The sequence below is a fragment of the Eschrichtius robustus genome, chromosome 1, assembly GCF_028021215.1.
Source record: "Eschrichtius robustus isolate mEscRob2 chromosome 1, mEscRob2.pri, whole genome shotgun sequence".
NCBI classification, from domain to species: Eukaryota; Metazoa; Chordata; class Mammalia; order Artiodactyla; family Eschrichtiidae; genus Eschrichtius; species Eschrichtius robustus.
This window is the reverse complement of record NC_090824.1, coordinates 124,411,895-124,483,599: the sequence shown is the minus strand read 5'-3', so window position 1 is coordinate 124,483,599 and position 71,705 is coordinate 124,411,895. Positions and strand designations below refer to the sequence as shown.

The following is a 71,705-nucleotide window of genomic DNA, read 5'->3' as shown; positions in this document are numbered from 1 at the left end:
TTTTTTCCAACAACGTGTATGTGTGAGGTCACATTTTCTTCAAATGTGTCAATGTCCAGGAGGGGGAAATTTCCGCCCCCGCCCCTCTTGATTTTTGTGGCTGGACTAATAATAAAGTCGACACAAGACAAATTAAGAGGGACTTCCCTGGTGGTGCAGTGATTAAGAATCCACTTGCCAATGCAGTGGACATGGGTTCGCGCCCTGGTCCGGGAAGATCCCACATACCGCAGAGCAACTAAGCCTGTGTGCCACAACTACGGAGCCTGCGCTCTAGAGCCCGCCAGACACAACTACTGAGCCCAAGTGCCACAACTACTGAAGCCCGCGCGCCTAGAGCCCGTGCTCCGCAACAAGAGAAGCCACCGCAATGAGAAGCCCGCACACCGCAATGAAGAGAAGCCCCTGCTCGCCGCAACTAGAGAAAGCCCGTGCGCAGCAATGAAGACCCAACGTGGCCATAAATAAATAAATAAATTTATTTTTTACGAAAAGATTAAGAGGAGAAAAAGAAACAAATTTTAATTCATGCGCACAGAGGTCTCATAAAATGGGAACAAAGAGGTGGTCAAAGCAGGCAGCTTTTATACTTTTTAGACAAAGAGACAATATATTTGTGAGGAATTGACAGGACAAAGAAACTTAGCTTTTGGGTGCTCAATTAGTAAAGAATCTCAACAGAATTTGGGCTTGGGGTAGTAAATTAAAGAAACAACAAGGTTTGTTTATACAGGCTTCTCAGCCCCAATTCCCTGTCTGGTGATAAGGGTGTCCTTCTACCTCCAGATGCAGGGAATACACCTTTCACAGGAGAGATTTATTTCCTGCTTTCAGGGAAGCAGAAAAGAGTGTCCCTCTTGCACTGGTCATTTCCTAATTCAAAATAATCAATATGCCATTGTGGCATAATTTGGGGTGGCCCGCCCTGATCCCAACATAAACCAAAACAATATATCAAAATGGGTTGAATACATAAGCAGACACAAGAATTTAGCTTTTATTTAGCCAGACGTCAAATGGATTTGCAAAAATGTAAAATAATGCTACTCTTCTCACTAAAGTTTTGTTTTGCAAAATATATTTTCATTAAAAATGTTAGCTATGTTAATATATAATGGGTTTATTATTGTCATTTAAAAATGAATTAGTAAATAAATGTCTCAGTTTTAGTTTCTAATACATAAATATTGATAGATACAACCCACACAAACAAAAGCTCCTTGGGATTCTTGATAATTTTAAAGATGTAAATAGATCCTGAAACCAAAAAGATCATCTTTGGGCGGGCTGTCATCCCTGTATGACACCTTTGTTGTATATCTTTTCTTGACAGGGTTCTTCTGTATTTGGCATGCCTATACCCCAGGGGCTGGGTGATAACTCTGTGTACCCACCAGTTTTCTGGTTGAATGACTGGGTGAGTGATCGTCATACAGTGTTTTGTGATGTCCTTTGGTCTCTGCTGGTTTACATATTAAATCTATATCTATTCTTTTTTCCTCTAGTTCTGACAATTCAAATAGCATTACTTGGCCCCAATCCTATCTAAACACAGTGCCCATGTAGAAGCTGAAACTGTGTTATGGTACTCAGTGGCTATACAGATGACCCAGAATCTGCAAACATTAATCTTATTTCAAATAGGCATCAAGTGAAAAGATAAAATGTGGAAGTACTTACAGAGCACTCACGGATGCCTGAGGGTGAGTCTGCAGGTCCCAGGTGGAGAAGCCCGACAGCGGCCCAGGGTCACTGGAAATCCTGCTGTTCTTACCACCTATTGTGTGGTTACTGAGTAGCTTCTTAAGAGCGGTACCTAAATACCGTCTTAAGAGTTATTCTTCTTATTTCTGTGTTTCGGGGGCTCAGTCTGAAATGTCTTCTTCTCAGCTTCCTTCATCACTGAAAAACCAAAGACCTAAGTCCAGGTCCACCATTAGTTCTTCCTCCCAAAGTCTCCATCAGGCCCTTCGTAAGCCTTGTCTCCCTCTCACAGACGCCTCCTTGCTCTGCGTGCAGAGGTCCTGAGTCATCTGCCTTCAGCTGTCCCACACTCTGCCTTAACCACCTTGCCATTAGGTTCTCCAACAGGGCACTGTGTGCTTCTCCCAGGTTCTGGAAACACTCGTGTCTCACAAGACAAATCCAGGCAGCAGATAGTATCTTCATTTAGTACTCTGTCCAAAAACCAAGAAGGTGAGAGAGCGAGTTGGTACCCAACCTCCCTTTTAGAGGATGAGAACAGCCAGACCTGCCCCTGGAACCCACATCACAGCCAGGCCTGTAATGTGTAGTAGAGTGGATAGTCCTGAAATCGTTTACAGGTACTTACCAGAACTCAGCCATCGAGAGTTTCAGGTTTTGTTTTGTTTTTTTTTTCTTTATTATTTTTATTTATTTTTGGCTATGTTGTGTCTTCGTTTCTGTGTGAGGGCTTTCTCTAGTTGCAGCAAGCGGGGGCTACTCTTCATCGCGGTGCACGGGCCTCTCACTATCGCAGCCTCTCTTGTTGCGGAGCACAGGCTCTAGACGCGCAGGCTCAGTAGTTGTGGCTCACGGGCTTAGTTGCTCCGCGGCATGTGGGATCTTCCCAGACCAGGGCTCGAACCCGTGTCCCCTGCATTGGCAGGCAGATACTCAACCACTGCGCCACCAGGGAAGCCCGAGAGTTTCAGTTTTGCTGAACTTTTAAACCAGCAATACAAATTGCAAATATTCTAGAAGGACTATTAGACTGGCAACATGAAAGTTAATTGGAATCCAACTGCTAGCGTCTAGAACTAGTCAGAAGGAATGTTAAGGCAAACAGAATCTGTTGTGATGTTTTTAGCTGCTGAGAGGGAGCCAGGCCTCTTAGCTTTGCTCTTTGGGTCAGTTCCCAAGGGAACTTGAGTGGAAAAATCTCCCTCTAGTTTTCTCAGTTTTACGTTGCCCATTTGCTAGATGCCTTGCCTGAAAGAAGTGATGTGAAACTTGTGAACCAGAATCTTGGAAATGACTCTGGCAGTCTCAGATGGGAGAGACACTTTCAATTATGAAAGCTTTTTCTCCTAAAAAAAAAAAAAAAAAATCAGATATCCTTTTCAGTATTTCACATTCTGGTTCAGATACTCAATAAAACGCACAAAAAATGACTTGAGACTTAATTTTGATAATTTCAAAATCAGTAGCAAAATATAAAGGGAAATGCTTTACTATGTAAAAAATTTTTTAATTGTTAAAAATGTTAATGTAAGCAGAGGTTGATTTTAGACATTTGGGGATGCTTAATTGTTCCCCATCCTGGCTTGTCCTTTACATAGCTAACTTTTTTTCTGGTAAGAAGGTAGACTGGGGTCTTCCCTGGTGGCGCAGTGGTTAAGAATCCACCTGCCAATGTAGGGGACATGGGATCGAGCCCTGGTCCGGGAAGATCCCACATGCCGCGGAGCAACTAAGCCCGTGTGCCACAACTACAGAGCCTCCGCTCTAGAGCCCATGAGCCACAACTACTGAAGCCCGTGAGCCTAGAGCCCATGCTCAGCAATGAGAAGCCCACGTACCGCAATGAAGAGTAGCCCCTGCTCGCCACAACTAGAGAAAGCCCGCGGCGCAGGAACGAAGACCCAACGCAGGCAAAAATAAATAAATACATAAATTTTAAAAAATTTTTAAAAAGAAAAAAAAAAAGAAGGTAGACTGTGGGACTTTCCTGGTGGTCCAGTGGTTAAGAATCCGCCCCGCAATGCAGGGACGTGGGTTCAATCACTTGTTGGGGAACTAAGATCCCATATGCCACGGGGCAACTAAGCCCACATGCTCTAGATCCTGTGTGTTACAACTAGAGAGCCCGTGCGCCGCAACTACTGAGCCCACACACCACAACTAGAGAGAAGCCTGCGGGCCGCAATGAAAGATCCCGCATGCTGCAATGAAGATCCCACGTGCTGCAACTAAGACCCAACGCAGCCAAATAAATAAATAAATAAATAAATAAATAAATAAATAAATAAATAAATAAATAAATAAAGAGGGTAGATTGTAGAGGGAAAATATCTTATTTCATCTTAAAAGCAATTGTATGAAGCAGATATTATGGTTGTCTTTGTTTTACAGATAAGACACAGATTCAAAGAAGCAAGGTCTTGCCCCCAGGTTGCATGGCTCAGAAGCATCTCTGCACTCTCTTATTGGAGCCCTTCTACTTCTGCTAAGGGCTTACCCTTCCCGCATTTGAAATTGAGCAAAGGTTGAAATTCTCTTACCCAGGCCACAGAAGGGGTCTGGGGAAGACTGTGGTGAAGATCTTGATGTTGGGGAGAAGCCCTTGGTTGGAAAATGTGTGAACAGCAGGTGGCAGCAGTGTCCTTGGAGTTTGTGGTTGTCCCCTACAGTCCTTGGAAAGCAAGGTCAACAGGCACCAATTAAGGTGCTGATCCTAATGCCTGACCTCTGATCTCTGACCTGACTCCCACCCCTCATCTACCTCCTGCTGAGCCAGGTGGACTGTCTGATGTCTAGTAGGGTGCTTCCCTTTCTCTCCCTGAGGAACTCAAAGGGGAGATCGGGAAAGATGACCCAGAAGTCATTTACAATGGAAACGCTCCCACTGAGATCATCAATATCACGTACAGTTGTGTGAGCTTGGCATGTTACCCTCTCTGTTCCTTGATATGCTTTTCTGTAAAATGAGGATAATAATGGCCACCTGCCTTGAAGGCTCATTGAGCTGATGGAAGGAACATAATTTATACAGAGCCTTAGGACAGCACAGTGAATACAACACATGCTCCTCATTCATATTATTCTTTATAGAGGGCTGTATCATTGCAGTGGGCTTTCATACATCAACATCTCACTCCATCCTTCCACCATATTTTGAGATGCAGATATCACACATTTAACAGAGAAGGACTCTTAGGTTGAGCCAGAGGAAGTAATATTAGCATGAGATGAGGAAGCCAGATTCCTCGGGAGTGTGGGACCACATGCAAGTTACTTAATGCTTTGGAGCCTCAGTTTCTTTTTCTGTAAAATGGTGATAATATTACCTATCCTGGGTGTTGGCTGTGAGGACTAAATAAAACAACATATACGAAGCCCTCTGGTATAGTTCCTCTTATGTAGTTACACTTAAAATCATGAAAAGGATGTCTTAAAACATATAGAAAAGTGTTGCAATAAAATTCACATTTTAAGGCAAGACAAGAAAAATTTAAACATAAAACTTTTTCTCTGCCCTTTGGCTTCCTCTCTCCCCTCTAGTGTGCATTGTGCACCTGCATTATGTGTTAACCAGACTTCCCCAACAGCAGAGATACCTGCTCAACCATAAAGATCAATTTTTCTCCTTCTGGTGCCAGCTATGTAACTCCTTAGAAGATAACATTCCTTTCTCAATCCTTTAAGGGGTCACGATGACCCACCACTCACCTTGTATGTGCAGACATCTTTGGTGAACTTTATGTACCACGTCAGTATATCATCCCTTAATGCAGAACAGACTGGTTAGACTACCTGGGGAGATACTGGGCCACAGCTAATGGAAGTTCTCAGCTTAAATACTTACTTATGATCTTATTAATGTTACCAGCTATATTACTTGTATTTTGTCTATTTTACAAGATTATTTCTTGCATTATCAAATATGTGACTGAGCCTCAGATAAAATTAATGATGATTAGGTGACTTGAAATGATTGGCCAAATATATAGTTTTATATGATCAAGGATTGTAATGGTGTATCTCTATATGGGAAGAAGCAACAAGAGGGAACCATTTCCTGGACCATAACAGACTTTGGGCTACTGTTCACAGGGCCTGGTCCAGTAATAGCACATTGAGTGGCCTATCAATGAAATCCTCACCTAACCTGGGAATGAGCATTTCTAGCACCGTGGGACAAATTGGTCACCAAATGCCTCCCAAACCTTGTTTGAAATTAAGACCAAAAGGGAAGTGATTGTAAAATAAAGAATGTTGCCCACCATCTAGTTCTACAAGAATCAAGTCATTAGCTACTGCAGTTGCTGACGTACAGTACACCTGAGAAAGGAGTTCAGAGTGAAGATCTGGAATGAGGCACTCTGTACTCTGGGAAATCTGGCAGAACAGGCCTTTAGATAGTTAGATATTTTAAGGAAAAATTTTTTATGACCTGGATTCTTTTTTTTTTTTTTTTTATACTGCAGGTTCTTATTAGGCATCAATTTTATACACATCAGTGTATACATGTCAATCCCAATCGCCCAATTCAGCACAACACCATCCCCACCCCACCGCAGTTTTCCCCCCTTGGTGTCCATATGTCCATTCTCTACATCTGTGTCTCAACTTCTGCCCTGCACACCGGCTCATCTGTACCATTTTTCTAGGTTCCACATACATGCGTTAATATACGATATTTGTTTTTCTCTTTCTGACTTACTTCACTCTGTATGACAGTCTCTAGATCCATCCACGTCTCAACAAATGACTCAATTTCGTTCCTTTTTATGGCTGAGTAATATTCCATTGTATATATGTACCACAACTTCTTTATCCATTCGTCTGTTGATGGGCAATTAGGTTGCTTCCATGACCTGGCTATTGTAAATAGTGCTGCAATGAACATTCGGGTGCATGTGTCTTTTTGAATTACGGTTTTCTCTGGGTATATGCCCAGTAGTGGGATTGCTGGGTCATATGGTAATTCTATTTTTAGTTTTTTAAGGAACCTCCATATTGTTCTCCATAGTGGCTGTTATCAATTTACATTCCCACCAACAGTGCAAGAGGGTTCCCTTTTCTCCACACCCTCTCCAGCATTTGTTGTTTGTAGATTTTCTGATGATGCCCATTCTAACTGGTGTGAGGTGATACCTCATTGTAGTTTTGATTTGCATTTCTCTAATAATTAGTGATGTTGAGCATCTTTTCATGTGCTTCGTGGCCGTCTGTATGTCTTCTTTGGAGAAATGTCTATTTAGGTCTTCTGCCCATTTTTGGATTGGGGTGTTTGTTTCTTTAATATTGAGCTGAATGAGCTGTTTATATATTTTGGAGATTAATCCTTTGTCCATTGATTCGTTTGCAAATATTTTCTCCCATTCTGAGGGTTGTCTTTTCGTATGACCTGGATTCTTGCATCTTCCCATACTTAGAAAAGTACTACAATCATCAACTAAGCTGTTTCTTGTGACTAGCAGCAACCTTCTACTGAGATGTGTGCTTGATTGCACATACCTCTTCCCAAAAATCACATTACTGACCTCTCCCCTTACCTCTTCAGAGCAGTTTCTCAGAGTAGCTGGCTGTCTCCTGGGCTATAGTCCTCAGCTTGGCTCGAATAAAATTTTCCCTTTCTTTCTTAGATTGACCACTGATTAATTCTTTTTACTGACAAAAGTTATAAGGAAGGCAAGTAAAGTTACTCATGATCCCACCACCCAGAAATAACCCCGTTATTATCATGATGTGTTTTTTCTTCTCCCAGTGTTTGTACATAAAATGGCTGAGATCACATCACATATGTACAAGTAAGCTGTCCCTAATTAAGTGGCAGAGCTGGGCTGACACCCCGGGCAGGCTGGGTCCAGGTCCAGGCCTTCCTATGTAGCCATTTCCCTGCACTGCCCCTATAAAGTTCAAGCTTATATCATTTCAAGAAACTGACAAAAAAATATTTAAATGTTTCAAGTTTGAAAATAAAGCACATAAAGAAACCAGAGGTAGCCAAAATAATCCTATCGTATAGTTAAAGGCTGGAATTTTGCCTGGAAAAGTAGTATTTCATGTGGAAAAAATGTTAATTTCTACTATGTCTGCGTAGCCAATATTTTAATTGTTAAAACATTACTGTTCAACTAGAGAAAGCCCTCGCACAGAAACGAAGACCCAACACAGCCAAAAATAAAAACAAAACAAAACAAAACAAAAAAACCAAAGGAAAGGGAAAACTCTCCTTTAAAAAAAAACAAAACATTACTGTTCAAGCTCATAAAATGAGTAAATTTGGTAAAACTAGTAAACTAGTCAGTTAACAAAGTGATTAAATCGACAAATGGAGTGAGTTGATTATGTTGCAGATGGGGTTTTAGGGGGGTGCTGACTTTTGGCAAATTGGCTTGCATTTATTGGAGATGGAGTATTGCTTAATATATATACTTGTTGAGTGAATAAATACATGAATAAATGAATGAATGAATTTTACCATAAAAGAAATAATCTTCCCCTCTAAAATTCAACGGCTGTACGTGACGTCTGCATTTTAAGAGCCTTGAGGGTTGCCTGAGACAGAAATTCTGATTCTGGGATCGCATGTACTCACTGCGTGCATACTCCTACTCCAAATACTCACTCATGGCCTAACGGGCGGCTTAGTGGGAGCCGGCGCTTCCTGTGGGCTCGGAGCTCAAGCCCACACACTGTGAGGTTGGAGTCAGAAGAATGAGGTTCCCATCTCGATCAGCTCATCCATTACTAGCCCCAGAACACTGGCCAGTCAGTTCACTCCCAAACTGTTTCCTCACCTGTAAAATGGGCATAATTCTGACACCTGCCCCACCTTGTTCCCGGCATCACAGGGCGCAGGGAAGTACTAGATGAATGTTAGTTCATGGCTGTGAAAACGATTAGACTTCAGGGTCTGAAGTGACCCTGGTGTGATGGAGATAGCCCTGGGAAGGGGCGGGGTCTCCTTGGGGAAGGAGGGCCACTGCTCCCCTTTGCTCTTTGGCTGCTCCTTTCTGATCACTGACACCCATGATAGAGAGACACACAGACCCATTAAGCTGCCTTCCCCAGGTCACCTGCCATGAGGAGCAAACACCAGGGGCCTTACAGCCAGCGCCTCCTTACTGCTACTTCAGGGCTGAGGTCCTCTGCCCAGAGCCACTAGTGGTGGGGTGATGGGGGGCCTGGGTTCTCCCATGGTTACCCCGGGGGCTCCTCAGGCTGGCCTCACCCCTCTCTACCACTCACAGCTCTGCACCCAGCCTGTGAGGCTTCCAGTGGGGTATCTACTGGTCCCACCTTTGTGGCCTCACTGAAAGAAACATGCAGGCAAAGAAACCTGGCTGCGGAGGGCTGGGGCAGGGAGAGAACACAGCTGGGTGTGATGAGAAAGGGCACTGGCACAACAGGAGCCCGGGAAAAAGACCAAGACAAAAAATGAGGGGGGGAGAGAGAAGTCTGGAGAGCACTTTTAATTTCTCCTCCCTTTTCTCAAGTGTCAGAGTAAAATCATTAAGGGGGGAAAAAAGGGGAAGATGGCAATCAGTGTTGGCTTTTAGTGCTTGAGTGGGTGACAGTACATTCCAGCTGCCACCAGGGCACCTGCCACCGCTAAGTGATGCTACATGTCAGCCAGTGCAGGCCAGAGGCCCCCCAGTGGCTCCTTGCCTCATACCCAGGTCTCCTGACATGTGTAGGCTCCCTGCCACCAGCCAAGTAGTAATTTATCGCCTGCTCATTCTGGGTCACTTTCTCCTCCATGAGTTACTTTAGCCCTAGTGGAGACTTAATATAACAGTTCACTACACTTGTAAGGTGCTTCTTCCTTCCAGAGAGCTTTACGCTCCCTATATCTAAAAGCTCATCTATCTGGATAAAGAAGAGGTGATACACACACACACACACACACACACACACACACACACACACACAGAGGAATACTACTCAGCCATAAAAAAGAATGAAATGTTGCCATGTACAGCAACATAGATGGACTTGGAGGGCATTATGCTCAGTGTCAGACAAAGAAAGACAAATACTGTATGATATCACTTATATGTGGAATCTAAAAAATACAATAAACGAATGAATATGACAGAAAAGAAGCAGATTCACAGATACAGATAACAAGCTACTGGTTACCAGTGTGGAGGAGGGGCATTAAAGGGATCGGGGAGTGAGAGGTACAGACTACTGGGTGTTAAGACAGGCTACAAGGATGTATTGTACAACATGGGGAATATGGCCAATATTTTGTAAATGGAGGGTAACCTTTCAAAGTTGTATAAAAAATAAAAAATTTTAAAAATGATTAAAAAATGCATAACACATTGTATATAAAAGATAAAAAATAAAAATACAAATAAAAGCTTATACATCTGACTAGCCCTTCAGGGTTGAAAGGACTTGTGTACAGATGGACTCCGAATTGGAAGGCTCTGAGTTCACCTGATGCAGTTATTATCTGACATCAGCTGAGGCTCCCATCTCACTCCTCATAGATCTGGTTCAACTTGGCCTACATCCCAATTCCAGGGCCTATGACCAAGGCTGGTTTCAGACCGTAACAAGCCCCAGGGCCTTTTAATTATGGAGTCCACATTCCACATCATATCAAACACATTAGCATATACCCATATTTCACATGAAATATAACATTTTTTGCTGTGGAAGAAATCAAAAGGGTTTTCTTAATTTTGCTTTTGAAATTATTTAGCTACCAGTTATTCACTGACTATATGACTGACTATGATTTGTGGGCTGTCATCACACACACACACAGGAAATTTTATAGAGTGAGAGAATCAAACCGTAGCTTTCTTTTCAAATGTAAATAATTTATAAACACTAAATTGAAAAATGAATGAAGGTGACATAATTTTATGTCATATGGATGCTTCATTAAAATGTATTACTTTCAATTTTATACTTTTTGTGTTTTAGATCCATTAATTTTTTTTCTCATCTCACATGTTTTCACAGGCTTTTGAAAAAGCTGGTCTGCAAGAGGCCCTGTGCCAGCGGGGCCTGCTGGCCAGACGGCCCTGATTGCTGTTGCTAAAAGCCCTTCCCAAGACTCTGACCCGTCCCTCACCTCACTTCTGGCATCTTCTGATTCTTTGCTCTTGCGTATCTGCTCGTTTCGGTTTCAGCTGGTATCGAAACTGGTCACAGAGCTCAGCTCCTTCGTTGTTTCCTACAAAATATCCGACCACACTGAACATTTCATGAAGTGGGAGATGTGACAAATTCTGAGGGCCGTGGAGAGAGGTCACTCAAGTCCCTCGCAGCTTCCTGCCATCTGGGCGGCGCTACCCTTTCCGCCCCGTGCCCACCCTCTCTCACCCCACATCCTCCAAGCTGCCTGTGCCAGCAGTGTGGCCACCCTGCCCAGGGCTGCTCTCCAGGGAGCCTAGGTCACACTGTCCCCTTCCCTTGTCTGCCTGCTTCTCTCTCAAACAGCAGACTTGCCAGGAATGCCTGCACTCTCCAGGTCCCTTGAATTTTCTGTCTCCTTTCACAAGCATTATCTGGTGCATCCATCCCCTGAGAGCACCTGGGCAGGAGCCCCTGCTGGCCACTTCCGGGATGGGGACCTCCCATCTCTCAGGTCAAGGCTTTTGCTTGCCTTTTTCACCATTAGAAAGTAATTAGATCAATCTGAGCTCTGGCTTCATTGAAACTTTACTCCCGCTCATGGTCCTGCCTCTGGGTCCTCTGACCTTCAACACACCCCTGAAACAACATATCCCTGTCTCCACAGGACAACTGAGGAGTCAGGTGGCAAAGTCCCAACTGAGACCAAGGCCTCTCGACTCCCAGTCCTGGGCTTTCTCAGGGTCTCTTTCCCTTCGACTGCCTTTTATTACTCGGCTTTCTTCCGGGAAGAAATGCAGTGTACCGTGAATTTCCTTCAGCAAATACAGACTCTTTGCTTGTTTGAGCAAACAGGGCCACGGAGGTGGGATGGAGCAGAGGGTGAAGGGGTGGGCAGCAGGGCCGACTTCTCTGTTAAATCATAAGAGGTGCAGTGCCCAGGGCACATGACACTTCAGGAGGCCCATGAATGTGTTTTAATTTCTTTTAAAATCAGCAGAAAAAAAAGAATTTTTAGGTTGAAGAAAATGTTTTAATATATAATATTAATATATTTGTCTTCATACCAATGTAGACATAAAATAAAATTTAAACATTTTTTATGGAGGAAGGAGTCCATAAAAGTCAGAGTACCCAGGGTCCACAGCAGTTATAATGTGGTACTGGTGGGCAGGGGTCTCCTCACTGAACTTTACAAGTGAAGTCCCTTTAAAGGGGATGGTTGTGTTACTCGGGGGATGGAAAATTGGCACCTCCTGAGCTATGAGTGACTGTCACTTCCACCAGGTGAACCAGATGAACTAATTAAAAAGGCTGATTCTGCCATCTGGGTCAACATGGATTGGGTCCAACTGCCTAATCCTCTTGTAAAGCCATGGCCCACACTGTGGGGGAAGGCGGCTCAGCTTTCTCTGCCTGGGGGACATCTGTCTTCTCCCTTGGAGCCTTGCCTGGCCTGTCCTCAAACCAGCCACTCCCACTGGGCCCCTCCTCTCCTCCCTGAAGCTCATTAGCATTCTCAGCAGAAAAGTAGCAGAAAATGGTAAAAAAAAAGAACTTGAACTTTGCACGTGCCAGTCCTGTGTTCCAATCCCAGCTCTACCACTTCCCAGCTCTGTGTGCTTTCTGAGCCTCAATTTTGTTTTCATTTAAAAAGGGGATAATATTACCCGTTCATATAGTTATTGCAAGCGTTGAATAAGAGAACCTGTGCAAAGTCCAAGGAACCAGTGGGAGCTTATGGTTGGCAGTCTGAGAGCAGAGTCTAGGGCATGTGTCTTGAAGCTGTATTTTTATACTTTCTGTAATATAAAGAAATACTGATAGCTGCATCAAAGATGGTGCTTCCTCTGTCTGGCATATAGTAGTTCCTCTCACTCCTTTTTAATGACTTAGTCCCATCCATTAATAATCTGCCTTCATGGTTCTACCTGCCACCCACCTCCAAGCTAGGATGGTGGTATGTCCCAACTCCACGGGCACAGAAACTCCTGCACTCGGGACCCTACGGAACCTTGCCCTGTATGTCTTCATCTGGCTATTCATTCAAATCTTTTTTATTTTATTTTTTTGCCGTGCCACGCCATGCGGCTTGTGGGATCTTAGTTCCCCCACCAGGGATCGAACCCAGGCCCCCCGGTTGTGAAAGCTCCGAGTCCTAACCACTGGACCACCAGGGAATTCCCTCGTATCTTTATTATATCCTTTATAGTAAACTGGTAAACATAAGTAAATATTTTCCTGAGTTCTGTGAGCCATCCTAGCAAATTTTTTAACCCAAGGAGGGGGTCAAGGAACTTCGATTTATAGCCAGTGGATAGTCAGAAGTAGGGGTGACAGCCTGGGACTTGGGCTTGGCACCTGGAGTGGGAACAGTCTTGTGGGACGGAGCCCTTAACCTGTGGGATCTAATGCTAACTCTAAGTACATAGTGCAGAACTGAACTGAATGGTAGGACACCCAGCTGGTGTCAGAGAATTGCTTGATGTGTGGAAAACCCATACATCTGGTGACAGAAGTGTTGTGCGGTATTACTGGGATTTTATGACTCTTGGCAAAGGCAAAGTCTCTTCACCTCAGGAAAAGATTGGGGATTCTTGGTTTAAAGGTATTTCCTGACATATACCACATTACACTATGAAAACGGGAGATGGAAAAATTCACCGGGGGAGGCAGAGTGAAAGCCTGTAGCCTTCCATTAACTCTCCTCCATCCTGAAGGTGGACTTGACTTTCAAATTGCTCACCTGCAATCTGGAGGCTGGCTAGAAGGCTCCCATCCTGCCAGTGGCCTGTGAATTCTCATGCAGCAGTAAGGTGAGAAGGGAAAATGGAGCTCCAAGACTCACACTGCTGAGAGCAACCGGATATCTCCGGCAAATCCAGGAACACCCAGAATTCCAGAGAGCCAGGGGAAATCACAACTTTCAGGCTGGGATCAGACTTCATCAGCTTTCCCGACTGGGAGGTGATGTCACACTTGAAAATCTCTGTGCTGCCAACTCAGCCTAAGTTCACATTCCTTCAAGCCGACCAGCTGCAAAACCAAAAGTTTGCGGAGCGAGTCCATGTGGGGATATGGGGGCCAGAAGGACAACCTCACACTTACTGCTAACCTTGAGGGTGGTGTGGGGGACAAGGGGAGAAATACCAATTCTGGAATTCCTATCCTTGCCTGTTGCTGCCCACCCCTACTCCTTGCAGTATGGAAACCATTTAGCTGCAGACAGATGATTTCCCAGGCATATTGTTGGGAGTACCTGGAATAAATCACTTCCTCCTCCAGCCCCGAGATAACTGTCCCTCTCTTGTAGGAGCATAATTCAAGCAGTCTGCCTCCAGGGAGCCGAGACTGAGATTAAGCATGGAGTGCACCAGCGCCGACGGCCTGAGCCCCAAGAATTATGAGCAGTGAAAAGACAAGATAAAGAGGAGGTGCCTCTGCGGTAACACAGTGCCTGCTTCAAACAAACCTGACTCCAGAACTCAGAGAGAGAATATTAACATCTCTCTACACCTAAATAATTATTTTAAGTAGAAATATAAAAAATGTTTAAACCATGATTTTATTCATAAGATTTCTACTTACACATAACTTTCTGGGAATCTAGGTAGCTTCTAAAATGAGTGTCGCTTCGTCACTGAAATTAGGTTATATGTAGTGATTTTGTAAAAAATACTGGAACAAGCCAATAGGATAAGTGCTGGAGTACAAACAGCCTCTTCTGAGAGTAGGGAGTCAACAAACTTTTTCTGTAAAGGAGCCAAATAGTAAATATTTTAGACTTTGTGGACCCTAAGTTTCTGTCATAGCCACTCAGCTCCACTATTGTAGCACAAAACAGCCACAGACATCACAGAACTGAATGCATGTGACTGTGTCCCAGTAAAACTTTACTTATAAACACTGACTTTGGAATTTTATATAGTTTTCATATATCATGAACTATTATTCTTCTTTTGAGCTTTTTTCAACCATTAAAAAATTTAAAAGCCATTCTTAGCGCTCAGGGTGTACAAAAACAGGCAGTGGCTTGAATAGGGCCCACAAGAGATAGCCTGCCTGGTTTACAAAATCCCCAAGGAAAAAATGCAATGAAGGCAAAGTTTTGTTTTTGGTTAATGTAATCCTTTCCCTATGGGCCTGTTATTTTAAAGTAAGACAGTGGAGGGGGGGTGTAAATTAGGAGTTTGAGATTAACAGATACAAACTACTATGTATAAAATAGGTAAACAACAAGGTCCTACTGTATAGCACAGGGAACTATATTCAATATCCTGTGATAAACCATAATGGAAAAGAATATGAAAAAAGAATATATATATGTATAACTGAATTACTTTGCCATACAGCAGACACTAACACAACATTGTAAATCAACTATATCTCAATTAAAAAAAAAATTCCACTCCGGGGAAAAAAAGAACCACTCAGGGCTTCCTCTGGTGGTAAAGGTACCCCTGCATCCCCACCCTGAACAAGACCAAACCTTCCCGCCTCCTCCATGAGAGCTGAAATCCCTTTAACCGGGGGCACGTTCTGGAAGACGGCATATCAAATTAAAAGCCACAATAAGGCTAAAAAAAATGAAAATAAAAATAAAGTAAGATAAGTGGGTAAGGAAAAGGAAAGTCAAAGGAACAAATTATCAACACAGGAATTTCAAGAAGAACAAGGGAAATAGTTTGAAGAAGGCCCCTCATTTGCCGCCTTGTAAACAACTACTGACTTTATTACCTTCAGGGAGAATGAATTTCACTTCTAGTAAATTCAACAGACTTCTATTGGTCTCTATTATATTCCAGGAGCACACTAAGTACAGAGATGATGAAAAACAGCCCCCGCCCTCTGATAGGGGAGAACGGCAATTAGATAAGGAAAGGTCCTTTCCATTGAGTGATAAGATTCAATCATTCATTGAACAAAACATTTACTGAGCACCTACTACTACATTCCAGGTCCTGGGTTAGGTGCCAGACATTCCAAGATAGATTCTGAAGATGTTTATGGTAAGCACTGTCTTCCTCGCTTTCACTTTGTTATCTTTATTTTCTTGAGGGACAAACAGGGGCACAGAGGGTCAAGCTGGCTGTCCCAGATGGAACATCAAAGAGGGAAACCGAAGAGTGACTCGTGTCTGCCTTAGCAGGGCTGGACTAGGCAGAGGTGAGTGAGGCCTCCAGGGTGCAAAAGCCAAGGAGGCCGGGCTTCCCTGGTGGCGCAGTGGTTAAGAATCCGCCTGCCAATGCAGGGGACACGGGTTCGAGGCCTGGTCCGGGAAGATCCCACATGTCGCAGAGCAACTAAGCCCGTGCGCTACAACTACTGAGCCTGCACTCTAGAGCCTGCGAGCCACAACTACTGAGCCCACGTGCTGCAACTACTGAAGCCCGTGCGCCTAGAGCCCATGCTCCGCAACAAGAAAAGCCACTGCAATGAGAAGCCCGCTCACCGCAACTAGAGAAAGCCCGCTTGCAGCAACGAAGACCCAACACAGCCGAAAGAGAGAAAGGAAGGAAGGAAGGAAGAAAGAAAGAAAGAAAATAATAAATTTAAAAGAAAAGAAAAGAAAAGCCAAGGAGGCCTTCACACGCACGTACTTGCATGACCTCAAGAGTGGGCACCTCCTTGAATTTTGCACCCTAGCACTTGCCTCCCTGTAGCCCTAACTGGTGCCTTAGCTCCCTCAGTGCCTGCTGTAAGCCTGGGAGGGCTGGAGTCGGCACTTGTGAGTTTAGGTTACCTGAGACGCCCCAATTCCCTGGTGAGGAATTACTTCTTTCTCACTGTATCCGGTCTTGTGGGACTTCCCCAGGGCCTCCTCCCCCCCGAGTCCAGGCTGGTGTGGGCATCACATGCTCCCTTCTGGCCTGCGACTCCTGGGCTGAATGAGTTGGTTCCTGTTTCTTCCCACCACCTACAGTCTCTCTGAGTAATGCCAACATTCCAGTCCAAGTGACACCTCAGAGCCCTGCTACTCCAAGTGTGGTCCACGGACCAGCAGCACCGGCATTGCCCGGTGCTGGTGAGAAATGTAGAGCCTCAGGCCTGCCCCAGACCATAGTCAGAATCTGCATTTTGACAAGGTCCCCAGGTGATTCTCGTGCACCTGCAAGTGTGGGGAGCATTAACCCACACCTTGCATCCCCCCGCCCCTCCCGTCACGTATGGCCCTTGCTGCTGGCCTTGAGCTTCACAACACAGGGGCCTGGGAAAGGGAAATGCACCACTTGCTGAAACACAAGGAGGCTCAGGGCTGGCCCTGCCCTTCCCAGATGGGCCTCCCTCCCTGAGGAGTCCTCAGACACACACATCTGGTGTTTTGTTAATGGTTGACTCTAAAACAAAAGAAAAAAATTAAGCATTAATTTCAGAGAATGATGCCAGCACCACCCTTTGAACAAGCCTCTCTCCAGAGATGCCCCTTCCCTTTAAAAGTTTGGGGCAGTGGAGGCGGGAGACTCAGGAGGCTACTTCAAAGGGTAAAAGCACCCTACGAGACCCCTTGGTCTTGGGCTAGTATGGGATGGCGGTGGTTCTTTTTTAGACACAGACAGCTGTTCTCCCTTCCTTTCAGAATGGGGAGTGGGGAAAGGGCATCAACAACCCCAGTATTTACTGATAGCCTGCCACGCACCAGACCCGGGACATATTTTCTGTTTTATTCTTTCATGCAACCATAAAGGACAGGCTTAGACAGAGGAGGAAACAAATTCAGAGAGGCCAAAACAACTTGCCTCAAATCATCCATTTGTTACCTGGGAAGAACCAGGGACTGAACCCAGGTTTTGTCCATGTTGCAGACTCACCAAAACACGTGAAATGTTAACACATAACCGTGGTCAGCCTTTGCCCCGTATGAGAGAAGTGGTGGAGGTGATGATGGCTCTAGGTGTGCACGTGCGTGAACGTGTGTTGGGGGACGGTGGGCTGGGGTCCTCAGGAGAGTCAAGGGCAAGTGTACAAGTGAGAAGCTTGCAGAGGGGCCTAGCTCTTCGTGGTGGTGGGCCATGGCATCAATGAGATATACAGTCAGCTTAAGACTTCACACGCTTGTAATTTAAAATAAAATAAGTGGAACAAGGACCTGTTGTATAGCATAGGGAACTATACTCAATAGTTTGTAATAACGTATATGGGAAAAGAATCTGAAAAAAAATATATGTATGTATAACTGCATCACTTTGCTGTACACTTGAAACACAAAATCAACTATAATTCATAAAAAAAAAAGAATGAAAAAAATAAGTGGAAGTAAGGATATTCAGATTTTTCCAATGATGATTTCATCACTGCTTTTTCGGGGGGAAATATAAAATACTAAATTCTATCTTTTTTTCTCATTCTTTTGGCTCCCCTACTTTTGCTGATGTGCTCAGTACACACCCCTGTAGGACCCAACTTAACACCAGTTCTGAGGCTAAGGGACCCTCGCCCAGCTGTGTGGAGGTGGTGGTGACACCCTCCACCTGCAAGACCAGTGGCGTGCAGAGTGGTTAGGGAGGTAGGGAGACTGCAAACTCTAGTGAGTCACTGCTCTAAGAATTTCTGGAGTGCCTGCTATCCCCATTCCTGGGCTCTGAGTCAAGAATGTAATCGAAGCCACAGGACAACGGAGTGTGAAAGGAAAGATGTTCCCTGGTGTCAGATACCCTGGCTAACCAGACCCAGAAGCACAGAGCAGGTGCTTGGCTTTTGTTCCTGGGTCCCTGTGCCTGGCCCCACAGTCCAAAGCCTCTCTAGACAAAAGCCACAGCTCCTGCCTCCTCTGCATATCCAGGATCTGCGCCGACTGAGAAGAGTCTGCTTCCTCCTCCCGACCCCTTGGCTAGAGATAACAGAGACAGGAGCCACATCTCAACAGGGGAAACCAGGAAGCAGGACCTCCGATGCTAAGGATTTCACCAGAGGAGGATGAGGATTTTGTCATTGTCTGAAGAAAACCTTCAAGTGCCCTAAGTAACCTTCTGGTGTCTGGGAATAGGATCAACAACCAGGTGAACTGGGTTTTCATAGGGTCACTGAGAAGTCCCCAGGAAACCGAACCCCAGAGGCAAGCCCCATCATGCCCTGGTGGAGACACAGGACATGTGCGCTGTCTTCTGGATGGCATGGGGGAGGTGGCTCCCAGAGAGCTGGTGATGGTTGGTCTTTCTGTCTTGCAGGGTTTACTTAAGCCCATCCCTCCCCACTGGAGAGGGGCTGTTCTTACTGTTTATCAACATTGGATTTTAGTGGGGTTTTTTGGCTACACTGTGCAGCTTGCAGGATCTTAGTTCCCTGACCAGGGATTGAACCCACCTCCTCGGCAGTGAAAGCGTGGAGCCCTAACCAATGGACCACCACGGAATTCCCTGGATTTTAGTTCTGAAGGGCGATGAAGCCTTGTCTCCTTGTGATTTCAGGGGGAAGATCTAAATCGGCTATCTGGCTCTGAACCATCCTGATGAAGCATCCTGATGAACATCAGAGGCAGCCTTGAAGGAGCAAAGACAGCACCACATGGCAGCCTCCCAGGTGAGTATGGAAGACACAAGGGGCAGCCTTTTCTTTGAAGCCAGGGAAGGGTGGCTATAATGGCTGATTGCAAAGACACAAGACTAAGATGTGTTTAAATAACAACTCAAAAAGAAGCTATCCATCATTGAGAGTTTGCTGTGTCAGGCACTGTACTAAAAACTTTACAGGTAGTATCTTAATCATGCCCTGGATGCAGGTACTATTATTACCCCCATTTTGCAGACAGAGAAGTTTAAGAGCTTACTCAAAGTCACACAACCAGTAAGTAGTAGAGTGACTTCCAAATTCTGGTCTTACTTCAAAACTTTGTTTTTTGTTTTGGTAGTTGTATTTGTTTTTATTTTTGTAACACAAAGAGGGACAGAGGAGGCGAAGGGGCAGGGCCCAGCAATGTCCCTGGAACAGCTTCTGAGGCATACATTCGTTCTGAGGCATATATTCCTCCAGATTTGTTTTGAAAAGGCAACTTCAGTCCATGTTTCTGGAAACTCTCCAGGCTGTCAACCTCAGTGCAAACAACTTAAAATAAAAAACTCCCATCTGTTCACCACACGGGGATCCAACACAAAATGCAAAGCAAACCTGTTTGGAAAATGCCTGCTCTTAAAACAAGAGTGAGCAAAGCCTGGGATTTTGACCTCTATCCTAGACTGCATCCTTTGCAGTGCAGTTTAAGTTTCTTTTATCGCTGCTTCTTCCCTCTATCACTGTTCATTACCAGTAGTTAAGGGTCTTCCCCAAATGGAGGCAAGAGTGACCCTGGGCAGTGCTTCTGAGCCCTCATAGCCATTATTCACTTTTATCAATTGGGTCTAGACACGGGGTACAAGAAAGAGTGGCTGCCGTGAAAGCATCTTTTAAAGTTCAAGATTGTGTGTTTCTGTTGGTGGGAGGAGGAGCGGGGAGAAATGTGTGGAGATAGATTTCTTAAAGGCCTCTATTTCAACCAGTTTGGGGAAACTGTCTTGTTTTGTTTCTGTTTAAGAACCCAAAGGCTGGAAATCAAATGGCTATCCAGTCCAGGCTGGAGCAGGAATCACTACATAGTTAAACAGCTTAACACTATATTTAGGGTATGCCTGCACTTAAAATAAATAGCTTTTTTTTTTTTTAAGTGTACGTTTTCATTTCCTATGAGTCAGAAAATATCCAAATTACAAAGAATCTCATATCAGTCCTACTTATGAGAGCAAAAAGATCTAGAAAGATTCAAAAATAGGAGAATAACAAATTACAGCACATTAACCAGTTGGAGTATCATACAATGATACCACGAAGACTAGGTTAGGAACATAGGAAGGTGCTTATGCAAATTTTTTTGAATAAAAAATAAGGTTTTAAATACAAAGTCCTATATATACACACAGGCAAAAGACATGGAAAATAATTTTTTAAAGTGGTGGTGAGATTATAAGTGACCTTTTTCCTTATAGATTTTCTCTTATTTTTATAATCTTTTGTGACAAACTGGAAATGTACACAATTATATGTTGCCTTGTACCTTATGTGTACATTTGGCTTATTTACCTTGCAGTCCTATATCCAAATATGGCAAATAGATTTTCATTTGAACTTGCAAATTGCTGCATGAAATTTACATATTCCTTTAAATACATAAATATGTATCTATTGCTGTTACACAAGCTGGAATTAATTCTTCGGGTTAGAGTCTTTCTAATCCAAATTTCATTATGCTATGTTTATCAGTAATACTTTATCTATCTTGGGTAGGAATCCAAACTAGAAAAGTGAAAGGGAGGGGCTTCCCTGGTGGCTCAGTGGTTAAGAATCCGCCTGCCAATGCAGGGGACATGGGTTCGATCCCTGGTCCAGGAAGATCCCACATGCCGCGGAGCAACTAAGTCCGTGCGCCACAACTACTGAGCCTGCGCTCTAGAGCTCGCCAGCCACAACTACTGAAGCCGGCGTGCCTAGAGCCTGTGCTCCTCAACAAGAGAAGCCACTGCAATGAGAAGCCTGTGCACCGCAACGAAGAGTAGCCCCCGCTGGACGCAACTAGAGAAAGCCCATGCACAGCAACAAAGACCCAACACAGCCCCCCCAAAAATAAATAAATAAATAAAAAAAAAAAAAAAAAAAAAAGTGAAAGGGAGCTGCCACCCCTCAGCAGTTCCTATCAATACAGCAGTGAAACCCCATTCTCTCAGCACACCACCTCGCTTTCCATCTTTCATGGAAGTCTGGAAGAAGGATTATCTGGAGACCCCCAGGGCTCCTAACCCATTAAGAAGGCTGAAGTCTGGCAACCCCAGCAGGCCAAGTGACTCTTCTCTAAGGTCCACAGGAAAGAGCACTAGGGAGTCTTCCTGTGGAAGAAATGAGTGTTCGTGGTGATTCTCAGCCATCTGCTTTCCTAGGAAGCAAAGACTCCCTGCAGACCTCCCTTGTGGAGTAGGAAGCTGATTTTGTAGTCTCGAAGAGGCCGTGTAATTATTTATTTATACTCCTTGCTCTGAAGATTGGGAGATGCTCTAGGATAAAAGCAAAGGTCTAGTAGGGCCAAAACATTTTTTAAAAAGTTAAATGGCGTAAGACAAGAAATGGGAGGCGGGTACGAGGGAAGAATTTGTAAATTAAGTTCAGCAAAAGAAACCTACAATAAAAAAACAAAAAACTTGGTGGCCAGAGTAAAAAGTACAACCAAAGCATTTGTAAACTAACAGAGCTCTTGTTTCTAAGGTTCGAGAGGTAAGGGTGAGTCATGCATGCCTATGGCTGGAGTTCTCAAGAAAATTGCACAGCATGCCTGAGACTTTCCCATTGGTTTTAGGTGGTTAAAAATCTTCCAGGAAGGGGGGCACAATGCCTGTTTTCAATGCACTCCTGTATCATTTACTCTCATTTTGCCAGGCAATCATACCCTATTATTATTATTTCTTAATGTGTGTGCATTGCCTCCTCTAGATTATAGACTCCTTGAGGGCAAGAATTCTATTTTATACTTTTTCTATATTGTCCTCCAACCTCTAGCCCCTAAAATAATATAAATTCTTCTTAAATGGAAATGGAAATTCTTAGTCTTGTAGGCCAAATTACTTATAATCTTAATCTCCACATATTCTCTAGTTACTAGAAGACAACAGGGAAGCCCTTTCTCTGTTTGAGTGAGCAGAATAAGAGATTAGAGTAATGAAAAACTATAGCTGGAGGAGAAATAGAAAACATAAGCTGGAAACGAGAGACATTCCAGATAGGAGTTTTCAAGTAGAGGGTTAGGGGTGGAAGAGATGAACAGTTCTGCAGGGATTTGAGACCAGAAACACTTCGTGGAGTCACGTTTTCTATACACTGATTACATTCCTATTCCTAGACAGATTATCTGCCTTGTTCCTTTTTAATTTCTTGGGAAGGTGCTAAGGCAGACAGTCCTGGAGTATCCTGGAAAAGAGTACTATGTGAGAACAGAGCAGGAAGACACATCATGGGAATGGTGGTGATCAAGCTCAAGTAAGCCAGCAATGAATCACTTCCCCGCTGGGTCTTGAGATGCAGATATGCCAGCCATCCCTATGAAGCCATCACTCACCTTAAAAACAAAAATGAAAAACCCTACTGCCTGGGCTTCCCTGGTGGCGCAGTGGTTGAGAATCTGCCTGCCAATGCAGGGGACACGGGTTCGAGCCCTGGTCTGGGAAGATCCCACATGCCACGGAGCGGCTGGGCCCGTGAGCCACAATTACTGAGCCTGCGCGTCTGGAGCCTGTGCTCCGCAACAAGAGAGGCAGCGATAGTGAGAAGCCCGCGCACCGCGATGAAGAGTGGCCCCCGCTCGCCGCAACTAGAGAAAGCCCTCGCACAGAAACGAAGACCCAACACAGCCATAAATAAATAAATAAATTAATTAATTAATTAAAAAAAAAACACAAAAAACCCTACTGCCTGGGTGCTGGGTCACATTTCTAACAGGCTGATCACTGGGCTTTTAGCAACAATATTTAACCCTTTTGGGATAGTGACAGGGCTCACTTTGCATAGCAGTGTCCTTGATCACAGCATGACTCAAGGAGTTACTTGGCAAACTGTTATATTGTGAAACAGGTTTTCACAGAGGAAGTGGGCTTGGGATGGGGTGGGGGGTTAGTTTGGATGCAGGATGTGGTCAGCACATCAAAACCTAGCTCATCGGAAGGCCACAGGACTACATTATTCCACGGCACGTACCTGGGAATTTAATTTTCGATTTATGAGTCTAAGCAACAAGAGTTCCACTGGAAAGGCAGCATTTCAAATTCCGAGTATCTCCTGAGTTGACAACAGATCAGGACTCACCATCATCAAGTGTACTCACCTCTCACCCCCATCCCCACGCAGCATCCACCCAGAGGAGCTGACTCCTTCACGCCTCAGGTCCAGCCATGTCCAGGTGGCCCCTCGGGAGACAGAACAGAGTTCTGTGTGTTCCTGGGCCACACACACGAAGGGCTTTTTACCTTTCCCGTCATTAGCTTTCCTCTGGAGACAGGGGATTCCGCGCGGCTCCTCAAGAATGAATGAATGAGGGCTGACCTGCCTTCACTTACATCTGCTGCAAGGCTACCAGCAGGATCCCGTGTTCTGTTAGCTTCCACTCAGCAACGCATCCAAATGCAAGAAACGGAGCAACGGAAACTTATTTTCAAGGGCCAGTGTTTTGCTTAAATATGAAATGTGAATCTATTACTTTGAAACATTCTTCACCCCTGTGCACAGGTGATTAACCATGTGGCAATTGTTACTTGAGCGTTTGTGTCTGGGCCAATCAACAAACGTATTGAGAATGCATTTTATGTGTGGGATACCACTGCAAAGCCATGAATGGTCTCCGGGGGATCGGTGCTGGGGATTTTCATTTCAAAAGGAAAAAGGTTACCTTCAGTTTCCCTAAGGACCCAACGCAGGGAGAAAAAAAGGCTCAGGGCTAAGGAGCAGAAGAGGGGCTGGAGGCAGAGGCAGGGCGGAGGTGGGGAGACTACACACATCATCACCTCGTTTAGTTCTCGGCCTTAGAGAAAGTGCACAGGCAAACCATCTGCTTGAAGGATGGAGAAATTGCTGCACAAATGGTAAAATTAAGCTGGGGTCACACAGTGAGTGGCGGAGGGCCTGAACCTGGCCCCTCTGGTTTCCAAGCCCCACACTGCACTGCCTGCCCTGAAGGGGACCTGGGGTTGAACTCAAGCAGATGGTGACCTTGAGCAAGCCACCCAACTCTCCAGCCTTGATGATGATAAGCCTCCTTCCGGCTCCGAATCAGCACTTCAGTTAAGGCTCCAGCCTTGGCAGGCCCTGATAAGGCCCTGACTCGCCTCTTTGTTCTCCACGGCCTTGGTAACAGGCGGAAAGAAAGCTCACAGGCAGCAGCGACCAGTCTTATCCTCAGGTTGATGCCTATTTGTCAAGAATTTGGCAAAAGTTGCATTCACATTAGTGAGCCTTCAACATAGCTTCATTCATCGTTTGACACACAAAATTTATGAATTCTTTTGGAGAAATGTAGCTCTGAAAACCCTCAATGTCAAACAGTGTATAAAATGGAAGGAACGCTTCTTGTACTGCCTGCCATTTCTAACAATTTCTTTCCAAACCCCTGTCTCCAATTTTGGAAATGATGGCTCCCCGAGTACCCCAGTGTTTTGATTGGAGAATTCAGATTTCTTTTCTATATGTACATGTGACAACAGATACTTTTAAAAATCACATTTACAAATAGCGTTGACAAGGTGAAAAAATGGTTAACCTCGACTCAAATATTTGTTCAAGTGAAAAAGACACTTTTTTCTTGAAGAAGAAAAATAAAAATCAGGCCCAGAGTATTATACTCTCGAGGATACATAGCAGCATACACAAAAATTAGATTTTGTTCTTGCCAGTGATAGCTCTAGGAGCAGTAAGAACTGTTCTCTTCAATGCCAGCGTCAGAAAGTTCAGAACGTATCCACAAAGTGCTTTTCTTTTTTCCTTAATAAGAGATCATAAAACTCTCATCACAAAATTAAATATTTTTGGAAGATGCTTATATTCTTAACCTGTACCCTTTCTCTGTGGAGTTCTACAATGTTTTACACTGAACAAGGCAACATCTCCAGCTGTTCATTCTGAAATCTGGGCCTGCTAAGTCTTGGCAACGAATCTAGGGTATGAATCTTGCTTTGTCTGTACTACACGGTTTTCTAAATGGTGACCGTATCAGCATCCAGCCTCGGTGTCTGCACACTGAAGGGCCTTTACTGCTCTCCCCTGTGTTTGGAGATGATCACACTGGGTCTGACCCAAGCTGTGCGCCCCATGGGGACAGGGCGTTCTCCCTTTTCTATGTATCAGAACGATCAGGTAATAACAATTCTCCAAATTGGCATGATGCTGTAGTAATCCATTGATTTCATCTGGTCCCTGGAACCCAGGGAGGAAGTCAGGCCTTAAACCACCCACTGGGGTCATGGCAGCTGCAAGCTGACTCAACCTCCAGCCTCCCAGGCTCCTCCTCTTCCAGCTGTGCCCGTTGCCTCACCTGGTTCTACTCATGCCCAGGAGCTGCTTTCCTTCTGCTGTAAAACGTCTGAAACAAGTGGAAGAAGAATCCAAACAGGGCTTTGGAGTCACACAGGCCCGACTTTGACGCCAGCCCACACTACTCAGGAGCTCTGGACCTGTGAGCAGGTTCCCTCAGCCTCCCTGAGCCTGTTTCTGTGTAAGTGAAATGGGACTGAGGTGAAGCTAAAATAACACCAGTAAGGCGCTTATGACAGGTTCTGGCACAGGGTATCTGAGAATAGTCCTGATAACAATCATTGCCACACGGGGCAGAGTCAGTCAGTGTTGTCCCAGCTTCCCCAAGTCTTCCGTGTTGGTCTCCATGGCACACGCGGCACGCTGAGGGCAGCAGCAGGAGGGGCCATCGAGCGTGCCCGAGGTGCTGTGCTGTGTACGTATCACCTGGGTCACACATTCCAGTCCCACGATGATAACCTGTGAGCTAAGGGCCCATTTCATAGAAGAACAATCTCAGATTTCAGGACTTGACAGGCTAGGCAGCTAGGAAAAGTGAAGCCAGATCTGGCTCCCAAAGTGAAAAGATGCTGCGTGTAGGAGAGCTTTTGACTAGAGTGAGGCAGGGGGCATCTCTGTCTAGCTGAGGATGGGCAGGGAAGTGCCCAGGGCTGGTGAAGATGCAGGAAGGCCGAGATGCAGAGAGTTTATTTGCCTTGAGAAAAAGGACAGCTTTTTAGAGGTGGGAAATGTAACCTGGCTGCCAAGCTTTTCTTTGCGTCTGTGGAGAGAAAATATTGGGTTGGCCAAAGGTTCATTCGTTTTTTTTCCGTAAGATGGCTCTAGTAGCACTTAGTTGTCTTTTAACTTCATTCAAAACAATTTTGTTAGCTTGTATGTGACAGCTGTCATATCAGCGTGCATTTAAAAAAAGACTTATCAAAATTGGCGACTTTTTGTGTAGCCATCTTAATATTGAAGATGGAAGAAAAAAAGCAACATTTTCAGCATATTATGCTTTATTATTTCAAGAAAGGTAAAAACGCAACCAAAATGCAAAAAAGATTTGTGCAGTGTATGGAAAAGGTGCTGTGACTGATCGAACGTGTCAAAAGCGGTTTGCGAAGTTTCGTGCTGGAGATTTCTCGCTGGGCGATGCTCCACGGTCGGGTAGACCAGGTGAAGTCGACAGCAATCAAATCGAGACATTAATTGAGAACAATCAACGTTATACCACGCAGGAGATAGCCGACATACTCAAAATATCCAAATCAAGCACTGAAAATCATTTGCAACAGCTTGGTTATGTTAATCGCTTTGATGTTTGGGTTCCACGTAAGTTAAGGACAAAAAACCTCCTTGACCTTATTTCCACATCCGATTCTCTACTGAAACAGAATGAAAACGTCCTGTTTTTAAAACAAATTGTGATGGGCAATGAAAAGTGGATACTGTACAACAATGTGGAATGGAACAGATAGTGAGGCAAGCGAGATGAACCACCACCAACCACACCAAAGGCCGGTCTTCATCCAAAGAAGGTGATGTTGTGTAGATGGTGGGACTGGAAGGGAGTCCTCTATTACGAGCTCCTTCCGGAAAACCAAATGATTAATTCCAACAAGTACTGCTCCCAATTAGACCAACTGAAAGCAGCACTCGACGAAAAGCGTCCAGAATTAGTCAACAGAAAAAGCATAATCTTCCATCAGGATAATGCAAGACAACATGTTTCTTTGATGACCAGGCAAAAAACTGTTACAGCTTGGCTGGGAAGTTCTGATTCTTCCGCTGTATACACCACACATTGCACCTTCCGATTTCCATTTATTTCAGTCTTCACAAAATTCTCTTAATGGAAAAAATTTCAATTCCCTGGAAGACCGTAAAAGGAACCTGGAACAGTTCTTTGCTCAAAAAGATAAAAAGTTTTGGGAAGATGGAATTATGAAGTTGCCTGAAAAATGGCAGAAGGCAGTGGAACAAAAGGGTGCATACATTGTTCAGTAAAGTTCTTGGTGAAAATGAAAAATGCCTTTTAATTTTAGTTAAAAACCGAAGGCGTTTTCTGGCCAACCTAATACCTGATCGAAGGGTGTGGAAGAACAGCTACAGAGATACTGAATCCTTTTCAATGAAAATATCCGTGCATCCAAATGAATTTATTTCCATTCTACTGTGTTCGCTTTTCATGGGAACGTCTTTTTTTCCTCTGTAGCACAAGTTTAGCCAACTAATACTGTGATCTGTTTTTGTAATGTTGTACAACTAACATTGTACAATATTGTACTAATATTGTAATGTTTTTGTTTGTCTAACATCTTCAAGACTGACCTGTGATGTTTTCAGTTTCCAAGTCCAATAAAAAGATGTATTGGAATTTAGCACTCAACATGAGTTAGAAAGCAGAAAATCACCAAGACCCTTTACTTCTACTTTGAAGTAGAATCACACTGCTAGGGGACAACACATTTGGTGCATTAACCCACAATTTGTTGATGTGTATGACTGCCACTACTAGAGACTTAGCTAAGAATTGAGGAAAAATCCCCAAACCAGTAGAATCATGGCAAAAGGTCTACATGAATGTACATGCAGATATAACCCATAACCTGGAGAAAGGCCTGGACTTCGAAAGTGTCCTTTGCTGCTTGGCTGTAACTTTAACAGACCAAAGGGATGTTGGCTTGAGTGCTTCTGGGAGGATGACACATGAAACCCAGTTTCCTCCTGGACATTGGGATATTAATTTGCTTTAAGAAACATGTGTGAGGGAAGGTAGGTCGATCACACGATCTAAAGTTCACAAAGTAAAAACGTACAAATGACAGGACCACCCCATTTAGAAAATGTCCTACAATGTGCATTTATTCCATATCATTATACAAGGTTTCCATACAGTTATAACTCTTAAGACAATGTTTTTTCTTCACCATTGTACGTGGTGCCTAAATCTTTCACTTGAACGTGGTGGAAATCCACATCGCATGCTATCCCACGAGCTGTAACGAACTGCAAATGTGCCAATTAAAAGAAAACAGAAGCCTCAGAAGAGCATGTTGGCTTACAAACCCTTGGCTTTAGTGAATTCTGCCAGCCAGGATCCGTAGTCTCACCTCATCGTTAAACCCAAGACAAAATAAATTAGTGTTGGACAGAATTCTAAATTGTACAATACTGAACAAAAGACCACAGTGGGACCTTTTGTTTAAAGTAGCACCAATCCACACCTGACTGTGTTTCCAACATTAATCTTCCTGTTCATGTATCATTGGCACTTTGAGTGGAAATCTTTCTGCTTCAGCAAGGATTCCTGGACTAAGCATACTGTGTTGCTAAACTCTCTACGAAGTGTGGCAACGTCAACTTGGGAAATGGCACATTTAAATCATTGTCGCCTTGACACGGGCTTGCCTGTGTGTGTGTGTCTTTCCCACCCCTGATCTAGCTGGTACTTTGTGGATGTATCTGTGACAGTGGTAAAAGTAAATAAAAATGCATTTAAGGGGTTTCATGGTAAGCATGGTGTTTAAAAACAAAACAAAACAAAAAACAAAAACAACATGAAAGAATGTGGTCGCAGCTAAGGAGGTTTTCACATGTTGTTTAACTCCAGTAAAGTCTGATCCAGCATCTGGTGCATACTAAGGTTTTCTTCTTTGGCATGAGCCACTTTCTCTGTGGTGGGATTAGAAAATTAAGTCATGAATAGCTGTGCTTTGGACACAGTGGTGGTTTGTACATTTAGGCAGGCAAACATCAATCACAAACACAGGATGAGATGATTAGGACCAGGCATGCTCGTAAGACATTACTCATTTCCAGACAAGGACCTACGAAGGGGAAGCTGTCTTGGACCCGAAGGAACTACAGGCACAGCAGGTTCTCACAGAGTGGCCAGGTGAACCTCCACCAACAATCCACTGAGGACAAAATGCAGGTGGGGCTGGTGAAGGTTCACTGGTCATGTGCCGCGGGAACAGGGAGAGGTGCTTGCAGCACTGAAGTTAACAAAAGCAGACGGTTCTGAGTTACAGGCAGTTAAGGTCTGAGAGTTGTGTTGTAACACAGTCTCACAGAAAACAAAGATGACGTAAATAGGCTTTCTGACAACTTTCTCAATGATTTATTTCTGTTACTCATTAAAAAAAAATTACCAACACGTTTCATGCACACTCCAGTAGGACATTCTCTTATTATTATTTTCACAGTGTTCTATTTATTATTAGCATGACATTCTCACCAGATTCCAACAACACTGTTAGACTGAATAAAAGCATACCTTTCAGATAATCAGGGACTTCTGACATGAACTCCTGTTTTCAAAAGCTATTTTGCCCAAGCATAGTTAATCATATTTCAAACACTATACCAGATACTTAGAAATTAGAAATATGAATATGTAATAGGAATATATATTATATATATCATGTCCTATATATAATATATATATACTTATACACATACACACCCCTCTGCTTTGGCTTTCTAACTTAAAGCAAGACTCAGTTCTCTGTAGGAAATAGAAAACATTTTTTTGGTCCTCATTATGTATCAGCTCAAACAAGAGGACCTGCTCTTGCAAAGATGAGTGCTGAATTGATTATAAACATTGATCCATATACACAGACGTAATTTTACCATAAAAGTGGTTTGGGGATTAAAGAGAACTTAATTATTCCAGATATGAGAGGAAAATGCAGGCAAGGTCAGCCTTTCAACTGATTCATGTTCAATTCTGCAGAAAGGAATCGTTTTCAACCCTATTAGGTGAAGGTGTATGACAGTCTTAGATTTCCTGCCCATGGGCTGCGTTCCTAGAATTCAGCCCAGGTTCTTTCCCACTTAAGTTTAATCCTCATTCAGGGCCAGCTTTAGTTGGTTAGTTAGGCGGCGGTTTTGCTCAAGTTGCTGGTAGAGTTCATCTGTACAGGTCAGCAAGCAGGTTAGCAGAAGAGAAGAGGCAGAAGGAAGAGAGGTTAGCCGGAGTTGGTGAGAGGGAGTTCGCAGACAGAACACAGAGGTACCTCGGGCGCCAGTCACTTGCTGAGCAGGTTACCCTTACCCTGTGGTCAGCTGTCCTGTGCCCAGGAAGGGCGGATGGAAAAGGCCTGGCAGACTTAGGAAGAGCCAGGACTCCTCTCTTGGCAGGACGGGAGGGAAAGAGAACAGCAGGATCCGAGGAGGAGGAGGACAGAGAGAGGGTATGTTCCTCGTGCATCTCAGTAAAACCACTGTGTAAACTGGGCTGAATGCAGCTTCTGGAAACAGCCTCAGGAACAGGGGCAGGGCTGGAGGCGAGCCCACTCCTTGCTAGGGTTCAGCTGAGAGCTTCCTGCGAAACCTCAACCTGCCCATTTCTGCTCACCTCTTCCTGGAACCCCTTTCATCTCCACTCCCAGGGCTGGCTTTCCTTTCAGGTAGCACCAAGAGGGGCTACCGCCGCTGCATTAACAGCAGAACTGAGCTCCCTGTCCCTCCCCTAGTTGCTGTGATAGAGGGTGCAAATTCTGAACTCTCGTCCAGCCTAGATACAGGGTGTGTTACCCTACTCAAACAGCAAAAGAACAAGCATTTATTTCCACTCAAAACTGACTTAAAATTTAACTGCTGACCTTCTGAAGAGGATGGCATTCTCTGGTGCTAGATGGACGTGTATAAAATGAATAAAATCTCAAACAGCCACATGGAGACCAGCGCGAAATGCATTTTACACTCGGGCATGTAATCTGCTCACTTGGCAAGGAAGGCAGCCACTAGAGTCAGTCTGTATCTGGTGGTCCAGGGGATGCCCCAACAAGGACAAGAACCTGGCACTTACCATGAAAAGCTGGAGAATACATGATTGTTTTGAACGACGGTGACGACCTAGACCCACAAAACTCTAACTTAATGATCTTGAAAAGCGATAATCCTATACCCCAGGGAAAAGAAAAATGTTTGGTCTCTAGCCCCCAGGTCTGTGGGGAAATTGATCAATTCTTATTTTAATTTTCTCTCATGCATGCATGGTAGGAGATGGGGAATACGCTATATTCGTTGTGCTTTCTAGTTTGGACTGTCTGCTGTGATGTCTTCTTTGTTGATGCAAATTCTCTGAATATTCGAAACCCCAGTCAAATGTCACCTCCTCCAGGTGGCGCCCAGTCAGAATTACTGTCTCTATTCCTTGTTGACTCTAAATGCACACCATCTGTTAGTTCAGACTTGCTTCCCTCATCTATCTTCCCACAAGATAGCCGGCTCATCGAGGGCAAAGAACATTTATGGTTCATCTCTTTACCACATCCTTCCTACCTTTCATGGTATCTTGCGTGTTTGGGGGGTGCAAAATCTATACCCCACCAGCACATTCACACTGTCGTGTGGGAAATACCACCACAGGCAGGTAGGATGTCCTAGTTTGCTGAGCCAATGCACAGCCAAGCTGGGAAGGAAGAACTCTGGAGAAATCCCAGAGAATCCAGAGGGTCAATGTGAATGCAGCTTAAATGACAGCTGTCCCTACCACATCCTCCTTCGGACCTGCTCCACTTCAGCTGCCATGGAACTGGTGTGCCTGGGGGCGCCTGGAACGCTTATATGTTTGCAAGTATTCTTCCCTCCTGTTCTACCTCCCCAATGTCTGGGATGTCTAGTGCCAAGCAAGGATTTTGGGGTTTGGTCCAACCAAGGCTCTTGCAGCAGCTGCCTCTACATATGGCCTGACCCTTTGAGCTAGAAGCCTGGGCCCCAACAATTGCTTGATAAAATCAAAAAGCTATTTATCCTCCTGTGCACCCATACCTTCTTGGGCTATTCCAAATTTGCCTTCCAATCCATCAGTTTCCCATTTCCCCTTGCAGAATATACTTATAGGAGGTGTGAAAATCCCCAGAAGGGCTTTCAAAAAACAGATGTGCCTTCAAAATTAACTGAACATCTGCTCAGCAGAACTTTCAGACTTGTCATTTTATCTATGGCAGGAAGCAGAGTTACTCAGAGAAGGGCCCACTTCTATTACTCTGAATTTTAAAAGAACAAGGCAGGAATCATAGTCAGAAGCAGGCCCAAGAAGCCTTAGGAAAAGATAAACAAGAAATTACTGAAGACTTTACAATCTCAAGGGAGAGACACTGTCTAAATTATAAATTTTTAAAAGTCCACTACACCACTACTAAATTCACTTACCTCTTAAAAAGAGTATTTTTACTCTCTTCTGAGGTTTTGTAGAGTGACTGACATTTTCAATTTGTCCAAATTTACTTGAATACAGGAGTATATAAACACTCTTAGGCTAAGAAAAACTATACACAAACAGATGAAGGTCACCCACATTTAAAACACAGGAGAAATATAGCCAGACTGTTGAGGATGGAGAAATGTTGGGAATTAAGAAATAAAAGTCCACATCACTTTTAAGTTCTAATTTTGCGATGTGTTATAAAAAAAATCACTTAACTGCTGTTTTTGAATTTATAAATATAACTGATAAAATATAACTGAACAATTTCTACTATTTTTAAGGGGTAAAAAAAAAAAAGAACCAACTTTAATGGCTATGCTTTAAAGATGTTCACAAATAAAAAAAAAAAAAGTTAATTATCACAAAGATTTACTGTAAGTACAACCCTTCCTAAAGAATACATGATGAGTTTAAGAGCACAAAAATAAATCTTGACTTGAACATAATCGTATGTTCCTAAAACCTAAGAATGTAATTTCATGATCAAAACGAAGGTGGCTGAGGAATGAACATACTTTTAAAAAGCTTTAACTGTTCTTTGTGCTGTAAAAGGATGATCAACAATAACCTCAGCTTACACTGTTTGAATCCACATTCCTTTTCACCTTTTCTGATATGTAAGTTCCTAGCAATGTGGGGTGGCAGCCACACCCTCCCAAGCAGGGCTATCTAAACACCAACACAGAGGGCTCACCACATCCCAACTAAACATCTGGCAGAGGAAGGCACTGCTCAAGGCAGATCTTCTGGCTCCAACAAGCAACATCCCCTGTGCAGAGGTTCTCAACCCATACTACATACCAGAGCCATCTCAATCCCTAAAAAAGGCACACACGCCCAGGCCTCACTCTAACCTTTGCAAACCAAAACTCTGAGAGGGACCCAGGCATGGGTATTTTTTAAAAAGTTCCACAAGGAACTACTGCTTTAGAGTCTCTTGATATTAATGTATGATGTTCAGAATGGGGGGAGAAAAAAAAAAAAAAGAGCAAAGCAACAGCCAAAAATTAACCCTCATATGTGTGATGAAGATTTGGAGTTTTATTCAGTGTTGAAACTAAAATGTCAATAAATAAGAAGTAAAAAGAATAGCAAACAGAAATAGCTTACACAGTGTTTATTTTACACTGCAATGAGGAGCTTCTGTACAATAGGAAGCACAGTGTGTGCCTGGCCCTAAGGCAGGATGTGGAAAGAAAGAACCAGGGTCAGCTGGAGAACAAACTGCAGAACTCAGAGAGGAGGGACATCCAGCTTGATGAAGGGGTCGTGCGAGAAGTGAAGCAAAGAGACTTATCTTCATGAAGAGAAAAGGTGGGAGAAAAAGGAAAAAAGTGGCACAATGGAAAACGGGGAAGCTAAACTAACAGATGAGAGCAGCATTTGAAACACAGGTAAGAAGCAGACATGCAAAACCTGCTGCCAGCCGCACCTATGGGAGGATGTCAATCCTTGCCCACCAGTGTCTGGACCCGAGGCCAGCACAAGCCCCTTCTGGGGGAGTTTCATTGCAAAAGACCCATGAACAGAACTTAAAAACAGATTTTAAGCTAAATCCACCTTTCAGAATATTTAACCATACTTAATGCTAAAAGTTTTTCTCATAGAATCACCACATTTTAGCACTGAGAGACAGATGATCTGATCCATCCCCTCATTTACAAATGAGGGAAGAGGGGATGGAATTCTCTCTAGTTTCCATGGTGACAGTTGTGTCTCAAAGGGTAGTGTGGCGATTCTATAATCTATAAGGCAGCAGGCACTTGCCAACACTCTTCAAGCTACCATTTTTCTGCACGGGTAAAGGAATGACAGGTGGGCCAGGAAACTGTAATTTCCAGCTTACATGGAATTCAGTGCCATCTTATGAGATTAAAAGGAAGCCTCTGTGAAACATTGCAGGTTAGAATTTAGAGGGGCAGAAAAAGCTTAACATTCAGGTTTGGTTAGTAATATGTACCTTAGTCGTGTATGCTCCAGGTTCTCGTGAGATTAAGACTATCTACTCCACTCTTACTGCCCAGTAGCAGTAAAAGCTGGGCCATTAACTCCCAAACTCATATAACACCATCTGTGTTTTATGGCCCATTTCTTTGACACAGGTTGTGGTGTTTGTATGTTAATTCTTTTTATCTAAACAGAAAATTAAAGGCTTGGCTACCCGGCAGAGGGTTCATTTCTGTCTAGAATTCTTAAAGGGAAGATGTGACTTTTTACAGCAACATTCTTCATGCTGTTCTGGATCAATTTCCCTTCTCTAAGAGCCTCAGTCATCTGACAGTGTTGGGTTCCTTAAATTTATTATTTCTTTTACGAAAAATGTTCACATTGTATTTAATTGAATCTCAGGAAACCGACTTTTGATATTTCTTGGGAAATTCCTGCACAATTGCGTGGCCTACCAATTCTACTTGAGCCTAGTTTAATTTCCTAAAAGGACAGTGCCCAAGTCACACATATTCCAGTTCACTGCTTCATGGGAACGATCTAGCTGAGACAATGTGAAATGAATGGATTCTGAAAGGAAAATGGTTTGTATAGACAGACAATCCAGTTGGCCTTTATGTTAGTAGAATGTGAAAAAACAATGACTATCCTAGATTATGCAAAGACAGTGAGCATAAAGGTGTAAAGATGGAGATTCTGGAGACACAGAAGGGAGTGGTGGCGAATTTATCATATTAGCATGAGGGCACGGGTGTGATCAGGCAGGGTGGATGAACATTTACATGGAAGTCATATCGTTGAGAGCGTGGTCCAGCTCCTCGCTGATGGCTTTGTACTTCAGTTTCTGAGCGTACAGCTCGTCTATGACCAGGAAGTGGAAGGCAGAGGTGCAAGGACATGGAGAGTGATCAAGAGATGGAGGGTGAGTGAGGGTGGCATGGACGCCATCCCGACACAGCAGCAAGAAAAGGGCAATGCATGAAGGAATTGGTGCCGCAGCAGGTGGCCAATGCAGGAGGCGTGCGTTTTGTTTTTAATAAAATTGAAACAAAAACAAAAAGAACAAAACCCATTAGAAAATAAAACAAGAAACTCAATACGAAAATCATAACAAATATGGCAGGTATATCAGTAAACCACGTTAAATCCTAAACAAAACCACAGAAGGCTGTCTCCTGGTTGGGAGAGGGGTAAGAGAACATCTTTCTTTCAGAGAGCTGTAATTTAATTACACTGGAGTAGTCAGCCACCTGCCACTATAAACAGTGGAAAAAATATCCAAGGGCATTGTTTTGAAGAAACAATTTGTGACTACAGTCTGTAATCCTTATCTGGCTCCACCCTGAAACCACTGACTTCCGGACCAAACTAGACCACCGGGGTATGGATTTCTTGGTGCCATCCAGACTACTCCTGTGGACTGCCCACTCAAGCTGCCCTCGCTGGTCCAGGAGGCTTGAAAAGCGAGGAGAGCCACGCTTTTTATGGTGTTGCTGTGCCAAGTCTGCAATTCAGTTCTTCTAATGATGAAGGTTTCATACTCTGCTGCAATTTGGCAGATTGTTTTGCAACCATTTGTCATTTTCTCTTTTCCACCAGCTTGGTTATCATCTGCACCAACCTCCAGTCCCTTCTCTAGCCACTTCTGCCTTTGATGTATATATTTTGTATATTTTTTTCTTTCTTTTTCACAGCCTCAGAGCTCAACATTTAGGGTTTCTGAGAGACAGAGAGGGTGTGACTAAAATAAAACCTGAATATCTTAGTGGAGAAGTGCTGAAGTATAATGTCAAAGTGTAGTGCCCTATCACCCTCCACCCCCCGGTCAGGATACGCAGCACATGCCAAGATGACTAGTAACTTAAAGAAAAAAAATCTAAACCCTTACACTGAATTCACACTTGGGGAAAGTTGTGCCTAAAAACAAATCTATACCATTCTGGCCATAAGGAGATATCACTAAAGACAGAAAACACACCAGTCATTCTCACCTATAACCACCTCACTCACAGTGAGAAATAAACCTGCCACACTTCCGAAGAGTGTGCAGTAGAGCCGTTTGGCATCTGCTGTTACAAAAAGAGATGGGCCCCGTCTGGTGGCTAACGGTCATCTGGTGAACAGAGAGTTTAAGAGCCACGGAATGAAAACCCCAAAGGGCAGACAGGAAGAATGTGCAAGAGCAAAGAAGTGTATCAAGGAGGACGCAATGATTGGAAAATGACTTCGCCAGGTCACTACTCAGCCATAAGGATTAAGTTAAAAAAACTTAAGATCTTACCTTCTAAGTCATCAATGCTTTTCTCCAATTTAGTTACTGACCTCTCCGCAAACTCGGCCCGAGTCTCAGCCTGCAATAATTCAATTTATTTCAATCAGAATTGGGAAGTTTTAGATCTCTGGTAGCTACGAATATAGAGAAACTAGAGAATGAAAATCAAGCCTGGCACCCATGAATGGGGTCTGAGACCACCTGCCAGTCAATCACCACAGTGAGAGGTGGCTAGCACAGCTCACTCTCCAAGACCACCCCTGAAAATCCCTGGATCATTCTAACTTTAAAATGAAAAAGCCCTGAACAGTTCCGTAAAAACAAACTCAATCCAGCTGGCTTTGTCCAAAACACCCTGAATATTACCTCCTTCAACTTGTCAGAAAGGACCTTGATCTCTTCCTCATATTTGTCTTCCTTCTGCGAGTACTGTAATTAGAAAGAATGTTCCAGATGTCAGGCCATAGCTCACCCTATACTGAGGTCTTCTAATACAACGAAAGTGTCAGCCCAGCCAACAGATGTTGAGGATCTCTTAGGAGGTAATGGAGCCTCTGATATCAAATGGCATACAACAATGCATTCTCTGTTTTCCTGCCTATTGTTTTACATGGGATAAGAACAAGATAACTTATCCATTTGGCACTTGGTTTAAATTAAATTGTTACAGATGACTCACATACTCAAAATAAAATAGATTCTCCATTAAAAAAAAAAAAAAGAATCTGTTATTGATAATCATCAGGAAATTGCCTCAAAATGATGCCATTTGCTAAAGTGTCTAATGGATTATTCCTTTCCTCGGCAGGGCCCCAGCAGAGAAAAAGTGGGTGTCTCTAGAGCAGCTCTTAAAGATGCCTTTCCCCCACGCCGTGCTCCTGGCCTACCTTCTCAGCCTGAGCCTCCAGTGACTTCAAGTTGTTCGTCACAGTTTTCAACTCTTCTTCAAGCTCGGCACATTTGCTAACGTTTTCGATCAGAGGTAGAAAGGGTGGGAGACAAGCCAAAGGAAGGAGGAGAGAAAAAGGAGAGGGATGGGAAAAAATGAAAACCGAGTCCTAGAGAACAAAGGGCTGCCTTAAAGTAGCCAAATCATCAAGGTACTAAAACGCTCAATTTTGCCATGGACACTGCTCCCGACCTTCCAACAGCAGAAAGGCAGGGTGACAAAATCCAACAACCTCGAAGTGTGATAATTTGGCTTCTTTTTTGGCTGCACCAAAGAGCATTTATGAAGGAAAAACAAAGGAGTATAAAGGACCCAAAGAAAGCACTTAAAGCAAGGTATAAGATAGCAGAGGGTGTAGTGAAGGTGCAGTCGTTATAAAAATGAACCAGTAGGCATTGGAAGCTGAAAGACGCCTGGGTTGCAGTTAAACCTAAAACCCATACATGAGCCATCAGTACCTTATCCTCTGCAGCCATTAATGCTTTCAAGGTCTGATCCATTATTCTTAATTGTTCTTCCAGCTGTCGAACTTGGCTGTTAGTGGACACAGGAAATGCACAAGGCCATTCTCAAAATCAGTGTGCAGGTAAGGCATGCAGTGATACACGCATTCATACATAGACACCCCACGCAAGTCCTCCGTGTTCCATACTCGTGGCTCATCCACGTCAAATGAGCACTTAAGGAGCCCGGAGCTGAAACAGGTAAATGTGCAGCTGCCAGAAGGTCATGCTGTTTAGTCACTGCTCCGCAGCACCCCACACACAGCCTCCTGGCGCCGGGCCCGCTTACCCTTCTGAGAGCTCAGCCCGCTCCTCTGCACGCTCCAGGTCACTCTCAATGATGACCAGCTTACGGGCCACCTGCAGCAGAACAAACACAAAACACACACACCATGGGGCTTCCAAGCTCTGAGGAGGGGTGTGGGGTGAGGCCTGGATCCGTCAGCCCCTAGGAGTTCTTGCCTCCAAACAAGATGATCCTCTTTCCCGTGCACTGGAGAGAAGCGACTCTCCACCAGGCGTGCCCATGGAGAGGAGACCAGAGACTTCTGCTCACCAAGACCCAGCATGGTTAGTTATGGGTGGGCTGGCTCATCTTTAGTCCTACCTAGGTGAAGCCTGTATAATTACATAGCAGCCAGACCAAGTGTGGAAGGAGGGAGAGAGATGAAGTTCACAATCTCGAAACTAGCAGTGTGATGAGACATGACGCCTTTTATGCTGAAAAGGCGGGGCTGCAAGACAAGACTGAAAATAATCCTGAGAACTCCATCCATCTAGAGCTCTGTACCTCGACTCCCTCTGTGTGCCGCAGGCTACAAATGTCAACAGAAACAGCAAGAGAGGCTGACATGAGAAGCTGCTGAGGTGACTAATGAGGTCAGTGGAAGAAAGGACCAGAGAGAAGGGATCCTAGGAAGCATTTCAAAATTAGTGGGCATAGTGTAACCTGGAGATGGGAGATGATGATGACGAAGAGTCAATGGTGTTTCAGGACAGCCACAGTACATTAAGGGAAAAACTAAAACCTTAAACACAGTCACGTGGGCTCCGTTATCACAGGAGGTTGCTTTCATGGGGCACGACCAGGAGGTGATTCACCTGTGAACCTTGAGGAGCGAGGAGGACAGAGAGAAAGGCCTCCATGAATCTAGGGGGCAAGTGCACGGTCTGTGCCTCTACACTGACTGAACTGGGCCGTGCCAGGTGAATCACACTAGGGAGAACGGCTTGCGTGGTGACAGCATGAGAGGGCCCTTCCACAAAACACAAGAGGCCCAGCTCTCCCTTCTCCTGACCAGAGAACTTTTGTCCTGGTCTTTGTGTGTGTGTTTGGGGTGGGGCGGGGGGGGGGGGCGGGGAGGCATGGGGGCACAAAGAAAGCTTTGGTCTTTCCCAGTGCAACTGATCCCCTAGCAGGATCAAAACTGAGAACCGTTTTCTGGGGACAAAGGAACTCTGCTTCTCAAAACCACCCATTCCTGCTAAGGAAGCAGATGGTTTCACTGAAGAACGCAAGGCTGTACACTGCTCCCCCGCTCCTGGGCCGTGGCTGGGAGTCCACAAGGCCTTGGGCCCCAGGATCTGACCTCTTCATACTTGCGGTCGGCATCCTCAGCGATGTGCTTGGCCTCTTTCAGTTGGATCTCCTGAATTTCCATTTTCTCCTCATCCTTTTGGGCTCGGCTTTCAATGACTTTCATGCCTCTGAAAAGGAAGACATGCAGGAAGACCCAAGATTTAGAGGCGACCTCCACGAACTCACCCTGCACCACGGTGGTTTGTGAGGCTGTGTAACTGACAGACCGAAACAGAGCACAGAGCTACTTTTATCTTCCAAACCGTGAAACAAGACTTTCTAGAGCTGAAGGCAGAGAAAGACATACACTTCCCTCTCTCTGTTTATTGTGAATGAAAGCTTACACTTTTGGTACTGTTGACACTGCCCAGGCAGCTAATGTGAAATGAAAGGTATCACGTGAGGATCCTGTCTGAATGTGGGAGGCGTGGAATCAAGGAAGGTCAACAAGCTTTACCTGCTATATAAATAATGGGACTTCTTCCCTTTTCTGGTGCAAAGCTTCAGCTTGAAAATGGACCAAAGTCAGAACGAAAGCCAACTTATCTTCATGTACTTCCTTCCCACAAAGAAAGTAGCTGTTCTTACCCCTTTAGCCACAAATGTAAATACTAGATTGAACCAAATGAAATTGCTGGTATTTGACCACATCGGACCTGCAAAAATGGCAATTTCATGTGGGTTGACCTATACTTTAGAGAAGAAACTGAGTTTTGCCTATAATAAAACTCATAATAGAGGTGTTGAGAGGCAGGACCAACACCATCTTCTATGCTGATGTGTACGTTTGGATCCTTCAGCATGGTGTTAAGTTTTAGAAAATGTTAATTGACCTATGATATATTACAGATTTATGCAATAACAAATTATGTTAAAACGGGATTCATTTACCAAGATCTAAGTACACAGTAAGATAAATAAATCACTTTTTTTTTTTTTTTTTTTTTAAATGAAGCACTACAATGTATTTTGGGAGACCTGCATCTTGGCTCGGCTATAAATTCTCTTTGAGAGTTCCGGCAGGCCACACCAGTCTCTGAACCCTAGTCTTCTCATCTGTAAAACCAGGGGACTGGAGTAAATCATCTCTAAATACCTTTTTACTCCAAGGTCTAACACTGCCAGATTGCCTTCCTTTCAGGTTCACTAACAAGTGTATTTCAGGAAGAAGCCAGCCACAAAACCGTTGGTTATATGTACACTGTAAGAGATGATGAGTCATCTTTAAGAATTCCAAAACTCTTGATTAGAAAAGAATCAATAAGCAACAGTGAATAATGAGCTGAAAACTTCAGCTAAAGAGCTTCTTTAATCCTAAAGTCTGCAATCATTCTTTATCCGTGGTGGCAGGGGGCAAAAAGGCACCTCAAAGACGGAGAAACGGACAAAATGATTGGCTGCGTGCACCTGCCCAGGTCACGGCGCAGAAACAAACTGCCAGTGTCCGAGACACCACAATACTTTGTCATCCCTCGAAGGGCAGAACTCTCTCTAGTCTTGCGGAGTCTTTCTTGGAGTGCTTCCAAGTAATATGAGTACAATAACTTGAACAGTTGAACATGAGAGAAAATGCCTTGTGGAATACACGATGGCTGATATGGCCCTGGTTTTCCTTTACTACCACAAGGCTGAGTCTTGGGGTAATAAGTCAGGTAGAGCCAGGTCATAGTGGGAGCATGCTCAGGAGACATGCAGATCTGACTGCACTTACCTATGCGCGTGTGTCTTATCGGCTTTACTAGGTCCAAAACAATTTACTTTTGTGGATATTTCTGTTTTATCTGTGCTTTCTCTTCCTCTCATTTGTTGGGCTATTTGACAACTGACAGCCCATACTGTATTTACCTCGGCCTAAGCCTCCTTGGTACATTTTATTTTTTTTAACATCTTTATTGGACTATAATTGCTTTACAATGGTGTGTTAGTTTCTGCTTTATAACAAAGTGAATCAGCTATACATATACATCTATTCCCATATCTCCTCCCTCTTGCGTCTCCCTCCCACCCTCCCTATCCCACCCCTCTAGGTGGTCACAAAGCACCGAGCTGATCTCCCTGTGCTATGCGGCTTCCTTGGTATATTTTAAAATAAAGTTATCTTTTTTTAAAAAAATGCATAATTGCTCCGTGGTCAGCAGGAATGAAAGAACCAAAACACATCCCTAGAACCTCCCGTTTACACGTCCATCTCCCTCGCTGGGTGGTGAGCTCTAAGAGAGCAGGAACGGGGTCTTTTTCTTATTTGTAACGTTGGGGTTTAAAACAGTGCTTTGCACAAAGGTGTCCCACTAATGCTAAATGAACAAAAAACCATTAGTTGCACCTGGATCAAGTCAGGAAATAGTGCCACCAAGGTACTGTAAAATTCTTAGATGCCCAAGATCAGAGAAGCCCTCCTGTTCCACCAGGAGGAGAGGCTGTGCTAACACGTGGGCTGGACGAGGGGTCCTCACCTCTCACTCTCATCTGCTGCCTTCTCGGCCTCCTCCAGCTTCTGCAGAGCTGTTGCCAGACGCTCTTGGGCACGATCCAACTCTTCCTCAACCAGCTGGATGCGTCTGTTCAGAGAAGCTACGTCGGCTTCAGCCTGGGTAGAGAGAGTGAAAGGCGTTTCAGTGTCGGAGAGAAAGTGAGGGTAGTGCCTTCAGGAGGGGCTGAGACTGAAATGCTGGTTCCAGACGGGAAGCCTGGGCCCTGTGGTGAACCACCCTAAAGTGCGTTACGAGCCCCGGTCAACTCTGGAGTTGTCGGATACGTTCATCCATTGATCTACCCAGGGAACGTCCACCTTGGGGTATATGCGGATCCACACACACCATCCTCATCGGACACAGGGACCATCAGCGACACTCTCTCACTTGGTTCTCCTCCTCCACAGATGTCAACACGCTGGCTTCACCTGCCTGTTAAGGGGGAGCTTCATCACAGCCCCCTCACGCGGCGGGGCCTGAGGTGGGGACAGAGACGATGGGACTTACCCAGGCTCAGTCACACAAGGCGAGAGCGGCCCAGCGAGGACTCGGACTCAGGAGTCTCAATTCTCCTTTCTGCCGACTGTGTTCTCAAAGGGGCTTTATTAAATATTTCAGGAACTAAAATAGTTTTAAATTCAGTGGTTCTAAAATACACACCATACAGAGACACAGCAAAACCCAGCAAGCCCCCTGCCCTTCAGCACCCCTTTAGAATAACTGGCCACGCTGGAAGAGGGCCAAGACAAATTTCCCAAGCGCTTGTGACATACGCCTACAGGAATTTCTCACAAGTCAAGGTTGCTACAAGAAGAGCTTCAAACGCCTTAGAAGAAAAGCAGTACAGATACTGTTTTTACTTGGTATCTATCTCTGAAATAAGATGTTTCTTTTTGGGGGATGCAATGGTTACCTACAGTTACGAGCATTTGTTACTATAAGCCTCAGAACACTTGCAAGCCTGGACCGGTCCATTACATATACTTGCATTGATGGCTGTTTAAACATTATGCACGTAAGTGAAAGATGGAATTTGTTAATCTTGTTAATCTGGTACCGTTCCCTCATCCACTCTGAATGTGTGCTTATCCTGGGGTGATGGGGTTTTTAGGACACTTGGGAGTTTTCTAAACACTACAACATGCACTTTGGGACTATGCTAGCTCTCTACCTACAGTCCTGTCTTCCTTACTCAACTGTAAGCTTCTTATGTGCAAGGAATCACAATTCACTGCACAGAGTATGGGCTCAGTAAATGTCTACTGAATAAAATGAGTAAAACCAACCTAATTTAAACAAAAGCAACTTTCTTAGTTCCTGGACCCATGAGACACAGTTTGAAAGGCACGTGTAGTTAGAGTCTGCGATTATGGCCTTGAAGTAAAGGAGCACGAGAACATTCTCCTTTTTGCTCATCTAGATTTGTAAAATTTTAAAAGCCAAGTTCTCTCTGGGAAAGAGAGGTGATTAGGGAATCTACAATCATGGTGAAGGACTTTTTATAAAAACATGCAAATACACTTTTATCTCTTCAGAAATTAACTATGTAGTAATAATTGGCTGATGGAGGCAGGGAGCAGGGGGAAATGTGAAATGAATCCAAGGTCAGTTAACAATTGCACTGGCCCACAAAGTAGATCACTGCAGGTGCATGGTTAGTAATGGGCTCCACCAGGTCTGGCAGGTGAATGTTGGGATTTTTTTTGGAGGAGGGATGAGGGTAATAGGGATAACACATTTCTTAAGTATAGGAACTTTAAAAAGTTTTTAGCCCCATGTAAAAACAAAAAAACAAAACAAAAAAAAACTGGAAGGAGGTATACATTATGGGTATACTTTTGGGTCAGGTCAGATTTCTTTTCTATATTTTCCATTTCTAGTAAAATTCTATTCCTTTCATGAACAGGGAAAAACAAGCAAGCAACCCTGAAAGCTGAAAACTAAAATGAAGAGCAAAACAAAAACCACCCTCCAAAACACCACCAACAAAAAAACCTCAGTAGAGTGTCTGGGTCATGTACTCAGAAGTATTTTTCCCCCTTTTCTTAAATATCCTTGTTATAGGTGCTGCAGCCAGAGAAATGTCAATAAGATTTTCAAAACAATTTCTGTAGTCACCACACTCTAAGCTTCCTGTTCTGTTTCCGACCTGGGCCCCAACCTCAAGGACTTTGCACTCACAGAGGGGAGACTGTTTATGCTCCGGGGAAGGAACCCTCCAGGTGCCGGGCCTCCCACACACCTGGGGCATCAGAGAGTAAGGAGACGGCACCCCACGCTCATTCCTGCCTCTGCACAAAAGATCTCCCTACCCGAGAGGAACGCCCATCAGTCCGAATCTTCCCTCTTCCCTCTTATTGCCTCCACTCTAACCGTTCTTTCCCTTAGCTCTGGATACTGTTTTATAAACGTCATTAACTCCTTTTCCCCAGGAGCATTTGTAGAACCTACAATAGAAGTTGTGTCCTACGGGAATACCAGTCAATAGGCCTCGTATACGGCACCAGAACAACAACTGGGAATGGAGACCTGTTCTAGGAGCCAGGACAGGGGCAACACAGAGAACAGACCTGTGGGTGGTCCACAAAACGGGGTCTCAGATGTTTAGCTGGAAAGGTCCCTAGGCATTGTCCAGCAGTTCCCACAACTGGCTGGGTGTCCAAATTCACCAGGAGATGCATATTAAAAATACAAATTTCCGGGCTTCCCTGGTGGTTCAGTGGTTAAGAATCCACATGCCAATGCAGGGGACATGGGTTCGAGCCCTGGTCTGGGAAGATCCCACATGCTGCGGAGCAACTAAGCCCGTGGGCCACAACTACTGAGCCTGTGCTCTAGAGCCCAGGTGCCACAACTACTGAAACCCGTGTGCCTAGAGCCCGTGCTCCACAACAAGAGAAGTCACCGCAATGAGAAGCCCGTGCACCGCAACGAAGAGTAGCCCCCGCTGGCTGCAACTAGAGAAAGCCCACGTGCAGCAACAAAGACCCAATGCAGCCAAAAATTTAAAAAAACAAACAAAACAAATTTCCAGGCCCCATCCCTAGAGATTCTGATTCAAGAGGTCAGAAAGGAAGACAGGAATCTGCACTATAAAAAAGCAACCACCCCTCTACCCCACCCACCATCCAAAGAAGCTGGCAAATCCTGTGGGAACCACTCATCTAGCTCTTTGTAGAAGAGAAAATAGGAAGAGGGAGGGATCTTTGACCCCAAGGGCTGAAGCATGCTCAGGTCACAGCCATCAGCGGGAGGTAAGACTAGCATCAAAGTCCCCTGGTCCTCACCTGCTGGCGTGCCTGCCTCCCTTCTCAAGGCCTCCTGGAGCCTCGTGGAAGCCCTGGAACTGGTGGTTCTCACCTATGGAGTCTTTCTGCTTTCTGACGTCAGAGCAGCAGGTTCTCTACAGCCACCCCGACTCCAACCCCCTCCCTGAAAGAAGGCCTTCAGCGAAAGAACCTAACCAGGTCTAGAAGAACGGTTACTGTACTGAATATCATCCGCTGAACAAGTCCTCGCCATCCATTTTGAAAAAAGGTGTGGTATAAAATTGAAAACATCATCAAGTAACACCAGGGGCGTACCAGCTCACACAAGGACACAGAGCATTTGTTCTCAACCCCAGAAACCAACGCCTGCTGCCCCAGAGGTTTCAGAGCAGGATGGGCAAAGGTGCTTGTAGGTAACAGCCCAGATCTGAAAGCAGTGTCTGGGGTGTATCGATCTCTACGTAAGCTTCCCCCGGGAAAAACCTGGGCTCTCACTGGCTTCTCAGGCCTCACCATACTGGTCTGATCGCAATTTAGTTTGGTTCTCTAGAATTCAAGATACACTCAATTCCATAAATTAATTAAGGACACCCTTATTTTCACTTTTTTTTTTGGGGGGGGGGGATTATGCTCTATGTTCAAAAGGCCCACATCTCTCACCTGCACTAGCTTTTGTTTCCGGTATGTATTCTCTGAGTTCTGAGGCTTATTTAGATATTTTCTAAGGTTCTTTCCATCACAGCACCTGGGCAGTTTACTTAAGACTTAACTGGCTGTTGCCTCTGCCAGTACAAACCCTACAGACACATGACCAACTGTTATTTAAAAAGCAGATATAAATAACAAGGCATTTGGGAAGGGTCAAGACCCCAGACACAAATTATTTCCAGGCATGGAAATCACCCATAGTGTACTGGGTTAGCTTCTAACGACAGCTCATGTGTTGACACTGCTGGTGAAGTCTTTGGGATGCTAGTTTCTTCCATTTCAAAAGTGCTATTGTGTCCCAACATGTAATGAACTACTCAGAAAAGAGACTGCTATATTAGTAAAGGCTACCAACTGTCTTCCTGCAGATCTGTTGTTAAACCACCAGGCGCTCTACACGTGTGAGGTGCCTTAGAGCTGCATGTGCCCCCCCAATCCCTTCCACAAGGTACCAGCTACCTAAGAAACTACACAGGTATCAAGGGCATGCCCACACAATATAGCAAAATGTTACTCCAAGTCTGACTTGAAAGAGAACTTTTACAGGGCCTAGACTTTCATGAAATCCAGATGTTCTAGCCAATATAACTAAAGACAATTTAAAAATAGCAATGATTTTTACTTTAAGAACAAGTATTTCCGTTAGGACAATTAAGAAGAAATAATTGTAGGAGAATAATATTATATCCTAAAAATAAATCCTCTGGAATGTATGTTCAAAGTCCTACCTGAACTGGAGTACTGCATGGGATGATCAAAGGTCAGGCCTTTTTATTTCATGCGAACTGTAGTTGTACAGAGAAAGTTTCACCCAGTTTACTGTGTAAGACCCAAGTCACTACAGCCAAGTTAAACTTCTGCCCTTATATGGTAAGGAAAGGGGAAAAAACCACGGATGACATTAAGGGGCACTCCCATGGATAAGAGTTAAAAACAACCTCTCTATCTGCACCAAAGCCTATCATTCACGAGGCATATTTGTGCAATGAGTGAGAAGGGACGTGAACAGGGCATTGTAATGCCTTCGCCTTGCCTATACATGAAAGCAGAGAGCCAGAGTATATATACACTCCAGCTACTGCCACCCTGGGGGGGCCAATGGGGGCACAAAATGCACTTTTAGATTCCTGTTCTCAGAAATATTTACCAACTCTAAAGAGGGGAAGGGCTGGGAATTTTTGTAAATTGGTTTTTCCTGTGATTTAATAAAGTTACCAATTAAGAACCTACAGGCTGCAACTCTTAAGTCCCCTTGTCTGCTGTGTACCATCCAGAAAGAAGGAAGGCAGACTGGCTTCTTCTTGCTCCCTCTTTTCCTTTGATAAGGACAAAAGACAAACAAAACCCTAGTGGGTCACAAGACCTGGAGTCAACCATTACATCAAGCAAAGTAGCCTCATTCCAAAATTTTGAAGGGCCCACACACCTTGGAAAAACAAACCATTAGAAAAAAAAGGGATGGCTGCTTTTTCCAAAGTTAAGTGCTGGTTGTAATAGGGCCAATTAACTACAACCTGTCTGAATCTTTGAGAATGTGAATTAGGGCCAACTCTCCAAATATTTTTTGCAGTGGCTCATACTCTGTCACTAAATTTTTATCTTTGCTGCCAAGAGAAACTGTGACTGCTAGCTTAACTCACAGCTATGCCTGACAACTACCAAGAAACCACCTTCAATTAGCTACCTTTAAGTTCCAGTTTCATAAGTTAGGAACACCTCTCAATCTGAAATTCTCTCTTCAGTGGTCTGACCCAGTCCTCAAGTTGCTGTCATAAAAAGTTCTGCGCCCATTCAATCATCCAGATAGACTATTTTCAAATATCACTTAAAAAATTTTGAAGCTAAACCACTTTTAATATAAAGCTTTGAAAAGAATGAAAGCATTATCTTTACCCAACTGGCCCAGCAAGAGTACTGTCATAAAAACTAAGCCCGAAAGAGGTGAGTAAAATAGTAACAATGTGCCCTTCATAAAATTTATCTTCTGTGTCTAATATCAATCACCAGGCCAACAGTCCATAAGAGGCTCTCCTATACAGGACCACATATTCCCTTTCTTAGCAGGGGGAGGGGAGTTCTACCGACTTCCACCACTAACACCACTTCGACCCACCAAACATTCCTTCCAGCCTGCCTGTGTCCTCTCTCCGTTCAAGTTGAAAAAAGAAAAAAAAAAAATTGATTAGAAGCATTGAAATGGAGTGTTTTAAGATGTAGTGAAATGAGCTGCCCATCTTTAAGACCCTTTGATAGCTGGTGAATTGCAAGCAAAGGAGCAATGAGGGATGCCGAGTGTGGAGCAGTTCTAATACCAGCTGACACAAGGCACTTACTCTAGTGTGCTAAGCACCATTGCAACTTCTTTACACACACTCTTTTCATCCTCACAACAGGCAGGCACTACCATTACCAACATTTTACAGTCGAGGAACTGAGGGACTGAGAAGTTAAATGACTCAAATCCTAGCAGCCTGGGCCCAGAGTTCTTGTTCTTATCCATCATCATGTTCTATTGGTTCTAATGGTTCAAGGACAGCTGCGAGCCAGAGAGGGAGTCGGAATTCATTCATTGCCTGGCCAAATTCAGAGACATCCATGTGACCTCTGCTATCTTGTCCTCTACAGAAAATGATCTTTTGCCTATTGATTTCCTGGTTCCTGCCTATTTTATCTGAAACTTCATCTAGTTAGGCCTTCCTTTCAAGAGGACCCATTTGCTTCTAGGTATTTTATGCAAAACATGTCTCGTAGCTTCTGCAGCCAGCCATAATGCCATTACATACACCTCTCAACTCAGAATAAGCCTCTATTAAGCACAGAAGGACCCCACAAGAGCGCTTGTCATAAAATTCCCAAGGTGTCTGAGTATCCTGATTTAAAACACACACACACACACACTCAAAAATCAACAAACAGAAAACGCCTTAACTACCTCTGAAATCCTGTTTCTGTGTGCTGGATGCATTTGCCTTAGTGGAAAGGAAGGAAGCCAGGTATTACACTCAACGTGGGGGAGGGGAAGCCGGCGGGAGAAAACACCCAATAATCGTAGCTATTTAGCCAACTTCTTCAAGACTCGGTAACAAAGGAACATCTACCTGTACAAGAGAACTTGGGAGGAGGTATGGTTAAGAAAGGGAAGGGCAAAGGGCCGCATACTAAGTCAGAACACGCTCTGTCAGTGTCTCAACCACCCCAGAGAAACAGGCTTTCAAGAAACCAAGGCTAAACAGGGATGGGGGAGTTTAGCATCCCCGGGCCCCAAAGCCAGACAATGCCTCAGACATGACCTGTTAGCGCCCTTCCCAAAAGAACGGATTTCCAAAAGGAGGGACCTCTTCCGTCCCCACTCTCCGAGTAAATAATGCCAGCAGCGCAACGGGCACATGCCGGGGGACCCGAGACGCCGGGCCGAACGCAAACACCCCAGACACAGAGTCCCTTCTGGGAAAGAGCTGCTTCCAGAACCTTCTCAACACCACTCCTAATTCTCCCTCGGTTCTTTAGACCAGCGAGATGAAAAGGGCTGAAGTGAACGGGCAGCGCCCCTCCCCAGAGCCCCACACCTGCGGGCCCAGGTGCGCCCCGAGGCGGGGGGAGGGGTGGCGGGGGAAGGTGGGCTCCGGGGGGCCCTGCGGGGCGTGGTGGGGCCGACTGGGGAGAAGGCGCCTCCGGGGGTGGGTGATGGGTGGGTCCCTTACGGTCTCCCTCAGCTTCCTCTCGTAGTCCAGCTCGCGCTGCAGGCTGCCCGCGCGCTCCTCCGCGGCGTCCGCCTGCTCCTGCAGGCTCCGAATCTTCCTCCGCACCGCCTCCAGCGAGCTGCTCCCCGCCATTGCGCCGGGCGGCGGCGGGCCGGCAGGCTGGCGGACTGCGGCGGGAGAGGCCGGCTGCTGCGCTCCTGCCGCCGCTGCTGCTGCCGCACTCCAACCACCGGCCACCCCACCCAGGCCGCGGCGCGCGACGGCAGCGCCCCCTGCGGCCCAGGCACAGCCCGGAAGTCGCGACCTCCTAGGCTGCGCAGGCGAACCGCAGGCGGGTGCGCGAGCGCCGGGGGCGGGCCCAGCGGGCGGGGCGGGGCGCGCGCCGCGGACCCCGGGAATTCGCCAACCGCGGGAGGCATCGCGCATGCTCGCGGCCGCGGGGCTGACAGGCGTGGTGCGCGGGCTGCCGGGGCACCTGGTGAGCCGGAGAGTGGCCAACGCGCCGAGGGTGTTACTTCGACTCCCAGCGCCCCTCCCCTGCGCCGTGGGGAACCCAGAGTAACGGATTTGTCTGCAAAGGGCTACGGTGCCGCCTGTTGGCGGCGGGAGCGCTCCGCTCCGGACTGCCAGATTCCCGTGCCCAGGAAGGAGAGAAGCCGAGCGAGGGGTTTGGGGCTTGAATGTACCCCCAAAGGGATTGTTCCTCGATGTAAAGAACCCCCAGAACACAAGATCCTAACCACAACAACTCTCCTTCCCTCCAAACTCATGAAGGGAAAACCACTAACATATTGCATAGAGGTTAAACCTCCTAAATGCTGTCTCCCTAGGTTAGAATCTGGCTTTTGGTTCTCTCCTGCTTGTGTGACGGAAAATAACCTGACTTCATCTGTAAAAGCACGGTTCATAGCAGTACGTTTCTCATAGGGCTGCTGTGAGGATTATGAAATGACAGAAAGCGCTAAGCACAATACCTTGTACGTAGTTAACTCAAATGATAGCTTTAGTTAATAAACACACGGGCACTGTCTTAAGAGTCAGGCTACGGCCTATAACCAGCTGTGGGACCTCAAGCCCGCCAGCCTGTCTGGGACTTGCTTTCCTTTCCACAAAAACAATCATCTCAAGGGTCCCTTCTAGTTACATCCTTCTCTGGTTTTAGATCAGCCTCTGAGATCTTCTGGAATCTGACCAATTCTGGGCCGGACTGAGATGTCTTAAAAGGCACACCAACGAAAGCTACAGAACCCTATGAGAGCGTCTGGCTACAGCTGGATGAAAACCAAAGTGGACACAATCTTTGGGAACCACCCTCTGCCAATTCTCCCCTTGGGCTACGTTTTTAAGTCTCACAGCTTTCTTTCCTCACCTTTCTCACAGAAGGCCCTTCAAGTCAGTTCCTATGTGTTTAAGTGTGAGAATAATGAAGAAAAAGAAAACACACTTGACAACCCCCTCCTACGCCAAAGCCCTAATGAGGAAGCTCCTTGCTTTTCTGACTCATTTGCTATGGACTTTCTCACAGCCTCCCTCTGCTGAGGCTCTCACAAAGCCCAGCATGGGCCCTCACATCCTGTAGGTGGAGCCTCTAGCTTTGTTTCCACACAGTTCATCTAGTCAGGAGGGAGGTCACAACTGCTTCCCTAAGAGTACAGACTGGGGGCCTCCAACTTTGAGGGTGGGAGAAGGGGGCATCTGGGAGCCTCCAGGAGACACAGAAACTGCTGGACAGGTGCAAATGCTCTAAGCAGCCAACTAGTGACTTAATGTCCTGCTTTTCAAACATCTGGGAAAGTCAGTTTCAGGTGAGTTCATTTTCACGCTGATGTCATTATACAAGAGTTTAGGACAGTTGTTCTCGGCCTTGGCTGCACATTGGAATCACCTGGGTATTTAACAAATACTAATGCCTGCGTTCCACTCCCGGAGATTCTAATTGGCCTGGGGTACAGCCTGGATTTTAAGTTTTAAAACCATCCTAGGTGATTGTTTAGGCAAGGTTGAGAATCACTCATTTAGAAAGCAAAGACCTACAGGGAATAAAGACTCACATACTGCAGATGTCAGAGACATCACAGTTACTGGGGAAGGGGTTGGGCCAGAGAGAAAATGGAGCGCTTGATCCCCTTCAGCCTCACTTATGCGGAGGGACGACAAAAAATTCAAAACAAAACCATCAGAGATCCGACCTAGCAAATTACAACCTTTCAAGCTAGGAAGAGCCCATTTCTGGAATAGGATTTGTAAAGTATGTTGGTAAATTAGTAGAAAAATGTTTTTAGTAGTAGAAAAATGTGAAAATGTTTTACATTGGTGAGTAATAGTGCAATGTCCTAATCCCAAATGTAATACAATTCTACCTCAGGAAGTTGACCTCTCTCCTACCTTTCTCTAGTGACATCTGTCTCTTCCTCCTCAAGTCTTGACTTTTTACTAGCTAGGAATCACTCTAAATATAGCATTTCTTCACAAACGTCTTGCATATCCCTACAGATTCCAAACAACCTAAAATGTCTTAAAGGGGAAGATGATCAATATACTACCAAAAAAAAAAAAAGTGTACCATATTAGGGATAGTTTTCCAGTGGAAAGAAAAGAACACAGCTTCAAAAACCTCACCCTCGGCTTCCCTGGTGGCGCAGTGGTTGAGAATCTGCCTGCTAATGCAGGGGACACGGGTTCGAGCCCTGGTCTGGGAAGATCCCACATGCCGCGGAGCAGCTAGGTCCGTGAGCCACAACTACTGAGCCTGCGCGTCTGTGCTCCGCAACAAGAGAGGCCACGACAGTGAGAGGCCCGCGCACCACGATGAAGAGTGGCCCCCGCTCGCCACAACTAGAGAAAGTCCTCTCAGAGAAACGAAGACCCAACACAGCCAAAAATAAATAAATAAATTTAAAAAAAAACAAAAAAAACCCTCCTCCTTCTTCTGGCTCTGCCCTCCCCCACTGAGCTGGCTTTAAATATCCTCTGCCACTTCTGCCTCACCTCATTCCAATGCACCATTAAACAAGACTTTTCAATAAAGACATGATAGAACCACATAGTTACAATAATTATGATTTTTTTCCCTTAAGAATCGTAGTAGCTTTTTTCTCCTTCTCTTGCTTTCAGTCTTACTGGGCTATTTTCAAATTCTCTGCATTCTTTTCCTTATAAGGAATATCTCTCCTTGATCTATCAGCGGCTCTTTTGAAAAAGCTAAATAAACGTCCTGCTGGAGAATTTCGGGGAGACAGACATCCTCCATTTAACCATATACGGAGCAGACATCTGATCTACATTACACAAAACTGGTGCAGAGTTATATGTGTTTTTTGGCTCTTTTTCTAAAGCCAGGTAGTTTGTAACTTAAATATTTTACCTAAATCAGTGTTTCCCTGAACCCCCTTTCCAGGGACCTTGCTTTTCACTGAAACTTTCTTTTTGTCAGATTCTAAATGTCCTGTGTCTGGATCTCTCATTTACAAAGCACACTCGGAGATTACATTTCGTGCCTTTCATGTCACAGAAAGCCTTTACTGATTTCAAGACCCAGACCCACCAGCAATTTACACTTTACTCTCATACAAAAAATTCTGCTGTTGCATTTGGTAGTTCAACTTTCTGGGCATAGCTTTCCCTGGTGCTCATACATTCTTGAAATTGTTACCAACTTCCCAACGAATTCTTTCCTAATTGGGCCTCTAGGCTTAATTAGCTTCTAGAATGGTGTGAAAAGAAGTCGGTCCTTTGGAAATCTAATGCTTGTCTTGACTTACGCAGCAGAAGAGGCAAGCTCTTCGGCTAAAAGGATTCCAGAGGGCAGTGGACAAAATGCTGGCAGAGCTTTTGTGGTGCGTGCATCATCCTTGAAACTATGTGGTGGTTGTCAGAGGCTGACAGGTTGGGGTGGGGTGAGCAGGAGAGTCGGGGGCAGCTAGCTCACTATACCATATAAAGCACTGAGCTATATATAACTCCCAGCTTACTTTCTGGATCTAGTGCCCTCAGACTGCAGCCCCAAGCAAGTATCGTCTTCCCAGGCAGATCTTAAGGGCTGGATTAAGCTTCCCTAGTGAGTAAGGAGGCCTCAAGTGTTTCTGTGGCCCACCATCCAGCTTAGCCTTCTAAGTAGCACCATGCCATTTTTTCAATGCCATCTCTAGCGTGTGTCCTGACTAGACCCACCACCGAAAACCAGGCCTTGCCACCCACCAGAGATGGCAAAAGGAAAGAAAGTGGAGAAAACTAGGCATTCTGTTTGCACAAACCTCGGTGACGACACCTCGGAGGTTTTCTGCCACCATGGAGCAGGCTTCACCTCCAGAGTCCAATTTCAGTTACTGTATTCTTCCAGCTTCTCACCCACCCCCCTCCACCCCCAGGGGTGGGGGCAAGAAGGAGAAAAAGAAAGAGGAATGGATGGAATAAAAATGAATGTGTGCAGTAGCAGTCGGAGGCAGCATCCAGTGCTCTGGGCCATGGCAGGCTGTGTGCGGGTTTCCAGCAAGAGGAGGTGACCCTCCTCCAGTGCTCTCTGGCCCCTGTGGTGACCCCAGAGCGGCCACCAGGGCAGGAGGTGAGGGAGGCAGTGTGTGCGTGCACTTACGTCGGTGGCCTTTTTCTCCGCCAGCTCCAGCTTCTCCTGGGCATCTTTGAGAGCCTCGGAGTATTTGTCCAGTTCATCTTCGGTGCCCTTGAGTTTCTTTTGCAGCGACAGCAGCTCATCTTCCAGCTGGGAGTTGGCCGTGGGGGACGGGGACGGGAGGGGGGTGCAGCAGGCAGCGTGATCCCGCAGGGGAGGGGTGTGGGTGCACAGAGCCAGGACAGGGACAGCGGGAGAGAGAAAGGCAAAGACAGGGAGGGAGAGAGAGAGAGAGAGACAGAGTTAGCCATTCGTGCGCCGCGCTGCGCGCCCGGGTACCTTGGCGGCGGCCTCATCGGCGGCCAGGAGGCTGTCCTCTGCCTTGTGCAGCTCCTCCAGCACCCGGTCCCGCTCGTCCTCCGACGCCCGCAGCAGCTTCTCCTTGGCCGCTATGTCCTCCTCGAGCTGGGGGGCGGCGGCGGGCGGGCGCGGGCGGCCGGCACGGACCGGGTGTTAGACACACACACACACACAACACACGGGCACCGGGTTGGCTGGGGCCCTTCGGGTGTGAGGCGCCGCCGAGTTGGGGTTCAAGGGTCCCTAGGTAACCTCCTCTCGCCCGGACCCCACTCCGCACCCCACCCCAGCCCCCGGGGCGAGACTCCTGCGGAGGTCTCAGCGGGCTCAAGCCCACAACTTGGGGGTGCAGAAAAACGCCCCCGTCTCCCCGGCCCGCCGTACTCTCTAGTCTGTCCATCTTTGTTTTTAGGAACAAACTGTGTGACTGTCCCTCCCCCCTCCCTCGCGCCCCCCCCCTTCCCAGTTGAATGTTTTATACTCCCCAGTCAAAAAGTCCAGAAGAACTTCTAACACTTTCTGGACTTGATTTCCTTCAACCCTCCTCCCCTCCCCCGCCCCCGAATCCAAAACTGATTTCTCATCCTGAGAATCAAGTGCCTCTAGGACTTGAAGGGACTTCGCGGGCTCTGGGAACCAGAAAAGGGAAAAATAAGCGTCCCCAGACGAGAGAAAAAGTTAGAATAAGCCGGAGTCTCGCTCTTCCCTTCCCCCTTCTCAGACGCCCTGGAGTGGGGTGGCTCCCCGAATCCTCGGAGTGAGGGGCCGGGAAGGGGTGCGAGGCCCGGGTCCCGGGGCTCGGGGTCCCCGGCGGGCGGAGCGCGGGCGACCGGCCGGCGCAGGGCCGGAAAGGCAGACCTGCTTGCTCCTGTCCTCTGCCGCCTTCTTATCGGCCTCCGCCTGCTCCGCTCGATCCAAGGCGTTCTCCTTGTCGAGCTTGAGCATCTGCATCTTCTTCTTGATGGCGTCCATGGTGGCGGCGGCGAGGGGCCCTGGGGCTGCGGCGGCGGGAGCGGGGAGGCAAGAGCGCGGTGGGGAGGCCGATCCGGAGTGCGAGCGCACAGCCGCCTGCTGATCCCAGATATGTACTTTCCCAAGGGGGCGACCGCATTCCTCAAGACAGCCAATACTTTTTTGGAAAAGCTTTTTTCTCCTGCCCCCTTTCCCCCTCTCCTCCCTCCGCCCCCTGCGCCCTCCCCGCTGCTCCCGCGGGGGCCGCTCGCCCATTCGCTGCTGCCTGCCGGCCTCCCAGTTGACGGTGGATATGACTATATATGGGGACCCGAGCAGCCGAGGCGGCGGCCGGGCGAGGCCTCCCGCCTTCCAAACCTGCACGCCAGGGAGAGGGCACCGGGGCCTCGCGGGGGCCGAGCCGGGGCCGAGGCGCTAAGCTCTGCCCTCCGCCCCTCCTCCTCCCAAGGTCCATGCCCCGCCTTTAGGGTCTCCCGCCGAGCCGTCCTGAGTCACAGGAGGCCGGAGGAGAGGGGCAGGTAGTGGATGCTCGTCGCCCCCTTGAGCCGCCAGACCCGGGCGCGCTAAGCATCAGGCCCCGTACCCGGCGCCCGAGCGCTCCGGACACCCGCCCCGCGCTTCTCCCGGCAGCTCCCAGACTGCCGGGTATCGGCCTGGGCTCTCACGTTCTGGAAACTCAATTGGAGCAGAGAAAGGAAGAGTTGGGAGGAAGGCCTGGGGTGCTGCTCTTGAGACTTTCTCTCCTGGTACACGGGTCAGAATGTCTGAGAATCTGTCTTATGCGGTACCCTGTCCCCCAGAGGACGGACAGTCGTATACTTTAGGGATATAGGACCCAGTTGACTCAGTTCTGCGTGTGCCTGTGTACCATACTTCCGCAAAGGGTGGGGTGAGTTTGTTGGTGTGTAGGCGGGTGCATTAGAGTTTAAGGGGGAAGACCCTTGAGTTTAGACTCAGGCAACCTGGTCTTTGGTCTCTATCACCAGCAGCTCTGTGACCTTGACAAGTGACTTAGCCTCGGCCCTGCAGTTCCCTCATCTTTAAATCCAGGGGTGTAGATGATCCCTGAGGTACTTCCATATCTAACTTTTAATCATTTTTCTTACACTGATTTTAGGGAGTTGGTCTCTTTCCATGTTAGGCATTCAGGTACTAGGTTGCCAAAATGTGGGATAAATGTTACCCCTGCCAAGTCCTTGTATCCACAGCTATAACTCTGAGGAGGGAACAGGCCCAGTTCTGTAGAGTCAGCTCTGCTTAGAGGCAGGAGGATCTCCCTGTACCTCTTGCTCCTCCCAGCCCCCATTGGGGAAAAGCCTGCTCTTCTCAGAGCTTTGGTGGGAGGGGAAGAAAGGGGCTGCCCCAAAGCCCTGCTTGAGACTGGCTGAGGCAGAGCTGGTGAGGGTCTTGCTAACAGTCCCCGCAGAATAATTCACAACCTGTACTACATGGATACCGAATATTCCCCGGACGGTATCTGAGCAGTTTAGGCAGGCCAAACAACTTGTAAGTCCTTCAGAAAACGATCAAGTTCCTCTCCAGGATTTTATCAGGTTTCTTTCACTAACCCAACTGCCCAGGAGGGGAAAAAAAATACCCTGACCTGATGGTCAGAACATTAGATTTGTGTGCATAGGCACTGCATGGCACAGAAATTCACCAGGACCCTTTCATCACCAGATGTGAACCCAGCCACTGGAGCACTGACAAAGTTCAAGGCCTATGGGTGATATACAGATGTGTTGACCACAGGGAGCTGACTCCCCAGCTTGGAGCTCAGCATAGGGGGCATGAATAGAGACCCCAGAGTTAGACCCTGGGATCCAAACCTGGCCTGGCCACCTCCTTGCAGTGTGGCCTTAACCATGTTATAACCTCTTTAAGCCTCAGTTTTCTCTTCTGTAAAGTAGGTGTACAAATTCTTCCCTCGTAGGATTGTTACAAGGATGAAAATGAGATAAAGAATGAAAAGCGTTTTGTCTAGCACATAGCAAATTGCTCAGTAAATTGTGGCTGCTTGGGTGGCAGAGGGCAAGTCATTTCTCCTCTCTGGGCCTCAGTTATCTCATCTATAAAATGAGGCAACTGAACTAGAGAAACTCCTAGAGGGACCATATATTACTGACTTTTCTCCATTGTGCCAAACATCGCAGAGGAACGCGCTAAAGTTTCCTTACGTGAACTGGTGTTACAGACAATCCATTCAGACATACCACTGGTGAGCACCTGCTGTATGCCAGGCAGGCACTAGGCTCCAGGATCCCCAAATAAGTAAGACATATCCATGCCATCCAGGTGTTCCAGCATGAGCAAGGTTATAAAAATTCAGAGGAAGAAATAGAAATGACTAGGTCAGAGTAGACAGATAAAAACTTCTCTGAACCGTGGTGGTTTTTAAACTGATTTTAGAGGAAGGATAGCAGTTAGAGTGGAGGGTATTGTATGAGCCAAGGGAAGAAAAGAGAATGTTTGATGGTGGTCCGACAGTAGGTTCACTTGGGGGTGAACTGGGACGTGAGACTGGAAAGATAGATGGGGGGGGGGGTGGTATATGGTGAAGGGGCTTGAATTCCAGGTTCAGACGTTCAGGTCTTATTATGGAAACTGAAGCCATCCATTTCTCTTCCCCTCACTGCCCCTCTCACCTAGGGCTATGTTCAGAGGTCAAAGACTGCGGTGTCCAGTGTGGAAATGGAGCTGCACAAAGCTAATTTTTAAAATCCCTTGGTACCATATCCCTAGACTGGTGGGTTAACATAGCAGGTTAACTGGACCCAGTCATTTCCATTTCACTACTGTTGAGATTCTGCCCCATGAATCTCAATCAGCCAGACTCAACCCAGCTTCATGGACTGCACCATCCTTGACCTTTCTATTATTAAGGGCTAGGACCAGCAAAATATCGTGACTTAAACAACAATTTCTTCTGTACTGGACAGATCTCCTGGTCCCTGGATAGCATCAAGAGGGGTGGGCTAGCCAGCCATGGGATACAGTGTGTATCCCTGTTCCCCACCTGATTGGCTGTGACTTAAGGACAGATCCATAGGCTAACCAGGGACCTAGTGTTGTGGCCTGTCAGGCAGAGATGGACTGCATCCCTCAGCTTCTCTTTCACTGTAGTTTGAACTAAGGAGCATGAAAAATATGAATCAATAGCTGAGGCTGCTGAAAAAAAAGGGGTTGCAATCTTGGGCCAGAGATGCCTTGTATGAGGGTGATTAAGGCTCTTCACAGATATTTGGGCTTTCTTCCCAGTCAGGTCTTGGTAGGATTGCACATCCCCACCCAATTAAGTTAGGTGTGGTCATTTGACTTTTTTTTTTCATTTGACTTGCTTTGGCCAAAGAAATGTGAGCCAAAGTGACTTATGGTGGCCACCATAAGAGTTAGTATATGCCTTACCATGTTCTTTTTCAAGGTTGTTGCTGTTCTGTCAGTCTGGGTTCCCAAGTGGCTGTGATAAGTAGAGCTCTCCCTCTCTCCCCAACTAACCCTTGGTGGACAGGTAGTACGAGTGAGATAAAAACTTTGCTATTTTAGGCCACCGAGATCTGGGGGCTATTTGTTACTGAAGCATAACTAGCTTCTCCTGACTAATATACCACAATAGGCCATGTATAGTTTAAGTTATGAGGAAGCAGAGAAGTCTGGTTGTAGAGAAGGAGAATGGAGTAGACATATCAAGATAAACAGAAGCACCACTGAAAGAAAAAGACTGGGAGACGATGACCAAATCTCAGTTCCAGGGGTCCTTATAATCACCCCCTTTCTTTCCTGAGGTTACATGAGAGAGTCTGTGTTCCTTGAAAGTTAAAAAACTGACCAAATCATGGTGGTGTGGGAGCCTGCACAGGATCCTTGGTCCAGAGGTTCTGGGTGAACACCAAGAACGTCCTTGGTATTTCCAGGAGATTTCTCCTGTGCTTGGTATTCAGTCATCCCCCCATAAATGTTTGTTGAATGACTGTTTCTTGGCTATTAACCATACAAGTGGGGCTTCCCTGGTGGCGCAGTGGTTGAGAATCTGCCTGCCAATGCAGGGGACACGGGTTCGAGCCCTGGTCTGGGAAGATCCCACATGCCATGGAGCAACTAGGCCCGTGAGCCACAATTACTGAGCCTGCGCGTCTGGAGCCTGTGCCCCGCAACAAGAGAGGCCGCGACAATGAAAGGCCCGCGCACCGCGATGAAGAATGGCCCCCGTTTGCCACAACTAGAGAAAGCCCTCACACAGAAACGAAGACCCAACACAGCCAAAATAAATAAATTAATTAATTTTTAAAAAAAAGTTAAAAAAAAAAAAAACCATACAAGTAAGCAGGAGAAACAGTATCTGGGAAGAAACCATAACAAAACTAGGCTCAAAAGACTTATTTCCACTCAAAATATGTTTTACTTTCTGAAGAATGAATATAAGTATTGTGATAGGATAGGACAAAGGTTCCACAGGTATTTATTGAACACCTTTTGTGTGCAAGGCATTTAACTAGAGTTTATGGGATCAGGGAAGGTGGGTAAGGACATGTATCTTTTCCTCCAGGAAAAGCATCTATGTATATTGTAGGGTAAAACCCTCTTTTTGGGGGTCATTTAATATGTTTTTCCAACTATGTTACCATGGTCCCAAATGCTGCGTGGGCCCCCCTATAGCTGTGAGGAACATATCGCAGGTTTTCTAGGAGAGCTTTAATGTTAAATACACTGTCCCTTTCCTCCCATTAGAGCACCCATACTTACCAGACTACATTTCCCAATATTTGGTTAGAAAAGAGTCAACATGAGCACAGCTTACTAATGCGGCACCTTTAACAGAAACACTCACTTGAATATGTACGTCAGGGTCTGTTTGTTTAAAACAACAAAACAAAAACCTAATTACCTGATAGTCCCACATTGCTTAGCAGCAATGCCTCTCTACCTGTGTACCATGACTCATCCAGAGTCCACAGTGCTGACTCAAGCAGTTAAGGGAAAGTGAAGAATCTGTAATTAAGCTGATAGACAGTTGCTTCTTGAACTGGGTTTTGGAATGCCGCGTGTCATGTCCCATGGAACAAGATACAGCATGTTCTTCTCATACACAAGAGTGTTTTCTTTCTTGAGGGTTTGTGGTACTACAATCAAGAACCTGAGGAAAATATGCCCTGTTTCCAGGGAGGGTTTGGAGCTCTGAGAAAGGTCTTTAGGCCATTGTGAATGTCTTCCTTCATTGTTTAGTGACACACAGCTGGTCCTGTGTGTGCTGCAGCGAGGCCCCTGAGTACTCTTGCTACCTGGAGGGTTTGCACAGGCAAAATGGTTCTCCCAGTTCTGCCTTACATCTCATCTTCTTTAAACAGCAGCAACTATGTATAGGTTTAATCGAGCCGACAAGTGAAATTTAGCTGTCTCAAGAATGGCACTATTCCCTATGGATGTAAAGTTTAGAAGGCACCTTCAAGTTCATTCTCTCTTCCTCACAACCTCTTATGACAGCATCAGGTTGAGTGCTATTATCCTCACTCTATAGATGAGAAAACCAAAGGTGGTGATGACTCAAGATCATGCAGCTGGGAGGTGGCTGTGCAGGAACAAGGACGTGGATGCCCCAGCTCCCAGCAAGGGCGCTCTTTTCATTAACCATTCCCATTCCAATTTGTTTTTATACGAATATTTGATTCCGTATTTAAAAGCAACACATTATAAGGTGAAGAGGAGAGGAGAGGGGACCACCAGAGGTCTTTTCTACATATGAACATGGTTAAAAGGTGATAGTCATGAGACTGGGACTGAAGGAGTGTCTCACCCTTCGTGGGCCAGCTCAGGACTGCAGCCCAGGCTTCTAAAGGCACCTTCCTTCTCGGCTGATGGGAGAACCTGGTGAAAAAGGACGGTTGGGCCAACGCAACCTTGCCTACTCTCATGTTTATGGCCCAAGATTGGACAAGAAGGACATCTTCACAGAGATAGGCAAGTACATTCATTTTGTTCGAAGGGAGAGTTTGAAGTAATTGTGAGAGACCTACATCTCCTTCTTTCAAAACTTTTGGGTCAGCAAAGGAATGAGTCACCAGTCAATCCAGGCCGTATGTTTGGGGGAAAATGAAGACAAAATATGTGGTCAGGACAGCATCTAGTGCTTCCTCAAGCCATAGCCTGGGCAGACATGAAAGCATCTACAGGCTTCCAGAGACTTGAGCCAGCCTCAGGAGCCATATCGAAGCTTTGGAATGGTTTTAATCATTGCTTCCTGGCAATGCCTACATTCTTTTGTATTGGATGCCACCTATTCATTTTTATATTTTTATACTTGGTTCTCAAGTTTCCACTGATGTCCTTAACAGGAACATATGTGAAAGTGATCTCTGCAGCCTCCCAAGTGGTGAGCAGAGCTCCACGCTTACTCTGCACACCGTGAAACCTGATGAAAAATACCTTGGATGTGGACAACCCAGGTGCCTCCTGCTGGAACTGAGGTCTGCCTCCCACCCATCCAGGCTCTAGGAGGGCCGCTGAATTAGGTCAAGTCGAAACCGGGATTTCTAAAATTTTGTTCCTGTGCCTATGTCCACCCACTGCCAACAACTTCGTTTTCAGTTGAGATGATTTGGTTTGGAGGCCTAGGGGTGGATCTAGGATACTGAAAGTAGGCAGTGAACTTGCTTGTTTTTGTAAAGACCCTTTCTTGCCTGACTAGCAAAATCCTTCTCTCCAAGTGCTTTCTACTGGGACCCTGGCTTCTCCTTAAGAGAGCCTGTTCTCTTGATTTAGTAGAAATTGCTATTTCTCAGTAGAAATGCATCTTTGAGTATGTTTTCTCCAGAGGACTATTTCCACCACAGTAACTTCAACGGAGGAGGGAGCCAGACCTTTCTTGCTGCTTGAGGTGAAGGAAACTCTCTGTTCTTTTTCTAAGGTCCTGGCACTGGAGGAGGGAGCTCCGGCTGCCAGCCGAGTTCCAGAAGAGGCTGGGTATTTTTAGCGTGGCCTTCTTTACTTCCCAGCACCTGCCATGATCTGTAACCCAAGGGGCTACTTAAATGCCAGTGAGATGACTGAGGACAAGAAAGCCTGAGCTAATGTCCTAAAATACCACCCAAGGGAGGCTTTTCTTGCAGGAGACATGGCATTACCAGCTCTGTTCCTTTTCTTGTTTCTCCCCAAACTGTGGAGCTGCTACAGATCCTGGCTGAGGTGTGTGACATCTGCCTTGGGAAGAGGTTGGAGAAAATCACTGGATCCGTGTACCTCCATGCCTGCCAGTTTAGTTCTGATGCTTTTACTCTTGGCTCCCAACTTTAATCCTTCCCTCTACTGTTCATGCCAAATGGAAGCAACAAGAGAATGTCTACACACATTTCCCTGAAGCAAAATCCTCTTTTGATATCTATGAAAATATGTGAAGATAAGAGACAAAACCCAGCTAATGTTCTAGATCAGATGGTGACAATGCGGATGCAAACGTCTTTCTCACAGCAGATATAACTCATTGAATTCATTATCCCCTAAAGATGAAGCAAGTTGGAAATAGAAATAGGTTCTTAAGAAGCCTGATACATTTGTGGAGGACAGTTGCAGCATGGGGCATGAAGGATAATGGGAATGTTTTAGGATGTCTCTAATCCTGGAGTTTGATCTCAGCCCATACTACCCACCGCATTCCTTGGTGCCACTGTCAGACACACAATAATGAGCTGATAAATTCTAGGGCTAGCTCAGTGTGGAAGTTCTTATGTGCCTCTGCTGACTTCTCTGACTATTCTAAATTTTCCCAATGCCTGTTCATAAAGTTAAGAGCTTATTTCAAAAGGAAGTGAACCAGAACTTAAATATTTAAATGAGTTTTGTCCCCATTAAAGTGGTCAGTTTTCATTTAGTTGAGTGAAAAATGCAAGCAGTGAACCACACATACCATGATACAATTTAGTAAAAAATGATATGTTTGATATATATAATACATACGCATAATGTATATGTATACACACAAACATAAAAAATTTTGGAAATTTGCACATCAATCTGATAATTGAATTCACTTCCTCTGGGGAGAGAGGAGGGGGTTTAGGATCGGATATGGTGGTCAAAAAGGAGTGTAGCCATATCTTTAAGGTTTACTTTGTATAAGTAGAATATTTTTATGAGTTATACAATTAAAGTATTAACAATTTTTTATTTTTCTTACCGTTGTTTTAAAATATATTCCTGAGTGGATCACAGAAAATTCCAGAAGTCTTATCACTGCCCAAGTCTTTCAGAAGAAGGAAAATCCACTTTGGCATGTACACAAGCCAAAGCCACACAGAAATTAAAAATCAATTAAAAAATGGGGAATTCCCTGGTGGTCCAGGGGTTAGGACTTTGCGCTCCCACTGCAGAGGGCGTGGGTTCCATCCTTGGTCAGGGAACTAAGATCCTACATGCCATTCACTGTGGCAAAAAAAAAAAAAAAAATCAATTAAAAAATAAAGTGGTCCAGCCCAGCATTCTGGCCTTCCATGAGATCCTTTATTTCTAAGCCGCTACTTGTGGCAAACTCAATTTCAAGCCACCCACTGGAACGGTTGTTAGTGCTATTTTACAAGCCACCTAATAAAACGAGTTTCATTTCTTTACCATTCTGTGTTTGGACCGAAAGCAACATGCCTTCAGTTCGATCACTAACCAAATTTGCCAAACCTGGTTCCTGGCAACTTAAGAATGTTCCAAAACAGCAACTTACCTTCAAAGGATAAAGATTTGCCTCGTGAGGCAAAGTCAAAAGAACGTGCTACCGAGTCTAAGGGAATAGAGGCTCCAAATGTGGAGCTCAAAAATACTTTTGGAAAAAATGCAAATAAAAGGATATATAGCAAAATATTGACTATGGTTTCTTCGATGATGGAATTATAAGAAATTTCTGAAATGCTTTCTGTACTTTTCAAAGTTTCAAAAATGAACATGTTTTATTTTTATAATAATAATTCAAAAATCAATGAATGTTCAGAGACTCCTTTAACAAAGGACTCCAGCAATGATGCTTTATATGTAAATATGAGACCCTCCAAAGGAACAATGTGAAAGGAACAGGGCTTATAACTCTGAATTACCTGTTAGGTTTCTTGCCATATTCTGCATGTGTCCTATTTCACAATCACAGGCTATTTGTGTGCTTGTCTTAATGCCTCTTCTAGCAGGAACACTCCTTGAGTACTATCTCTCTTCCCCTAGCACCCAGCTTAGGACTTCCACTGAGTCCCAAGTAATAATAGCACAAGTAATAATAGCAGCAGACTCTTACTAGACTAGGTTGAACAAGGGTAGGACTTGAACCCAATTCAGACAGGCACCAGAGTTTACCTTCTTAACCACTAGACTATATCACCCCTGCAAATGCTTGATGACAGTAGACCCACAACACGTTTATCTTTTTTAATTTTTATCCATTTTTTTATACATCTTCATTGGAGTATAATTGCCTCACAACGCTGTGTTAGTTTCTGTTGTATAACAAAGTGAATCAGCCATATGCATACATATATCCCCAAATCCCCTCCCTCTTGAGCCTCCCTCCCACCCCTCTAGGTCGTCGCAAAGCACCGAGCTGATCTCCCTGTGCTATGCTGCTGCTTCCCACTAGCTAACACATGTTTATTGAGTGAACAAATGTTGCACGGCTGCATTAGAAAAGTGCAGTCGCAATAATTTGTACTTACACGTCATTAACAGCAATAGGAAAGCCGGCAGTCAGCATCTTCGCAGCTAAGAGAAAAGAGAAGACAAAGATCACTCTAGCCTGTTTTCACCTCTGCTCGCTCTCCATCAGCCTTGCCGTCTGCACAAGGATGGTGAACACATGGCTGCTGCAAATGATGTGCTTCCCCCAGGTGTGTGGGCGGTGGGGGAGCCATTACTCATGTCCTTCTGTCCTCTGAGGAAGCTGGCATGGCTTGTGACTTCTCAGTCATCAGCCAAATTCCTCCAAGGCACAAATGCTCTCTGGATTCCTGTGGACTCAATGTGACTGTTTCTTGGTACTTGCTGAGCTGCTGGGCCTGGGAGCCCTGGAATTGCCAGAGACAAACAGAAGCCCCAAGAAGTCACAACTCACTCAATGAGCACCCCTGATCCGGGGCAAGGCCAGGCCACACACGAGCTCTCTTGTTCAACCCAACAGCCAAATGGGTCGCATTTCAGAACTCAACACTGAGAGACAGACTGCCTTGTTTGGGGGTAAAAATGCCTTCTTGGGCTTTGGCATCACCTAGGCTAGAATCTGAATAGGGATGAAGGCCCTTTAATCTCTCCTAGCCTCAGTTTCTCCTTCTGCAAACTACAGACAAGAATACCCACCTCATAAAATTTTTAGGAGGATTAAGTTTCATAATAGAACCATTGTGTCTGTTGCTTCCCATTCAACAGTCATGTGTGGGAAAATGATCAGCAAGTCCTGTTTACTCCTCAAAACAAACAAGCTCACTTGTCTTTCTACCAGATATGTCATTAGTATAAACCACTGATGAAAGAGGACATTTCTTGTCTTGTATTTCACACAGAGGAATCAAGGGTAGAAACTTCTACTTGTACATTTTTTACGGAGTTGGAAAGTATTATTTGAAAAACATAGGCTTTGGAATTAGCCCAACCTGATTTTGTCATTTATTAGCTGTGTGACATTAGCCAAGTCACTAAACCTCTCTGTGCATCAGTTTCTTCAACTGAAATATGAAGATAAATAATAGTACCCACTTCATCAGGTTGTTGTGATAATTGAGCTGATTAATGAATGTAAACCACAGTGCCTGTCATGTAGAAAGTTCCAATAAATATTACTCCCATAATTATTATGAATTTATCAAAAGGTCCAAGGCACATGAACATGTACACATATGCGTCTTTGTGGGTCTGTATCTAAAACATTAACCCAAACACATTATTATCACACCTTTTGGGCTTGTCTTCTAGGCAATGAGCTCTTTTCCCTACCCCAAACTCTTCTCAGAACGAGGCTGCTCTTCTGTGACTTGGCCCTCAGATTCCTGTTCTCTTCCAGGCCACTTTAGTTACTTAACCAGATATCTCTTGCATGAAAATGCTGGGGAGGTGGGACCTTGAACCCCTACCAGAACCGTATCAGGTGGGGTCTGGGGGCAAGTCAAGACCTAATCCCTTTCTGTTTTATTTTTAAACTTCTTATTGACATACATACAGAGATGTACATATATCATATACATACGCTTCAACCCAATTTTCACAGACTCAGCAGTGCCTATATTGGGAATCAGAACATTCCAGAAGCCCTTTTTTCCACCTTCCACATATTATCTCCCTAAGGGTAACCACTACCCTGTTTTTGAACTATATATAAATCTGGTCCCTCATTTTGAGCAGCTCAGTGCCTATTTGTTTCTCCCTCAGATTTAGACTATGATTACGCTCCACCTGTTTTTGATTATTCATTCAAGCATCCAATAAACTTTTCAGCGGCGGCTACGTGCAAGGCACTGTTAATTGTTAATTAACTAAAGCAAGGAGGCAAAAGAAGTTTTGTATCTTGGTGGGTGTTTTTTGCCATCTTCTTCACATGGGCCACCTCCTTGAGCTGTTTCTCTCTGGAATGAGATCCAAGTTTCCCATATTCTTCTCTCTAATCTGGCTTCCACTCTGTATGCTATCCAGGAAAGTGAGTCTTCCTGGGTCAAGATCCCAACAGAAACTGACCAGTGTATCAGAGTTCCAATTCCAGAATTCCAGGAGAGAGTATCTGACTGGCCTGGCTGGGTCCATGCTTGGTCATGTCGACTGTGGCTGGAGGGTTAGGGACACATGATGCTAAAGGTTGTGGATCCACCCCTGAAAAGAGGGAGCGCTCCTGAGGAAGGGGGAGGGGCACGGCTTGAGGTTCTCAGGAGGGACTGTGGTCCACACTGGCCCCTTCCAGCTCTGATAGTCTATGATTTCTTTTTCTTCTCAGATGCAGATCCTTGGACCCAACGTCTAAACGGACTTAGTCACCCCCTGCACCCAAGGTGAACTGAAGCAATTAGATGACATGGCTCGCGGAAGACTAGGGCCAACGCTCCCCAAACTGCCCTCTGAGGGGCATTTCTGACTGCCCCTCAGCGTCCAGCTACTCGGCATGGCGGCTCTTTCATCTGGCTCTGAGAATCAGCTGTGGTTTTATAGACTCCCATGTTCTTCAGTCTCTCCCCCTGAGGAGGGGTGTCCCATCACAGCACAGACCTGGCCCCGAAAAACGAATTTCCTGGGTGCAGGGGCCGCCAACTGTTTATGATGATAATTATTATTGCAGAGCACTGGAGTTCCCGCCCAGATTCCAGAAGTCAGCCACGTGCAGGAGCGTTTGCAACGGCACCCTGAATCCTGCATAACCTCATGGTCAGAGTAAAAGAGCATAAAGCTGGATGTATGGTCCCAACTCTGCTTGCATCATGTGTGGGGGGCGGAGACAGAGGCAGGGAACTGTGCTAAGTTTGCTTTACATACACGAGCCCACTTAATCCTTGCTGCAAGTCCAAGAGAGAGACGCTATTACTCCCATTTTTATGGATGTGCAAACTGAGGCAGAGAGTGGTGAAGTATAACACAAGCAAAGCCCAATATCATTTATAAAGTGCTTTCCTCCTTATTATCTCACTGCATCCTCAAGAAACCCCATTTTAGGGGCTTCCCTGGTGGCGCCGTGGTTAAGAATCCGCCTGCCAATCCAGGGGACATGGGTTCGAGCCCTGGTCCGGGAAGATCCCACATGCCGCGGAGCAACTAAGCCTGTGCGCCACAACTACTGAGCGTGCGCTCTAGAGCCCGTGAGCCACAACTGCTGAGCCCACATGCCACAACTACTGAAGCCCGCACGCCTAGAGCCCGTGCTCCACAGAGAAGCCACCGCAATGAGAAGCCCGCACGCAGCAATGAAGACCCAACACAGCCAAAAAAAAAAAAAAAAGAAACCCCATTTTACAGATGAGTTGCTTATGGCTCAGTTTCCCAATTCTGCACAAGTCATAAGTGGAGAAGGTTGGACACAGACTCAGAACACTGACTCCCATCCCTTAAGGCAAATCCGCAAATAACTGTAATAAGAAGCAGATGGAGAAGAATGCCTTTAGATGATCCAGGTGAAATTCTGTGGCGTTACCGCGACTGGTGAGCTCATATACAGATGGAAGAAATTGAGGAAAGATTGAAGGAGGAGGCGATATTTTGACCTAGTTCTTAAGAGTAGGCAGGCAGTATTAGACAAGCGTAATTGCAGGGAAGAACACTCCAGGAGAGCCCTACATGAGCCAAAGCCTGGGGAGGAGTGTTCAGGAAATAGTGGGAAGTCTTTTGATGTACTGGGGAGACTGGCGGGCAGAGTGGGGGATGAGACTGGAATACCAGGGTGCCTCTCACCTGGGCCATGGTAATTGTCTCTGACAGGTTGGGACAGATGGGATGGTGGGTCGACAACCCACAGGTAGAGCCTGTGACCTCAGAATCCCCTGAGTTTCCTTGGCTTCATTGGGTTCCTATGGTTAGGGACAAGGTGGGGGCAGCAGTTGGAGTGCCATATTATTTACAAGTGCTGGGGAGATTCAGCAACTTTCTAAAAGCAAGAACAATAAAACTTTTATAGACTGTTACAGAGTCAGTTGCCCTGTAAGGTAGAGTAAGATTGTGGGTGCGTGTGGGAAGTTTGCAGGTCAAGGAGCAAGCTAGCGAGAGGTAACAGCTAAACATGGCTTCTTCTGGTCCCATGTAGGTTTCCACCTCCAGAGGCACAGCTTGTGGAAAGACAGCATCTCTTCACTGAGCCTCAGATTCCTCATCTACAAAATGGAAGATCATAATACCTACCACTCAGGGTTGCTGCAGGAATCCAGTGAGATGTACTGATGTGTCTTGGGACATTACTTTCACTGTTATTTTATACTATTATTAACCCTTCTCATGGGTGCACGGCTTTTCAACTAGAGAATAAAAGTCTTCAGGAGTAGGGGCCACGTCATCTATTTCTTTTCATCTTTGACAGTGCCAAACAAACATGCAACAAATTGTTTCAACAAGCAAAAGAGACAAATGTTTAGTGTAGTTTTTGGAAGTCTTACCTTAGTTCCTCAAATCGTACTGAGCCAGATCTCAGGGAGCTGCAAGAAGCAAGGCGGGTTTCACACAATTCTTCGATACTCGCAAACCAAGCTGCGTTGAGCCCGTTGTGTGAGTTCTATTCCGTGGACCTTCTGCTCTAAAGGTGTAGATTATTTTAGAATCAAGAACATGGAAAGGTGATTACCAATTATAGATCATGTTCTGAAAAATGAGGGTCTTGATGCTGTGGGCTCATCAGCAGAATAGAGTTAATTCTCCCTTGAGCCTCACTGGGTAGGACAGCCAGCCTTCCTGTCGTTGAGCCCTGCACATCTTCCCCTGGGGGATGGGGATGGGGTGGAGGGTTGATAATGAACTGCTTCACTGTGTGTGTGTGATTCCAGGAGCAAGAGAAAAAGCATCTGGGCTGTTTTGGAAGATCCAGCTAAGAGGAAGGCTTGGTTGTCCTAGAGGAGAAGGGGACAGGGGCTTGGGGCTTGGGGCGGGGAGAGGATGGGAGAGCTTCATTTCTTTTTTAAAAAAATAAATTTATTTATTTTTGGCTGCGTTGGGTCTTCGTTGCTGCGTGCGGGCTTTCTCTAGTTGTGGCAAGCAGGGGCTGCTTTTCATTGCGGTGCGCAGGCTTCTCATTGCGGTGGCTTCTCTTGTTGCGGAGCACGGGCTCTAGGTGCGTGGGCTTCAGTAGTTGTGGTGTGCGGGCTCAGTAGTTGTGGCTCGTGGGCTCTAGAGCGCAGGCTCAGTAGTTGTGGTGCACGGGCTTAGTTGCTCCGTGGCATGTGGGATCTTCCCAGACCAGGGCTCGAACCCGTGTCCCCTGCATTGGCAGGCGGATTCTTAACCACTGCACCACCAGGGAAGTCTGAGACCTTCATTTCTGAGGGTGGCAGGACCGAGGGTGGGATGCTTGCTTGGATGCTTAAGGACCTTGGTCCAAACACCATACTTATGGAACTTTGGCTTCTGTCCCATGCCTGAGCTTGGCATGGTGATCATGGATATGTTTGTAGAGCAGCCCACCTTTGAATGGATCCCACAAGCTTGGACCAGGGACCCCAACAGTGACCACAACTACTTACTCATGGGTCATGAAAGCCCCAGGGAGAGGGCATAGGAACCACCAAAAAATGACCAAAATGGGACTTTACACTGAGCTTGGTTTGTGAGGAATCAGAGCCCAATTTGATTTAGCTCAGAAACACTTCCAGTAATGACAATTCTTACAGCTCAAACAAGGCACAAAGACTTGTGCCAGTTAACAGCAATGAACATTGTGTAGAGAAATTGCTATAGAAAAACACTCTGGGGACCTGAACATTGT

At 45.6% G+C, this 71,705-nt stretch overlaps 1 protein-coding gene across 29 annotated transcripts; it reads right to left on the bottom strand.

Moving 5' to 3' along the window:
* Window positions 1-28,635: 28,635 nt before the first annotated feature.
* TPM1 (tropomyosin 1) lies at window positions 28,636-56,465 on the bottom strand. 29 transcript variants are annotated; one of them, XM_068552935.1, is made up of 10 exons: window positions 56,204-56,465; window positions 55,325-55,450; window positions 42,723-42,856; window positions 40,280-40,397; window positions 38,980-39,050; window positions 38,646-38,721; window positions 37,605-37,667; window positions 37,248-37,317; window positions 35,749-35,827; window positions 28,636-29,472 (listed from the first exon to the last, which is right to left on the bottom strand). In XM_068552935.1, exons 1-10 carry the CDS (start codon window positions 56,315-56,317, stop codon window positions 29,439-29,441), a joined length of 885 nt encoding a protein of 294 aa, XP_068409036.1. In that variant the 5' UTR covers window positions 56,318-56,465; the 3' UTR covers window positions 28,636-29,438. The 29 variants fall into 29 exon arrangements, with proteins under 29 accessions (XP_068409036.1, XP_068409017.1, XP_068409026.1 ...); XM_068552916.1 differs by lacking the exon at window positions 38,646-38,721 and adding an exon at window positions 38,126-38,201 and having other exon boundaries at window positions 56,204-56,459; XM_068552925.1 differs by lacking the exon at window positions 55,325-55,450 and adding an exon at window positions 55,010-55,135 and having other exon boundaries at window positions 56,204-56,457.
* Between the last annotated feature and the right edge of the window lie 15,240 nt (window positions 56,466-71,705).

Bases quoted from the DNA above. Each gene is read 5' to 3' on its own strand.
- TPM1 (XM_068553030.1), bottom strand. From the start codon at position 56,317: ATGGACGCCATCAAGAAGAAGATGCAGATGCTCAAGCTCGACAAGGAG. The intron at 39,051-40,279 runs GTCAGATCCTGG...GTTCTGCTGCAG, and splicing joins CCGACCGCAAGTATGAAGAG to GTGGCCCGTAAGCTGGTCAT. The intron at 37,318-37,604 runs GTAATATTCAGG...GAATTATTGCAG, and splicing joins TTTCTGACAAGTTGAAGGAG to GCTGAGACTCGGGCCGAGTT.